General features: G+C 32.8%; 9 protein-coding genes across 11 annotated transcripts in view; 2 read left to right on the forward strand and 7 right to left on the reverse strand.

Annotated features, from left to right (window-relative positions):
• Positions 1–6,027: 6,027 nt before the first annotated feature.
• Positions 6,028–12,225, reverse strand: LOC145313224 (uncharacterized). 3 transcript variants are annotated; one of them, XM_080152523.1, is made up of 10 exons: positions 11,855–12,225; positions 11,287–11,315; positions 11,193–11,209; positions 11,068–11,115; positions 10,236–10,308; positions 9,114–9,253; positions 8,252–8,307; positions 7,574–7,645; positions 6,835–6,979; positions 6,028–6,193 (listed from the first exon to the last, which is right to left on the reverse strand). In XM_080152523.1, the coding sequence occupies exons 1-10, from the start codon at positions 12,220–12,222 to the stop codon at positions 6,143–6,145; spliced, it is 999 nt and encodes a 332-aa protein (XP_080008649.1). In that variant the 5' UTR covers positions 12,223–12,225; the 3' UTR covers positions 6,028–6,142. The 3 variants fall into 3 exon arrangements, with proteins under 3 accessions (XP_080008649.1, XP_080008648.1, XP_080008647.1); XM_080152522.1 differs by lacking the exon at positions 11,287–11,315 and having other exon boundaries at positions 11,193–11,238; XM_080152521.1 differs by lacking the exons at positions 11,193–11,209; positions 11,287–11,315 and having other exon boundaries at positions 11,068–11,161.
• On the reverse strand, positions 12,221–21,633 carry Fen1 (Flap structure-specific endonuclease 1). The gene is made up of 11 exons (XM_080152520.1): positions 21,537–21,633; positions 18,515–18,675; positions 18,073–18,133; positions 17,778–17,894; positions 17,330–17,446; positions 16,307–16,383; positions 15,856–15,982; positions 15,179–15,300; positions 13,881–13,992; positions 13,251–13,334; positions 12,221–12,576 (listed from the first exon to the last, which is right to left on the reverse strand). The coding sequence occupies exons 1-11, from the start codon at positions 21,594–21,596 to the stop codon at positions 12,457–12,459; spliced, it is 1,158 nt and encodes a 385-aa protein (XP_080008646.1). The 5' UTR covers positions 21,597–21,633; the 3' UTR covers positions 12,221–12,456.
• Positions 21,617–38,990, reverse strand: LOC145313221 (uncharacterized). The gene is made up of 39 exons (XM_080152519.1): positions 38,898–38,990; positions 38,174–38,227; positions 37,884–38,035; positions 37,426–37,522; positions 37,202–37,256; positions 37,073–37,124; positions 36,434–36,506; positions 36,284–36,337; positions 36,108–36,200; positions 35,473–35,571; positions 35,293–35,396; positions 34,301–34,475; positions 34,087–34,202; positions 33,593–33,722; positions 33,177–33,333; positions 32,646–32,852; positions 32,186–32,406; positions 31,708–31,860; positions 31,396–31,560; positions 30,575–30,921; positions 30,350–30,431; positions 29,705–29,821; positions 29,375–29,487; positions 28,977–29,121; positions 28,800–28,847; positions 27,960–28,145; positions 27,748–27,816; positions 27,066–27,196; positions 26,739–26,866; positions 26,386–26,454; positions 25,726–25,811; positions 25,220–25,340; positions 24,632–24,765; positions 24,303–24,369; positions 23,925–24,012; positions 23,531–23,630; positions 22,939–23,140; positions 22,526–22,623; positions 21,617–22,137 (listed from the first exon to the last, which is right to left on the reverse strand). The coding sequence occupies exons 1-39, from the start codon at positions 38,949–38,951 to the stop codon at positions 21,772–21,774; spliced, it is 4,908 nt and encodes a 1,635-aa protein (XP_080008645.1). The 5' UTR covers positions 38,952–38,990; the 3' UTR covers positions 21,617–21,771.
• On the reverse strand, positions 38,985–42,335 carry LOC145313225 (uncharacterized). Its single transcript, XM_080152525.1, has 6 exons — positions 41,880–42,335; positions 41,468–41,586; positions 40,943–41,154; positions 40,111–40,581; positions 39,695–39,816; positions 38,985–39,381 (listed from the first exon to the last, which is right to left on the reverse strand). The coding sequence occupies exons 1-4, from the start codon at positions 41,982–41,984 to the stop codon at positions 40,316–40,318; spliced, it is 702 nt and encodes a 233-aa protein (XP_080008651.1). The 5' UTR covers positions 41,985–42,335; the 3' UTR covers positions 38,985–39,381; positions 39,695–39,816; positions 40,111–40,315.
• Positions 42,336–44,493: 2,158 nt separating this feature from the next.
• On the reverse strand, positions 44,494–44,991 carry LOC145315086 (histone H3). The gene has a single exon (XM_080155127.1). It carries the CDS (start codon positions 44,977–44,979, stop codon positions 44,569–44,571), a length of 411 nt encoding a protein of 136 aa, XP_080011253.1. The 5' UTR covers positions 44,980–44,991; the 3' UTR covers positions 44,494–44,568.
• A 3,680-nt stretch (positions 44,992–48,671) lies between these two features.
• Positions 48,672–49,100, forward strand: LOC145315087 (histone H4). The gene has a single exon (XM_080155128.1). The coding sequence runs from the start codon at positions 48,699–48,701 to the stop codon at positions 49,008–49,010; it is 312 nt and encodes a 103-aa protein (XP_080011254.1). The 5' UTR covers positions 48,672–48,698; the 3' UTR covers positions 49,011–49,100.
• A 1,576-nt stretch (positions 49,101–50,676) lies between these two features.
• LOC145315088 (histone H2B-like) lies at positions 50,677–51,162 on the reverse strand. Its single transcript, XM_080155131.1, has one exon. The coding sequence runs from the start codon at positions 51,147–51,149 to the stop codon at positions 50,775–50,777; it is 375 nt and encodes a 124-aa protein (XP_080011257.1). The 5' UTR covers positions 51,150–51,162; the 3' UTR covers positions 50,677–50,774.
• Positions 51,163–53,905: 2,743 nt separating this feature from the next.
• Positions 53,906–54,442, forward strand: LOC145315089 (histone H2A-like). The gene has a single exon (XM_080155132.1). It carries the CDS (start codon positions 53,942–53,944, stop codon positions 54,317–54,319), a length of 378 nt encoding a protein of 125 aa, XP_080011258.1. The 5' UTR covers positions 53,906–53,941; the 3' UTR covers positions 54,320–54,442.
• Positions 54,443–55,001: 559 nt separating this feature from the next.
• The window catches only part of LOC145313226 (uncharacterized), a 24,214-nt gene continuing 19,772 nt past the window's right edge, over positions 55,002–59,443 (reverse strand). The window contains exons 6-9 of the mRNA XM_080152526.1: positions 58,093–58,166; positions 57,051–57,177; positions 56,312–56,442; positions 55,002–55,897 (exon numbers count right to left, since the gene is read on the reverse strand). Of these exons, the coding sequence (XP_080008652.1) occupies positions 55,655–55,897; positions 56,312–56,442; positions 57,051–57,177; positions 58,093–58,166 (575 nt within the window). The 3' untranslated portion in view covers positions 55,002–55,654. The remainder of the gene's footprint in view (positions 55,898–56,311; positions 56,443–57,050; positions 57,178–58,092; positions 58,167–59,443) is intronic.

The following is a 59,443-nucleotide window of genomic DNA, read 5'->3' on the forward strand; positions in this document are numbered from 1 at the left end:
TTTTTATAAAATTCACTTTATATTGATACAATAAAAAAAACATTACTCTGTTTATTGGAAATAGTTTTTTTTTCCAAAACATTTAATTTCATTGAAAAATCTAACATTTACAATAAAACAAATAATTCTGAAATCTAACCAATAAGAAGACTTGTTTTATTTCAATTCCTAACAATTCAAAAAAAGAGTGTTTTCACAAAGTGACTTATTTCCAATGTAGTTAAATAATTTTTATTCAATTAAAATGAAAAGAATGAAAACCATACACATAAAAGATACATTCTTTTTAAAATTATTTTAAAAAATAAGTTTGAATAATCTTATTTTATAACGCATTTGTATATGTGACAAAAATAAATTTGTTGTATTGCATAAACATTTGTTGTCATTTAACCCTTTACAGCCATTTTTTATGTTTTTAAAATAAGTAAGAGAACACAAACATGTTAATGTTAATTCGTTGATATATTATAAAGAATTAACTTTTTAGTGAATTTTTTTAGTAAAATCATAAGGCCTAATTTTACTCTATACCAGAAAACAATATTTATGAAGCAAAACACTCTAAAAGCTACGAATTTTACTCAAATAAAAAAAAACCTTTTGCTTCGGTCAAAATGATCACGGCAACAGTAAAAATTAATATTTAAATCCCCCCAAAAAAGTTTATTGGGGATTTAATTCAAATTTAGGCTCTGCAGTCTGATTCTACTGGTGTCATAGTATATTTTTTATATACGTTTTAAAAATAGGTTAAAAACAGTTTAAATAAAACAAGAAAGTTATTTAAGTTATGTAGGATTCTATGAAGCAATATTTTTGTATGAAAGAAAAGATCTCAGAAAAAAACTAGCCCTGTTTATTCAAGCTAAAAGATATTCAAAGCAATAGATTTGTTTGCTTGTCTCCAGTATCTTAACCATTACTTAATGAACTTGATAAAAATATGAACCTGTTCAACTAGAAGAGCAACTTGATTATCCTCATTATCAAGAAGAATTGGTTCCATATCCTCGTCAAGTGTCCGCAGATACGTACGAACTTCAGGTACAACTAAATTCACAATGTAATAAAAGAAATCTTTTCTAGTATACTGAAGTATGTATAATCAAACACTATCGGCATACTTGAGGTGGTAAGGTTAAAGTCATCTCACCCATTTTGAATTTTTAGTATTAAAAAACTGCAAAAAAATAGAGCGACTTATTGTCTTCATTTTCAAGAAGAATTGGTTCCTTGGAATCATCAACAGAGTAGGCAGGAACGTACGAACTTCAGGTACAACTAAGCTCACAAAAGATAACTTAACTTTTTATCTGTAGAAAAATCTTTTCAAGCATACTGAATGAGCTGGATGTATACATGTAAAAGTAAATAAACGACTCAACCGGTCGGTCACGAATATTCTTGAAAAGTTTGATAATAAACAGCCTACCTAAATAACCTAGAGGACGAAATACACCATGAGACCTTATTTTGGTGTATATCTGATCCAAATCTTGCTTGATTTTGTGCATTATACGGTCAAACTTCCTTCAGACAACCAACCTATTGATTTCACAATGCACTACCAACTGCATTACAACTAGTTGCGCCTGTATTTGACCAAGGCTTTCCATTTACTCTAGCTATTTATGTTGCATACCCGACATAGCAGAAATAGGTACAATTTTTAACGTTTTCAGTTATGACTCGATATTGGCCCATATTCGAACCAACAACGAGTAGATGTGGGAGTTGATAAAAAAACAATACAAGAATACCTTTATGCATAGAAGAAGCACCCATATCAAATTGGCTTTCAACTCTCATGAGAGCAGCCATTTTCTTCGCCCCTTCCATTTTAATTCAGGATTTTTCTCTATATAAAATCTTAGAATTTTGGTATAGAACACACCCCACCCGAAGGCGTGTTAGGTTAGAAAAAAAACCCGCAGAAACGGTTTACACAGGATGTACTGGGACCTTGTGGTGGTTTCAGAACATGCTTTCCCTAAATTGAGTTAGTACCTTCCCATAGTAGAAAATTTTAAAATTACTTTTGGTGATCAAATATTACTTTTATTTTTAGACTACCTTCACCTTACCTGCTTTATTGTCTTATTTTGTCTTTCATGTTTATCATGCAAATTCCCTGACATTGCAGTTGAAATGTCAGATATTGGAGCTTTCTAAAAAGGTCTCTAACATTTTTCTAGCTCTAATACTTTTTTAGATATCTTATTTCAAAGTATTGCTGTAAAATCATCTTTTATACAGCAAAAAGTTCAAATATGAAATTAGTTATTTTAGAGAAAATTACAAGTATCTTCATGTAAATCTTTCTAATATTGCTCCAAATTGACCAAATTGGACAGTTAAGGTGCCTAAAACTATCTACTTTCAATGGACAATCCAAATACATAGTTTTTAAGACTATATAAGCCAATAGGAGCTACTGAAATGATTTTTAAAAATGCTAAAGGAAAAAATATTTCCTATTTTTTAAAATAAATTGAAATTTAATCGACTTTAGAAAGGATTTTAAGGTAAGTTATGGTGTATAAAGTTGTCACTTTGTAATTAGAAAGCCAATAAAACACAATCATCTGATATTTTGAACCAATAGAAACATATCTTTTGAAAAATAGACATAAACATTGAAAATAAACCAAAAATTGGTTAGAATTTTAATCATTTCCAAGCAGGTTACAAATGTAATCTACTAATTCTAGTAATTTTTTATAAGAATAGTTGATTGGCTTTTTTGATTTTTTATAACCTTATGAAACAAAATTAGTTTTTGCCATCTTAACAAAAAAAAAAACATAGTAATTAAAAGACTTTTATGGATGATCTCACATATAATAAAAGAAACAATTTATTCTTAGGCCACATTTTTTTTGTTGATAAACACTATTAGGTACTCTAAACTAGTGCTGAGATTTTAAAAAATAATAAATCATAATTAATTATGAGTTTCTTGTACCTTAATACTCCTTTTACATCATTAAAAATGCCTTAATAGTGATTTTTAATTAAAATTAAATTACATTTGTTTCTTTGATATTTCATTTTAGCCTTCTCCTGTTGACTTATAAAGTCTCAAAAAGTGTGTATTTGGATTGTCCATTGAATGTAGATAGTTTTAGGCACCTTAACTGTCCAATTTGGTCAATTTGGAGCAAAATTATAGTGATTTATATGAAGATAAAGGGTGAGCAAAAAAAAATGCTTACCTTTTTAAAATTGAAATTGCGCGGCTTGTGTTAATAGTAGAAAAATGTTATGCATATCGTTAGAACCGCTATGAAGTCTACTTTTAGGAATTATAAAAACGATTCCTGTGCTACGCATAATTTAGGAGCTACGTGTTAAAATGTCCCACCTGACTTAAAACTTGACTTGCGAGTAAATTTTGGGACATTTTACTATCTGGCTCCTAAACTATGCGTAGCACAGGAACCGTTTTTATATTTTCAAAAAATACAGTTCATAGCGGTTCTAACGGTATGCGTAACATTTTTCTACTATTAACACAAGCTGCGCAATTTGAAATTAAAAAATGTAGGCATCTCTTTTTGCAAAATATCTTCTCTAATTTTTAGTTATATTTTAAAATTTACTCGCAAGTCAAGTTTTACATCAGTTGGGACATTTTAACACGTAGCTCCCTAACTATACGTAGCAGAGGAATCGTTCTTATATTTTCAAAAAATAGAGTTCATAGCGGTTCTAACGATATGCATAACATTTTTCTACTATTAACACAAGCAGCCGTGCAATTTGAAATTTAAAAAGGTACGCATTTTTTTTTGCTCACCCTTTACATGTAATTTACTCTAAAATAACTAATTTTATATTTCAACTTTTTGCTGTGTAAAAGATGATTTTACAGCAATACTTTGAAATAAGATATCTAAAAAAGTATTAGAGCTAGAAAAATGTTAGAGACCTTTTTAGAAAGCTCCAATATCTGTCATTTCAACTGAAATGTGAGCGAATTTGCATGATAATATAGACAAAATAAGACAATAAAGCAGGTTAGGTTAAGGTAGTCTAAAAATAAAAGTAATATTTAATCACCAAAAGTAATTTTAAAATTTTCAACTATGGGAAGGTACTAACTCAATTTAGGGAAAGCATGTTCTGAAACCACCATAAGGTCCCAGTACATCCTGTGTAAACCGTTTCTGCGGGGGGTTTTTTCTAACCTAACACGCCTTCGGGTGGGGTGTGAGAAAGCACAAAAAATATTGGTATAGGTCGTTGAACATTTGATTAATTTGGAGAAGCATAAGTCTACTGCCCCAAAGTGAAAAAAAAACAATATAATCCTTTTCCTCTCATAAATGTTCTCATTTTTACTATTACCATATATATAACTAGCGGCTTCGCCTTGTAAGGTAAGGGGAAGTCAACCCCCCTATATAGAATTTGTTTTTTAAAAATAGGTTCTGCTACAGGCTGACGACTTGATTCCTTTGAGTTTAAAAAATAGGCTCTGTATACTGGCTGACGCCTTGATGCCTTTGAATTTAAATAATAGGCTCTGCTACTGGCTGACGCCTTTGAATTTAAAAATAGGCTCTGCTACTGGCTGACGCCTTTGAATTTAAAAATAGGCTCTGCTACTGGCTGACGCCTTTGAATTTAAAAATAGGCTCTGCTACTGGCTGACGCCTTTGAATTTAAAAATAGGCTCTGCTACTGGCTGACGCCTTTGAATTTAAAAATAGGCTCTGCTACTGGCTGACGCCTTTGAATTTAAAAATAGGCTCTGCTACTGGCTGACGCCTTGATGCCTAGCAAAAAAAAGAGGTTGAAGGATTTTTTGTTTTTTGGGGGGTTGGAAGGGGTCCCACCCCCCAAGAAAATAGCTTAAAACCACCACAGGACCAATAGGTATATACCCTGAAGATTAGAATCCGATCGGTTCAGTGGTTACCGAGATCTTAAGCTTCAGACGGACAGACATCAAGCTATCAAGCTACTTTGTATTATAGACTAGAGGCTTCGCTCCAATCCCATGGAGACCAATTACAGGACTAGTAGGTTCTTTCCCTGAAAAGCACAACCTTATCAGTTGAGCGAGATCTTGAGCTTCAGACGGGCAGACATAGCGATTGAATTAGATGGCGAGCAACCACTCTTTCTTAGGGCATAGCCATTATTAGTCATCATATAGAGAAAAACAATGAAATGTATGACATCTCGGATTTAGCAACAGCAGTTCTTGTACTGTTAAGAGTCGATTTACCTACTACCTTTCTCATAATCTTTTGCAGAAAAATAATACAATAGTTTTAATAAAATCTATTTATTATTAGTTTCGTCAACGAGCAAATACTTGTGTATCGAATGTAGATATAAAACTAAACTTTTTCTGTGTGTAATGCGTACATGATATCTTTATACAATTTCTAACCACATACCTTGAAAACTTTTTTTTGTTAATCATTAACCGATGTAAGTTTTCATACGAGTATTTTTGAAACATGTGGCTTCGCCCTTAACTACTATCGTACAGCGGGCAAGGTCAGTAAAGAGCCTAAAACCACCCGAAGACATTTACAGGCTTCCTTAATGTACATACCAGACGGAACAATCTGAGTATTTAGCTTCAGGCAAAAAAATACCTTACAAGTTTTCATTATTATAAGTAAATATTATATTTTAACTTTAACAAGGCATTTGACATATAACTCTACTTTTTGTTGGGGGGAAAATTTGAAGGATGGATGTTTTGTCTGAGTAACACTGTAACCTGGATCCTAAAAGTTCTTAAGGTATAAGACAATGGAGAATGATTACATAATTGAAATAACCCCTCCATTAAATAACAAGAGGATGGGCCTTGTAGTTTTGGCAATGAAAAAGGGAAGATGATAGCTTTTTTAACGTCTTTAGTTATGCAGAGGTGGGGACCGAGTTTAGAGCCATTATTTACCCGACGACGAACGAATGTGCTACGCCTCAGCTGCGGGTTATAATTATCTGACAACACACCGTAAATAGAAAGTAGTTGCGCTTTAGAAAAGAATTCAGTTGTTAGTAATATATGTATTGGTTAATTTTAACATTTGATAACAATATAATTTTACATTTCATACAATATTTAATTTGTCATAATACAAGCATATGGTAGACCGTGCTGTTTTTATTAAGCTGATTCAGCTGATAGACCGGTTTCTAGTGGTAAAGCACCTTCATCCTAAAAATAAATAAAATAACAATACAAAAATAAACCTTTGATCATCTTAAGCTACTATGGATTTAATTTTTCTCATACATAACCATTACCACTATCTCTTATCTAAAACCCAAAACCAATTCACACTAGGTAACAAATTAAAGATTAAATACAGGTTTGTTGGCCCCGAGGAGCAATATTTTTAATTATGGCTCAGAAACGGCTCTAATTTACCGGATATTTATCAATTTTAAAACCATATTGCAAAAATTTATTCTTTTGGTCAAAATTTCATTTCAATAAACCAGGGGTGTATATTCTGCACAAGATTCATTTTTTTCCCCCTGCTGCAAATTTTTTTTATTTTTTTCCCTCTTGGTTTTTTTCAAGTAATGAAGTAAATTGAAAAAAATATCAAAACTCTTCATTTTATTTATATTATCCCCCCTCCCACACATTATTTTAGTTTTTTTTTACCAAGGATGAGAGAAAAATAAAAAAAATGTTTTCATTTCTCTTAATGTTTTCCTTTTTCCCCCCCAACAACATATTTTTTTATCCCCCCCCCCCCCCTCAGCGGGGTAAATTTTGCAGAATATACACCCCTGCAATAAAACTAACTTTATAGTTTAATCAACACTTTTTTTTTATCCAGAAAATACCTTTGCATTGAGTATGTCCATGATATCTTGTCCCTGACCAGTAGCTAGAGAATTAGCATATGAAGAAAGTTGTCTTGTTGCAGCTGTTAACTCCTTCTCTACCCCGCGTATCCGACCAAGTAGTCGTGTTGACTCAAATGCCATTCTAAAGCAAAATATTGTAAAAATATTAGTTTACATTTAAAGGGGGGAGGCGGATGCGCCGCCGTTTCTTCACTGTTCCATATTGTAACCCTATAAAGCAACTGCCATGCAAAATCTCAGACCTGTAACTCTTTTTTTAGTTGAGTTCCTTTGACTTTTAGTTTTGGTTTCAAAAAGTGGCACATCCGCCTACCCCCTTTGGATATAAAATATCGTTGCATGCCTTTAAAATGGGGATGGAAAACGAGTTTCATCGCCTCGCTTTAGGAGAGAGCGACAAAAGTAAAAATAATAGCCTAAAACCACCCAGGCATGTATAAAGCTTATCTGAAAAGTGCTAACCATTTAGACATACAATTTTCGAGAACCTCTCTCTGTGACATAGAATTGACATAAATCAAACTAGGTAAGTAGGTATAACAAACAAACCTAGTTTGTTTCTGCTGGTTGTCCAACGCCCCCCCCCCCCTGACCGTTAAGGGTTAAAGTAGCTTAAAAGTGCAAAGTATCCCCTTTTATGAGTAGAGTACCTATTAATTTAAAATCAAATTTAGTGTGTTAATCAAAAACTGCTATGAATTAAACAATTTTATACCTTTCATCCAGTATGGTTTGGTTGCGTTCAATTTCTTGTGTCGACTTTACAATATCATCAATCTTAGGCAACCTGAACATTTAACATTTATTCAAAATCTCTTTATCAATTGTTGAGGTTAAATACCTAATATTTTTTATAATAAATTGTTTCTAATTATAAATAAATAATGTATGAATTTGATTAACTTTTGTATTTTTATTTTATAAATTAAGAATATAATAAGAAAAAAAAGAGGGTTTTCTTAATAGACATTGACTAAAGAAAATATGGAAGCACGGATCCTAAGCAGTGTTGCGGAGCCGGGAGCCGTGGAGCCTCCATATTTTGCTGGAGCCGGAGCCGTAATTTTCGTTAAAAAACGGCTCCGGACTAGATAAATAAAGAGATTTATTTTATAAATTATAATTTGGTAACTCTGTTTTGTCATATGCAAATGCCCCTATATTAAGTTTTTCAAGTCCATTTTTATCAAAAATTGAACTTTTAAAACCTTCAAAAGTAAAAAATAGACGTGGAAAAAAAATATGTCGAGTTTTTTCTTGATTTTAGGTCGGAGCGGGAGCCGCCATCATCACAGATGGCTCCGCGGAGCCGGAGCCGCACCAAAATCAAACGGCTCCGCAACGCTGATCCTAAGCATAGTGATTTAGCTTAAATATAAATAAATATGCTTACTGTCTTAGAAAGTTTTTTTCCTCTGTTGATAACTGATAAAACACAGTATCTTCAACCTACAAACAAAATTATTCATTATCATACTTCATTTTATTTTAAAGCTATAATAAAAATGCATACCTACCCCTTGGAGGCTTCCAAAAAGCTTTTTAGTAGCTAAGCTATTCCGTCTGAGCTGTTTTTTAAAACATAATTTTCTCGGCGATTATTTAAGACTTAGTTTTGCGATGATTCTACATACCAATGTGCACTTTATATTTGACTTAGTCCGTTGGTCTGTTGGTTATGCTACAGAGAAAATTAGATTATTTATTTCTATAAAATGTTTTCGTGACATCTATTAACAGGGGTGTATATTCTACATGGGATCCCCGGCTCAGGGGGGGGGGGGGAAATAAAAAATAAGTGGTTGAAGGGAAAAAAATGTAAAAATTAAGAAAACTGAAAACATTTTTTCCATTTCCCCCCCTCCTTGGTGAAAAAAAAACTAAAAAAATGTGTGGCAGGAGGTAAAAAATAAATAAAATATAGAGTTATATAAATATTTTTCCATTTTCCCCCCTACTTAGTGAGAAAAAACAAGGGGAAAAAAAAAAATTTGTCGCCGGGGGAAAAAAATAAATCTTGTGCAGAATATACACCCCTGTCTATTAATCTAACATTCCATTCTCTTTCTTGCTGTTCATCTTTTTATCACTCACTTTCTTATAACCTACTTTGTCCATTTGCCCGTGCACATTTTTTTGTGTGCTTCGCTACTTATGGATGTTGACATCCATTATTCTAACGTCTTGATAATGTAGAAAATAATTATATACAAAACATGTATTTTCTTGTCAGGCTAGTCTAGAACTCATAATACCTTGATTGTTCCTTTCTTAGCTTCCTGCAGATTTTTCATTTCAATTTTCATTGTTCTGTTTCTATCGATAAGGAATTGTTTCCATTGTTTGGACTCCTCCTCAAGTTTCCTCGTGTATTCTTGGATCTGGCGAGCTCGTCCTAAATACATTTTTGTTTACTTTGGTCATTAAAATCTCAGAAACGGCATGTATTTCCTGTAGATTCTACTATTCCTTCAATTTATTTTTGTTTACATTGGTCATTAAAATCTCAGAAACGGCATGAATTTGCTATAGATTCTACTATTCCTACAATTTATTTTTGTTTACATTGGTCATTAAAATCTCAGAAACGGCATGAATTTGCTATAGATTCTATTCCTACAATTTATTTTTGTTTACATTGGTCATTAAAATCTCAGAAACGGCATGAATTTGCTATAGATTCTATTCCTACAATTTATTTTTGTTTACATTGGTTGGTAAAATCTCAGAAACGGCATAAATTTGCTATATATTCTACTACTCCTACAATTCATTTTTGTTTACATTGGTCATTAAAATTTCAGAAACGGCATGAATTTCCTATAGATTCTACTATTCATACAATTTATTTTTGTTTACATTGGACATTAAAATCTCAAAAACAGCATAAATTTGCTATAGATTATACTATTCCTACAATTCATTTTTGTTCACATTGGTCATTAAAATCTCAGAAACGGCATGAATTTGCTACAGATTCTACGGATCAACTGCGGTTCCGGTAAAATATTCCTAGTAACGAATATTTACAAGAATATTCATGACGTGAAAATAATTCTTAACCTTCATGTTTCAAAGTTCATAATTCATCAGTCATTAGTTGAAAAGACAAAAACTTTTCGGTTTTATATGAGATAGGGTATATATTTTCAAAATAAATTATTAATTATGAGGAATTCCAATGTTGATTTTGGCGAAATGTCCGGCCTTAGACCACTGTGCACTGGCAGGGGGAGCATAGGCCGCTGACAATTTGTCAGTATTTCTGTCACAATGTGGCTTTTTTATGGATAAGGGATAAATATAAATACAAAGCATTAAAAAAAATCGCGAAAAATTTTAGATAGCATAAATCATAATATATTTTTCTACATCACCTGTGATGAAGTCTTGTGGGTTTCCTTTAATGCTGGCATTCTGTAGTCTGGAGGACATGCTTTCCAAGTTTTCCTACATATCATATGTAAATCAAATACATATGATTAGAATAGACACGAAACTGAGTATTGAAGCCAATAAATTCATCTGTCAATGTTTCATTTTTCTTCCCCTCCTAGTTTATTCCTTAAGGAAGGGAAATTTTTTTTTTAAATGTTGCCAGTACTTTTTATTTTACTAGCGGCTTCGCCCCTAGCCTCTAGGGGCTTTGCCCCAAGAGGTGATAAAAAAAAAATTTGGGTGAAATTCGTAAAAGGACCAAGGAAATCTTCTGCAAAAAAAAATAAAGGACCTAGGAAATCTTCTGCAAAATAAAATAAAGGACCTAGGAAATCTTCTGCAAAAAAAAATAAAGGACCTAGGAAATCTTCTGCAAAAAAAAAAAAAAAAAAAAAAAAATAGGGTTTTTTTTTTTGTTTTTTGGGGGGGTTGGGGGTGTCCCACCCCCAAGAAAATAGTCTAAAACCACCACAGGACCAGTAGGTATATACCCTGAAGAGTAGAATCCAATCAGTTCAGTGGTTACCGAGATCTTAAGGGACAGACAGACAGACAGACGGACAGACATCAAGCTACTTTGTATTATAGATTAATTTTTATTACTCCTACCACATATTTTCTAGTTTGGAGAGAAAATGCTTTAAAAACTCTCTATTTTTATATCCCCCCCCCCTCACATATTTTTTATCCCGTGCAGAATATACTAAAACTGATAGTATCCTCTATTTTTAAGTTAAAAATTTTTTAACTATTCATTAATGTTTATCTTACCTTATTTAGAATTGACCCTTCAATAAGAGATTTAGAGACAGCCTGAGCCTCATCTTCCTTCTCCCCCGATTCTCTTTCCTCTGATTCTATAGTCCTAAAATAAGAGATTTAGAGACAGTCTGAGCTTCATCTTCCTTCTCCCCTGATTCTCTTTCCTCTGATTCTATAGTCCTAAAATAAGAGATTTAGAGACAGCCTGAGCTTCATCTTTATTTTCACCTGATTCTCTTTCCTCTGACTCTATAGTCCTAAAATAAGAGATTTAGAGACAGCCTGAGCTTCATCTTTATTTTCATCTGATTCTCTTTCCTCTGACTCTATAGTTCTAAAATAAGAGATTTAGAGACAGTCTGAGCTTCATCTTCCTTCTCCCCTGATTCTCTTTCATCTGACTCTATAGTCCTAAAATAAGAGATTTAGAGACAGTCTGAGCTTCATCTTCCTTCTCCCCTGATTCTCTTTCATCTGACTCTATAGTCCTAAAATAAGAGATTTAGAGACAGTCTGAGCTTCATCTTCCTTCTCCCCTGATTCTCTTTCATCTGACTCTATAGTTCTAAAATAAGAGATTTAGAGACAGCCTGAGCTTCATCTTCCTTCTCTCCTGATTCTCTTTCCTCTGACTCTATAGTCCTAAAAGGGTATAAATCAGCAAAGGTTTTGCCACATAACAGTATAAAAATGCTGTTTAATTAAGAAATATCCGTTAATTAACTGTTTAGGTCTGTTACTAGGGTTTAGGTTGAATCTATGATATTTTAGTTGATTTTAAGGTGTGAAAACTTACCTGCAAGTAGTACGAACACAAATATTTACAATCTGTCTAAGCCTGTCAGCTGGCAGAGCTTCATCCTTGCCAGGTATCAGTGCTAGCTGGTCAGCCAGGGGCAAGCCACCACCAGCACCCGACACTGCCGCACTGGCACGCGACATGCGCCGGGCCACGGCGATGCTCGACCGCCGATTAAGTTTGCGGATTTTGGGCGATGGCGGCGGCGAGTCATTTGAAGCAGCTGGTGGCATGTTATTAGAGGTAGGTACAACAAAAGCGTGTTCAGTTGGAATGGCAGTATTTTCATTTTCAGGTACATTAGTGTCATTTGTTGCACTTCTTTGTTCTTCACCTGTGCTAGGTGGTAGTAATTCGTCCGACATTTTGTTCTGAAAGAATATGATACATAAAAATCTTAAAATTGGAGTGAACAGGTACTTAAAAAAAACGGTAGATATCTTTTCTGGTATAAGTTTTAATAAATAAAAATTATATAAACAATGAATAATACTAGGAAACAGTGAATTTAATAGGTATAAATCATATTATACTATGTTTGGTAAGAACATCTTTTAATACATATTCAATGTGAAATGATTCATTGTGTGGTTGGTTTTTCATCTTTTAAAGATTCCTTTCTTGGCAGCTGAGGCTCCGCCCTTAGTCTTCTTGGCACTTCCCTTGCTCATCTCCTCACTCTTACGTTTGTTAGCATTGGGTGTGGGGCTTGGCAGCACCTTAAAAATTTAGCAATTGTAAAAGTAGCAAAAAAAGACAATATACCTAAACAATTTTAGATGTAATATGTTTTTATGTCTTTTGAAGCATGAACGACTTAACATTCTATAGACTAAATACATATAGACAGATCATAGGAATCTTGACTGAAAATTTCAGTTGAGAAAATAAGTGTTATGGACTGACTGACTCACTGACAGCCGGACAGTGAATCAAATTTGAATGTACATCAAAAGAACCTGATCGACATTTATTAAACTTATGTTTATTACAGGACTGTTTGCCTGCTCATCAATTGTCCTACTCTCCAGTTATCCGCAGCTTATTTTATTATAATGATTATGCTATGTTTATGTTTATATCTTGTCTATGTTAATAAAATAAGATGCAGCTTGGTTCTGTGTTTTAATCTATTTTACCATGTTGTCCATCATTACAGATTTAGGATGGAGGTTTTAAATTATGTTTACAATATTTCAGTATGTCACAATGCCTAGAAAATGACAGACATAGGTTGCGTAGTTACTCCATAACTTACCTAGCACGCATTTCCAAATATACATGGTTTTGACCTTGTTTAACAACATTTTTTTGTGAACATTAAGTAGTTACGTTATTTACAAGTTCGATTCTATAAATCAGATTTAATGCTCTAATATATGTTAAGTATTACCTTGAAGAAAGTGTCAAGTCTACCCTGTGTAGCACCAGATCTTGCCTTAACTAACTTTTTCAAACCATTGCGGATACGTTCCTCCTAAATAATATACACTTTTAGCATCAAAACTAATCTTAGTAGCTTTGAAACACATAAAAAGTTAGTCAATTAGACAATGTCTCTACAAATGGAATGATGTATGTCTATCTGTCATTTTGCAGCTAAAGATCTCAATGAAATGATTGCGCTCTTCTTATAGAGATTATAATTACTGGGATAAGGATAACAACATGATTATTAGCCATTAATATGTTGGTAGGAAAGGGCCATAAAATGAAAATTTTAAGACAATTTTCCAAAATGCAGTTTATGCCTAAGTATTTTTTTCTTATCTTTTTAAAGGGAACAATGGACAGCAACTTACACACGTACCAAAAGTTTTATACATGTTCTCTCATTCATTGGCTTAAAACTTCGGGTACAAGAAATTGATTGGTTGGTTCAAACTAGCAGTGTCCAAACATTTCAAACAATAATTTTAATCTACATAAGGGGTAATTTTTAAATAATAAGGTTATACTTTATTGTCTTATCCCTTAGAATCCCTGGCTTGATATTCAAAGCTTCACTTCAAATATATTCTACCTGGAAACCCTTTTCTCCGCACATAAACTTGACAAGCTCCTCCTCATCTGGTTTCTCCCACTTGAGATCCACCTCGGAGGCTGGGGTCACCTCTGGCTCTTTAAACAGTCTCCTGGAATTAAATAGATAGTTTGTGCAATTATACTACAGACGCAGCCGCAAGCATTGAATAAGTTGCTTTAGTAGTTGGTGTATGTGTTTTGTCACAGCTTCTTAGTAATTTAATTAGACCTTAATAGCTATGGAGTAGGTTGAAACAATTTTGAATAGCCAGTTTGCCATCTCAAGCTCTAAGTTCAAGTAAATTATGACTTGACACCTAATCAAGGGAACTCCTCTTTAATAATAAACCCTCATGTAGTAAGGTAGGTGTCCCAAATTAAGTCACCTTTATGAATAGCGCTATAAAGAGAGAAACTTGAGATAAAGGTTGTACTACTGATATTTTGTTAGCGATTACTGTGTTTTAAAAAAAATCTAATTAGGTAAAACCATTCTTACGCAATCAAAGAGGAAAGAGGACTATCCACGAACAAGAGCAAGTGATTCTAAGCATCTTCCAGCATTGACCCATAGTATTTTTTTAGTGAATATACTAGGTTTATGTTTAATATTTGCTTTATCGACTAAAAAGTTAGGTTTCACCATGGTTTTATATGAAAAAAACTTTGAAATGTAAATCAATTTTTAAAGCAATATCATCAAATGCTTTGTTGAGTTCAAAGGACAAAATAAAATAACACTGCAGAAAAGCATCAAATGTTGTAATTGCAAAAGTACATTAATTAAACTGTTTACAAGTTACCAACCCTTTTTCTAAATATACATTTTTAATCACAATAATATACTTTTGTGTCAAACCTTTTAAACAACAGTTTGAACTCATCAAAACATTCGATGATATTGCACCAAACAATGCTTAACATTTCAAAGTTTTTTTTCATATAAAACCATGGTGAAACCTAACTTTTTAGTCGATAAAGCAAATATTAAACATAAACCTAGTATATTTACTAAAAAAATACTATGGGTCAATGCTGGAAGATGCTTAGAATCACTTGCTCTTGTTCGTGGATAGTCCTCTTTGAGCCAGTATGTTCCCTCTGGTTGCTTTAGTTCCAACAATTATATTAAAACGACCAAGCTAGTATTGCTTAATTAACTTCTACAAGAGATTCGATTGGTAATGAGTATTTTTTACTTGAAATATATTTCGGAATGATAAAGGAGACTTTTTCCTTCTAAAATTGGGTGGAAAAAGATTACTAACTGAATATTTTTTTTATAAAAAATGTCACCTTGCTTCCTGGAACATCCAGTTCTCTGGTGGAGGATACTTTGTTTTGTCCAGGTTCTCCAGAATTGTTTCAATATTTTTATACTTCTTTACCAACTCAATTGCCTTCTTAGGTCCGATACCCTGGAAAAGATTTAATTAAGGAAGAAAGGCTAATTAAATCTTATTATACGGGAGTGGAGAGATACAAATAAAAATAAAAAAAGAAATAGAATACTAGTGAGATAAAAGTAAGTAGGTATGTGTTTCCTATCATAACCTTTGATTATTTATAGAATTTAATATAGGGCAGTATAACGGACAGAAGACAGACACAAAGATTTATACAAGAACTTTTGCCACTTTTATTTTATAAAGGAAGAAAGTGAATTTATATTAGTTTTTAATATTACCTACCTAGTAAGCTTAAAAGGTTATATTAATAATACCTAAAAAAAAGACTGTTAAACTTTGTTGAAGATTTGTTTTCTTAAAAAATAGGATATAAAATTCAAAATATTTGGATACAACTAGTTTGCTTTTTTTACAAACATATTATATGAATACGTGATAAAAAAACAAGGTCTATTTGGTATGGATCATTGAGTTTCGACAATTTCTGCATTGTACCTAACTGTTTTAGGAATCACCTTCAACATGCCAAGTATAAAATCGATAGGACTGAACCAATGACAATACCTTGATTTTATCAACATAATCACAGCCGAGAAGGATACAAAGATCAATAAACTCTTCCTGGTTCATCTCAAATCCTTCCAATACTTTGTTCAGGTAAAACTCTTTGATGGGCATCTTCCGGGCTTCACTAAAATTTAAACAACGTTCAGTAACACTTACTAGTCAAATTAACTTGTAAGTTTTACAGATAAAAATAAAGAGCCAGTAATGCGAAAAAGATATTTATGTTTATTTTTTTTTAAACTAGGAATATTAGGGTATGATTGAAACAAATGCCTTTCCTACAAATTCTATAAAACTTTAAAATGTTCGCTAGTTTAAAATTTATTTGTATTTTCATAAAGTAAAAACATATTAATATTTAAAATAGATAGGTAAACTTTTCCATGTGACTGGTAATCTAAAATTAAAAATAACACAATTGAAACAAAAAATCAGCTAAAAAAGAAACCTGAAAGTAAGATGTCTTAGAAGGATGTTAGTTCCAAAGGTTAGAGAATCCATATCCTCGGTTCCAGCAGCATAAACCTTAGAAAAAAATATTTTATTGTGGTGCTTATGTCCCCTAAAATCTTTTTGATGCAAATCTTAGTGTTTTCATATACACATTTATTATTTTTATGACAACTGGCATATTTTTATTAAAAATCTAAAGGGATAAGACAAACGCTGATAAATTGACATGATGTACATCCCAATTAATGATTCACAAAATTACCCTTTCTTTAGATTACAAGGGGGGGGGGGGTTAATGCAACCATCTCGTAATCAGTGAGCAAATGGCACTTAGAATTCGAATTTCGATCTAAACTTTTGCATGAGTAATCCTTGGTAGGTCTATTTTCCCCTAAATCGAACAAAAAGTTGGAAAAGTAACGGCTGGCGGCTCAGCCGTTTAGCCGTTTTTTGCCTATTTTTAAGGTAAATCCTTCATCAATTACGTAGGAATCAACTTTATAAAACATATTTTTGGTTTAATTCATGTTAAATGATAGCAATAACCATTTTTGAAACTTCTAGTACCAACAGCTACCGTCTAGAACCGTTTAATAGTGTTTTGGAGTGGCAACGAGTATTATGTGGAGAGAGGTTTCGTGACTAATTTGTATTATAGATATCCAAAACTGCTGAGCCGCCAGCCATTAGCCGTTACTTTTCCAACTTTTTGTTTGATTTAGGGAAAATAGACCTACCAAGGATTATTCATGCAAAATATCAGATGGAAATTCGAATTCTAAGTGGCATTTGCTCACTGATTACGAGATGGTTGCATTAACCCCCCCCCCCCTTAGTGGTTGAAACGTTTAGAAATTCAACTTTATGAACCAGTCAATAAAAATTCAATAAGAAACGAATAAGAAAACTTTATTATAAAACTTTTGGGACTAGTAAGATAAACAGCCCTATGTCCCTCTTTGTATTCTTATCCTTAATGAGTATGTTTTAGTTTGCGCACTGTGAAAATAAAAAATACCTTTCCACCCTTGACCAGTTCAGCGCACTGTGCCTCAGCCTCGCAGGGTGCCTCAACGAATGGAATACCCATTAGTTTCAACAATCTCTTGGCATCTTCAACGTGCTCTTTGGAAACCTGAATATTTTACAGTAAGGTTAACAAACATTGTTGTGAGCTAATTAACAAAGATAAACTTAACAAGGAGAAAGGGGACCTTGACTAATTTTCTGCTCTGTTTATCAATCTTAATATTATGATCCTCCTTGTATATATTACCTTGACTAATCTTCTACTCTGTTTATCAATCTGAATATTATGATCCTCTTTGTATATATTACCTTGACTAATCTTCTGCTCTGTTTATCAATCTGAATATTATGATCCTCCTTGTATGTATATGTTACCTTGACTAATCTTCTGCTCTGTTTATCAATCTTAATATTATGATCCTCCTTGTATATTTTACCTTGACTAATCTTCTACTCTGTTTATCAATCTCCTCCACATTATCATCTTCCTTGGCTTTGTCAAGAGCAGCCTGAGCTTGGTCTCTCTTCTCCTTACGCTTCTCCAACTCGCCAGCCTAAAATCAATCAATTCAGAAATAATGTACAGGTTTTCAGTACGGCAAATAGAACTATTAACACATTTAGGAAATGTTATAAAAACCCTTGATTATGTTATAAATATAAGTAATGAATTGTTTGATCTTCACTATTTTTCTAGCCTATTAGACAAGTACAAAAATATGTAATCTTTACCTTCATGGTTGGGGGTTTTCCATCAAAAACGTACACAGGTTTGATTCCATTATCCACCATTCTATAAAATAGTAGGTAGGTAAGATAAATTAAAATAGGGTTTTTATTTCGATGAAAAAATAAGTCCAACAGTTTTAAGTAGTAAGATTTTCTGTCTGTGGCGAAGGATCTAGCTAACCGCTGAACCGATATGTTTCTCCTTTGCAATGAAGCTTTTTATAGGTCCAAGAAATGCTTTTACCTATTTTGAGGGAGGGTATCTCCACCTCCCAATAAAAATAAAAACCTCCCCTCCCCCCTAAAAAGTAAAGACTTTTTTATAATTCTAATTGAAAATGAGGGGGAAGGAAGACTGTTCCCCTTCCCACTTTAAGTGCCCTTAGAGGCTTCTCGGGAGGGCGTAGCCGCCAGATATTAATAATTCATTGAAAAAAAAACTTACCTGATGGTCCTGTAGAAGAAGCCCATAATGTGTGAGGTGGTCTCGCCGTCCTCCGAGGTGAGCTGTGCCCCGCCCTCCTGCCTCACAGCTATCAGGAACTGATACAGGGACATAGACGCGTCAATAGCTACCTTCCGACCAAAATAATTTTTAATCTCGTTTTCCTAAGAATTTTATACATTGTTGCATTCTTTTTTTCCTAATTAATAGTAAAATTATGAACATGAAAAGTTTATTCAATATGATATTATTTTTTGTATTAGATTTTGTGTATATACAGGGCGACCACTCCAAAACCAAAAAAATATAGTATTTTTATAGTATATTTTTTTTTATCCATATAGTATATATAGTATATTTTTTTTCACTCATATAGTATGATATAGTATCTGACTTTGAATTATTTAGTAATACATAGTATATACATCATTCAATAATAACTTAAAGCAAAGCTGTTATCACAGCAATTTCACATATAAGGAGGGGGGGGGGGAGTTTTGCCACTTTCGCTTAATCTGTGATTATTAGACTAGGTATTAATTTAAGACTATAGGTTATTTGGGATAAAAGTTTACTTTTGTATAGTATTTCATGTATAGTTAATCATTTTTGGATAGGTCTCCAGGTTCAGGTGCTGCAGGCTAGCTGGTTTAAATCAATTTTTTAATTTGAAGAGTTAGAGGTCAACATATAAAGCAGAATTTGCATCTTTTTAGATGTTATTAACATTAATGAAGAAAAAATTAAAATCGACCTCCAAGTTCTGGTCATGCTGGCCTCCAGGTCTACTCTGGACAGGTAAAATTCAAATTTTTTGTTTGAAGAGTTAGAGGTAAAATTTTAAACAAAGTATGCATCTGTTTGAATATTTTTTTTACATATTTGAAGAAAAAAATGACATTTAGCCTCCAGGTTCAGGTGCTGCAGAGCCTCAGGTGGACTCTGGACAGGGACTTCTTACTTGAACAGTTAATGGTATACCTATTTGTTAAAAAAAATTTGGCCTCCAGGTTTAGGTGCTGCAGGCCTCCAGGTGGACTCTGGACAGGTATAAAATCAATTTTTTTTATTTAAGAAGTTAGAGGTTAGTTTATTAAACATCATAGGCATCTTTTTAGATGTTATTTATGTGTTTAAAGAAAAAATGACAAATGAACCTCTATATTAATGTGCTGCAGGCCTCCAGGTGGACTCTGGACAGGTAAAAATCAAAATTTTCCTATTTATAGAGTTAAAGGTTAGTTTTTAAAACACCATAAGCATTTTTTTAGACGTTATTTACATGCTGCAGGCCTCCAGAGAAGACTTCAGACCTCAGAGAATTCCTGGAGGCCAACAGGTCCTGAACCTGATGGACAATTTTATTTTGTTCTTCGGATATGTCAATAACATCCAAATAGATGCATATTATGACCTCTTAACTCTTCAAATAAGAAATTTGAATATTTTAGCTGTCCTGAGTGAACCTGAACTTGGAGCCTGATATGTTAATATTATCCAAATAAATACACATTCTGGGTATTTTCCTCTTAGTATTATTTTTAGCGATTTCGAAAATTTGAGGCTCGGCTTCCCCACACAGCACGGACACGTTATTGAATTAAATTGAAGCTTGCCTTTTTCCCGTGTCCAAATCTTTTCCTCCTCCCGCAGACTATCCAGACTGTCGGGGGGGGGGGGGGGGGTACTCAAATTTTCAAATTGATAAAAATTTTTGTAACAGGATAACGCCACATTCTGTTATATAAATTGAACTCTATCTCGTCATATAAGAAATTTGATTGTTTACCTGTCCAGAGTGGACCTGGAGGCCTGCAAAACCTGAACTTTGAGGTCGATTTTAATTTTTTTTCAAAATTGTCAGTAACATCCAAAAAGGTACATATTCTGTTTTATAAGTGGACCTCTAACTCCTAAAATAAGAAATTCGATTTTTTACCTGTCCAGAGTGAACCTGGAGGCCTGCAAGACAAGAACTTGGAGGCCTAATTTATTTTTTTCTTCGGATTAGTATGTTAATAAAATCCAGAAAGGTGCATAGGTATTTTGTTTAATAAGTTGATCACTAACTCTTCGAACAAAATTATAATTTTTTTTACCTGTCCAGAAACCACCTTCCAGCCTGCAGGACCTGAACCTGGAGACCTATCCAAAAAATGAATCAATATTAGTGAACTATTACCCAAAAGTAAGCTTTTATCCCAAATAACCTTTAGTCTCACATTAATACCTAGCCTAATAATCATGGAGTAAGTGAAAGTGGCAAAACTTTTCCCTCCACCTTAAGTTAATTCTATAATGAAAAATAACTGATACTTAAATCACAATTACAAACAATAATATATTTTAATGGATTTTCTTCAACTCTTTCTTACTGTAAAGCTTTATTCATTTTTGTTGTATCACAGTATCTTTTGATAGGTTATTGAAGGTTAGGTTAGATAAGAAATAGAAGAAATAGGAGAAAACCAAATGTGAAAATAAGACATAACGCACCTTAAGAGGCGTTGTCGCAAAACTGAAAATATTCGTTTTTGTTATATAAATGTAATATATTATATAGTATATAATAATATAGTAAATTTTGGTCAAATAAAGGTGAAATTATATAGTATATATAGTAAATTTTTGTCATATAGTATGATATAGTATCCAAATTCATCCTATATAGTATAAATAGTATATATAGTATGCAGTGGTCGCCCTGTATATACAATAAAATTGAAAAATTCAGCACAATATTACTGTTGGACTGGCTTGGTAGGTATGTCTTGAATTTTAGATACAGATAAAAAAGATATTTTCTGTGTTAACAAAAAGTTGGGTTCATGGAAAGAAAACGAAGTACCGGGTTTAGTCGTACTTTCACAGTAGCTTTTCTCCTATTTCTAGCCCATGCGGGGCTATCATTAAAATTTACTTAACCTAAAATAACCTATCAAAAGCTACTGTAAAAATACGACGAAACCCGCTACTTCGTTTTCTTTCCATGATCCATAAATTTATCAAATGGATGAATGTATTCCTTGATAGCGGTGGCAGCCACATCTGCAACAAGCTTTGATAATCCAAGAATTCCCATTATTCACTAGAGATACAATATTTCTGAAATTAATTTCATTATACTTTACTGTACTATTCAAAAATAATATTAAATATATTACAATACATAATATGATTCAAATTTTTAATGCCGAAACTACAACATTTAAATAATTTTAGTTTTTTACATACTTTGAAAGAATGTAAATTTTTGATTAAATCATAAATGTTCCATCGACAACAACTCTATCGAAAGCTGTAAAAACCGCAGGATTTTCTTCTATAGTAGTTGTATAAGCCTGAGTTGTGTAAACAGTAGTTTCTGTGGCTGATTCCTCCGCTGATTTATCAGCTGCAGCAGTTCTATTGCTGCCAGCAGCCCCTCCCTTGTTGCCACCGGCCAGCCGCTTCTTTTTGCCGATTTTATTATACTGCTGCTTTGGCAGGGTGCCCTTCTGAAGAATAATATTGCCAAAGAACTGATTGTCATAGCTCTGATCTGAATTCCATGTTTCAAAGTCGAGCTCGCTGATGGCCTTGGAGTGGAACACTTGGTTAGGGGTGGTTGGATTGAAGCTCACCTGAAAAATATTATCGTCAAAATGAAAAAGTCATTGTTGAATTATATTAAATGAAAAGAGCGAAGTTTCAATAGAATCAATATATTTTACAATATGAAAAGCACAACAAGTTTAGAAAGAATACTTTAATTAAAAGTTAAGTTAGGACTTGCAGGATAAGTAAGGATCGTGCAACAAAGGGTTGGAAATAGAATTCTGTCAAATGCTACTTTACTAATACCCATTTTTGTAAAGTTTTAAAAGTCCCTAGATGGTTTTTAGATATATGTTTAATGATAGTTAAATTTTTTTTGCCTCCCACGCTAACCCTTCTAATACATATTCCCTAGTTGATAGGTGCGAAGCCACTAGTAGACATGATTGTATTTATTTTAATAAGTTGTATTACCTTCTGCATTACATAATCTCTCCAAGATATTTCTGGATATTTTCCAGTTCCAATATATTCAAAGAATTCTAATTCATAATATCTAAGCTCTTCTTCATCTAAAAAAAAATGAGGAAATTTTAGATTCAAAGTAGATAGACAGAGTTCCATAAAAGGACATTTGACTGTTTTTTACTTAGATTATATTAAAGAGTCCAAACATGAATAGTGTAGGTATTGTGATAATTATAGGCATAAAAGCAACCATAGACTAGATTTACTATAGACTGTTGTAAAGACATAGACAAGACATGGTCATGGTTATATCTATTTCTTAATAAAAATTGATTATATTTCGAACTTTAACAATTGTTTTAATAAGGGTCAAAACCCCAACTCTTTGTAATATGATATTAAAATTAAGGGACCCTTACCTAACTGCGACTTCTCGAGTTCAGTAAGTTGAAACAGTCGTTTACACTCCTCATCCATCATCACGTACTCCTCCCCCTCCTCCAGGGACAGAAGCAGGTCGACAAGGTCGGACTCGTGCTTCAGGCCGATGATCTTGTCCATGTAGACCTCCCAGGAGACGGAGATGGCTCCGATTTCATGGCTGAGCGCGACCTCACTTAACTAAATGTCATAACAGTTTCAATCATATGTTCAATGTTCATAACATTTTAATCTCAAAACTGCAGAGAGAGAGAGAGAGAGGACAATTGGCTGATTATTACACTAGTGTCCAAAGTTTTAAAATAACGTATTCTTATTTGTCGGTTTGACAACTTTAAGGACTTAAGTGAATTTTGATTGATTGATTCAAAAGTTGAGTGTTCAAACGTTTCAACCACTAATCTTAATCTACAGAATGGAGAATTTTGGTTTCATTATTCAGGATTTACAACTACATCAATTTATCGGCCATTGTCTTATCCCTCTAGATCCCTGCAAAAATAGTTGTTTTTGACTGGCAGAAAAGATGAAATAAAATAGTAGGTACACCAAATAATATTCTATTATTACCTTGAGTGCATGTTTTTGGCATTTAGCTCTGTTAGTTGCAGAATTAAGAACATTTGACTCATCATACAAGAAGACGCTACTGAAGGCTTTCAAACCATTCCTGATAATAAATAAAAATCCAATAATTTGGTAGGTAGTTTCTTTATAACAGGGGAGAAATAAATTTCCATCCGGCATCCATTGTCCTAAACAGTAATACGATCCTTTATTTTCAAGGAGGGAGGAGACATTGGGCTGTTTATTTTCACTAGTACTCAAAGCTTTATAATATAGTTTTCTTATTCGTTAGCTTCACAAATGAATTTTGATTGATTGTTTCGTTGAGTGTCAAAATGTTAAAACCACGAATTGTATCTACAGAAGGGGTATTTTTGTGTATTATCATTGGGATTACCTTAGTGAATGATATAATTCATCATTCATGGCAGCCATGGAACCTATCCGTGTCACATTCTCATTGTTGTATCTCATATGCTCACCAACTAAATAATCATATAGATTATGAACAGATACAGCTTTTTGCTTTGATGTAAATACAGATAAAAAATGTAACTTATATTATTAGCAATATTAGCTTGGTTGTTTTAAATCTTTTAATAATAATAAAAATTAAGAACAGGTAATTCTTCACTTAATAAATGCAAAGCAAAGTCACTGAATAATTAAGCATAAACAATAAAATAAAAGAAAATTTTAAGAAAAAAAAGTTTTTTCGAGTGCTGTGTTGACTTTTTATAGTTTTGCTTAACAACGATAAAAAAAAAAAACTTACGAATTGAAGCATCTTCTTCTGACTTAGATGCTGACAAACAAATTGGACCAAGGCAAACTTTAGGTGTCTGAAATAATTTTAATTCTTCAAAAAGATATTTTTTTATAAGCCGCCTGTATTTCTTACTTTTTTCTCTATGTTTCAGCTGTTCGACCTTATGATCACCCGTCTAATAGGTATTAAGTCTTTTGAAACCCCTGTAAGTGTGACTGTGAAAGTCCGTCTTTTTGTATGAATATTATTTTAAAAGTTAATAATACGCTAAAATCTTTTACAGAAATCTTTACTTGTATTGCCAAAAAAAGTTCCTTGCTTTGTTTTAAATTTACCTTTCTTTGTCTATGTAAAACCATAGGCACACTGAAACATGACAGGACCATGTGGGCATTTGTGAGGCTAGGTTCATACGTTTCAACCTCCAGGTGCATGGGGCTCCAACCTGGATTCACTTCTGTTGTTGACCCTGAATATTTCAAATATCCTATTATATAAAGTAGTGAAGTTTTTTTCTGAAGCCTAAGATTTCAATAACTACTGAATCGTTTGAGTACTCCACAATGTCCATTGATGGTTTTAGGCTATTTAGTTTTCAGATTTAGATTTGTGCTGATAGTTTAATGTACTGGAAAGCATGGAGGGAGGGGGAACATTGGATTGTAAATTAAACTGATGCCAAAAGTTTTACAAACAAGTACTTTTATTCGTTGGTTTAAAATCTTTGAAGATTTTTATCAAATCTTAAGTGGTTGATCTAAAATTACGGTGTGCAAAATTTTCGACCAATAATCTTAATCTATGTAAGAGGTAATTTTGTCTATCATCATAGTGTACGTACATAAATTTTCGTTTAGATTCCCAGCCTAAGGGTGTAATAAAAGGATGTACCTTTATGGCTATAATATAAACGAAACACTTACCCACTAATGCATACAGCAGTCTTTTACAATTCTTAACCATAACCATTCCATTTTCTTGCTTCTTGTTGTATGTTATACTTTTGGGGAATCGAATAAGAGAATCAAAGCTCAATAACTGATCCTGAAATATTGTTTGTATATTATTTGAAAAATAAAATAAGATAAGCATTCAATATTCAATTCATATAAAGGCAAACTGTAATTTATGTTTGAGTCGAAGGTAATAAAATCTACTTTTAGGTAGTCATTTAAGGTTTTGTTTAATTTTTCTTTATTAAAATAAAAAGCTACCTCCAAATTAAAATATTTTAAAAGAAGTCAAATAAAAATTAATATTTAAGATTTAATATTCTGTCCCGAATAGGTACAAAATCTTATAATTTGAACCTGACAAAAATCCATAATTTTTACCTTCAGAATGTATACATTAAACTACAACAAACGAAAAAGGAATAGTAAAAACTCCCGAGGACATATCCCTGTATGCCTAGGTGATTAATACTGACCTTAAAACATTTAAGCTCCGCCTCTTCGTCGTCATCCTCCACTTTCTTCCGCTTTTTCCGTTTTCCTGCGGCCGTATCTCCTTCCCCTAAACAAGTATGATTACGTCTAATGCCGTCATCCTCCAATTTCTTCCGCTTTCCTGTGGCGGTATCTCCATCACCTAAACAAGTAGGATTACGTCATCCTCCACTTTCTTCCGCATTTTCCGCTTTCCTGTGGCTATATTTCCATAACCTAAACAAGTTAAAATGCTATTCTGACTTGATTGTACTTTTCATGGCAGCTTCATAAATGTCTTTAGGTAGTTCTAGGCTATTTTCCTTCCCCTCCTCCCTAAAGACCACCTAAAGGCAAGGCCTCTTGGGGTGCAGTGTAGCTACTAGATTCATGTTAATTAGCGAATGGCTTGACTGAATGTTCAATAATTTTCAGGAAAGTTTAGTTTTTGTCCAAAGCAGTTTTTACCTATTTCGCTAGGTGCCATAAAAAAAATAACAAGTTTCTCTCATTTTTTATCCTTTTTTAATTTAAATAGGTGCAGATAAATAAATCACCTTTTGTAAAAAAAAATAATCTTAAGAATGACAAGTAGTTTGTAATTAAGTTTTATTATGGAGTTAGGAAAAGATTATTGTTTTAGACATTAAACGAATGCTTACCTGAAATTCCCTGGACAGCAACCGACACTTCATCCTGTTCTATCGTTGGTTCTTTAGGTTTTCTATTATCTAAGATGAATAATTTAATTTTCATCAAAATAAGCAATTAAAGATTAAAAAATGATTAATTTTCCTAAGACAAATTGTATTGTTTTTGTGCCTTGTAAATTATAATGAACTAAACCAATGCAATAATTCAAGATATAACCATAATTTTTTTAATTGCAGAAAACTAGAAGGCAAAACAGTTTTGTCTAGGTAGAGATTAAATTGTTTTCCTAGGATAAAACCAAAATGGAAATGTTAAAAAAAAACATTTTTATAAACTATAAAATCATAGAAAATGAACTTACATAGATTATTGATGGTCTGCATGCCCGGCCGTGTAGCTGAAGACTTATTCCTGTTGAGAATTTTTAATCTGTTGGCAATAGCTCGGGTTCCTATCCTCTCATTTAGAGCATACATTTCAGGATCACATCTAAAAAGGGAAAACAAATTATTATTAAAATACTTTAGCTACTTTATTAAAATCTAATTTTATTAGAGATCTATAGGGATAAAATGATGACCGATAATTTAAGTCCCCAAAGTTGTTAAGCCAGATAAAAAACCATTAAATATCATAAAATCCCCTTCCATGACTTTTATGAAGATTTAATTAAATTGCTTTTGCTTACTTGTATCTATAATTTCTCCTGATAGAGGCAGGTTTAGGATAATAAGGAATAATACTATCATCCACAGTTCTGGCGTTAATTGTGTTGCTTCCGGATCCTTTCACTGGTTTGTTCACCCAGTTTATTTCAGCCTAGACAAAATATTTTATAACAAATTTCATACATAGATTCTAGTTATGTAGTCAGGGGTGTATATTCTGCATGGGATCCCCTGCTAAAGAGGGGTGGGGGTAAATAAAAAATATGTGAGATGGAAAAATGAAGAAATAAACAGTCCCCGAAAGCATTTTTCTCATTTTCCTCCCTCTTTTTCTCCCTTCCTTGGGGGAAAAACTAGGGGGGAAAAATAAAATATTTTGCAGCCAGGGAAAAAAATCTTTGCAGAAAATACACCCCTGAATGTAGATCTTTGAAAAAACTAGAGGTTGTTTTGGTACTTTGTTGTGTTTAGGTCTAGGCAAATCCCGCATTAATAAGATAAGTCCAAAAGGAGAAATACCACTAGATATACTTTTTTTTATATTTATCAATACTAGCAGTCTTCCAGATAATTGAACGAAAAGATGTATGTTGTATGTTTCTTTTTATTGTCTCCACCCTAATAATTTTTAAGTATGTTTCCCTGTTAATTCAATTTCAATTAACATTATATACATCGGTATAGAAAAAACAATTAACTTACATGAGAGAAAGACTGAGGCATATCTTCAGGGCAAGATGAATCTGTATAAGATCTGTCAAACTTATAATGCTAAAAAATAATATCAAGATTAGGTAATTCACTAGACTTTTTATGCCTTATTACCTAATAAAACTTTAAATTCTTCATATTACCAAAAAATTTATTGTTTAATGTTTATATTAATAAAAAAAATAATGTTAAATGAAACTTACCGTAACCCAAACCAAAATATCATACTCTAATCCATCAAATGTTCTCCTGTAGGCAGATCCTCTGCCCGCATACTTGTATCCGCCAATATACAGCTCTGCAGGTTTACTCCTGGTAGGATGGAACATGCCAAGATAGCTGCGCAACTCTGCAACCACTCTGCCCTTGTTTTGCAGAGTAAAAATGCCCTAAAAATTGATCTTCTTATTTATATCATATTACCTAAAAATTATTAATAATAACAAAAAAACAATACTATTCTTCATAAAAACTTAGAAATATATGTAAAAAAAAGTACCTAATTTTCTTTATAAAACTAGCGGTTGCGCCCTTAGAATCTTGAGGTTTGGCATTTAAAAGGTGGTGGGAGAAAATATAGAATAAAACCATCAAATGACAATATCTTAACAGACAATCAAAAAACTTTTCTTCTTTAAGTATTTCATAGGATTTATAAAGGAAATTAATAATCTTTATGTTTATTACAGGTTTGCTGGCCCTCCTGCTACACAAGTTCTATTATCACTACTCTCCAGTTATCCGCAGCATATTTTATTATGATATATATGTTTGATATATCATATTATCATGTCAATGTCATTAAAATAAGAATGCGGCTTTGCCAAGTGTTTTACTATAATTATCATGTTGTCCATCTTTCCAGATTTAGGATGGAGGTTTTAAATTAAGTTTAATAATATTTCAGTGTGTTACAATACCCATAAAATTACAAAGATAGGTTGCGTAGTTAGTACAATATTCACTCAATACCTACGCTCTACGCATTTTCAAATAAAGGGAGTTTTCTCCTTTTTTAACAGAAATTTTAATAAATGACTGACCTGATTTCTAGGAACACAGTTGTTGTTAACCAAAACTTTGACACAGTCCTGAAAAAAATACAACTTGCAATGTCTAAGGAAAAATGTATCTTAAAATAAAAAATAAACACAATATACCTAACATTAAAATATAAACAGGTGTTTAAATTTCATTTGCCATAGGTAATACCACCTCACCTGAAAACTAATTTCTGAAGATTTGAAGAAACTTTTGTGTGTACCCAAACTCTCTTTGGTTGTTCTCCGACGGTACACTGTTAAACTATCAAAGTCTGTCATGGAGGGAAGGTCTATCAAATCAGACTCTACTTTTACACCTTTTCTATAAATAAATCATTATTATTATACCTAGATAAAAAAAAGTTAAGTAGGTATGGAGTTCGATAAACCAAAGACATTTTATTTTTATATTTAAAAATCTCAACAACAAAAACTAATTTTAAATCGAAGACACTTTTCAACAAATCGACCTCATTTGATATGATTGTCAAAATAATGGCGGATTCGTTCGAAAATTGGCGGATTAATCCAAAACGGATTGGCTTCTATGATTTATAAAAAACGTGTTATATTACCTTATCCATTGAACACAGATAAATGTGAGATTCAGGCTTCCTTCAGAAGTGTTGAAGTATGTAAAGTCAACCTCCAGTGACTGCTGATTTGTACCTCCGATATCCAAGTTGCCCTAAATAATAATCAATCCTTATATAAAACTAACAGGATGTATGTGTGTGTGTGTAGCTTAAGATATTGCAGACTGCTAAGCGCATATTGGTCTAATCTACAGTAAAGCTCAGTATAGGTCCAAGGAAAATAAGAGGAGTTCTGTTAAAGTTTTAAATATCATATTTTGACTTTAAAAAGAGCAAAATGACGTGACCTAAACAGGCAAATATGATTACCTTGTATAGCTTTTTCTCTGGCATTGCTTCAGTTCCATTAATAGGAATTCTTCGTTTCAGTTTCAGCTTTTCTGATGAAAGTTTTATCTCCTTCAGTTGAGTCAATTCTAGAAATCCCTGAATAACAAGATTTTTGATGATTACATTTCAAAATATTGTCTGAATCATACCTAGGTATTATTTGGGCATTCTATAATACAAAGTAGCTTGATGTCTATCTGTCCGTCTGTCCCTTAAGATCTCGGTAACCACTGAACCGATCGGATTCTACTCTTCAGGGAATATACCTACTGGTCCTGTGGTGGTTTTAGGCTATTTCTTGGGGGGTGAGCAACCCCCAACCCCCCCAAAAAAAACAAAAAATTCCCTCATATTTTTTTTAAAAAGAATTTTTAAGATTTTTGCGACTAATTCGCATTTTTTTTCGCTGGGTAAGTTATAGTAGATGTAATTATACCTCTTAGGGCAAAGCCCCTAGAGGCTAGGGGCGAAGCCGCTAGTAAAAAAAAGGTAGTAACAAGAAGACGTCCAAGGGGAGAGGTGTACTGTAAAGGGGTGTTTACCCTACTCAAACATTAAATAAAAAAGCTTGGACGTCCTTGGAGTTACTTATAAAGAGATTTTTTTCTGAATTAAAAATCTAACCTGCCAGAAGTCAGTCAAAACATCAGCAAGGGTTTTGTTGCAACAATACTTTTGGGACATTATCAAGCCTCTTTCATCAAATCTAAAAAAAAACAAGGTTGTATTTCTATGATTTTTATATATATACCTTTAAATTAATATAAAACTTTAAATACCTACCCAAGAAAAATTAACCTATAACTTCACTTTCAGCAATTACGGTTTGATTAGATTCAATTGTTTTACCTGGGTTTTATATCTCTACAAGAAATAGCCGACAACGCTGTAGAAATCATCTTCACCTCTTTGGCCATCAAATTCTCATCCAAGGTTGGCTTCAACCCTGGCACCTCATCCTCTCCCTCCTCATCAACATTGTTCCGCACAACAATATTGACAAGATCATGTGGCTCCCCGTTAGAGGTGAATGTGTAGGTCTTGGCTGCTACGGTCAGCTCTGGCTGGTTCTCAAATTGGTAGACCTGCACCTTTTCTGTGCAGCGGATGGAGTTGATGTACGAGTATTGTTGTGCAACCAGGGTTTGTTTGAAGAAAATTGGACCAAGTTCCTGCTCCAGAATAGGCTCCAGATCCTGTTAAAATAAAAATGCAAGAAACCGATAGTAACACATGTGATTTATTGATTTTAAACTGCTTGTAATTACAGGGGAGGGGCAACCCCTAAAAAGGAGTGGCCAACCCTAATTTTAAATGCAGAAATATAAGAGGATATATGAATAATAGGAAGAGAGGCGGAATAAAGGAGCTAAGAAGTATGGCATGTAAGCCATTATTAAACACCAAAACTCAGAGGAATTATATTTTTCATTTCTCATTAAATTAGATAATTAGAAAACATTTAAAACGTCAAATCCCAGTTCTCTACTTAACACTTTTTATTGTCGAGTTTCATTTCTGACAATATGATGCATATCCCCCCCCCCCCCCCCTTGTAGTATAAAAAGACCCAACACGGTTAAATTATAAAAAAAATGAAAAGATAACATACAGAGTATATACAAGAGAAAAAAAATTCTTATTCACACGCACTAAAAATAAATGTGTACCTGAGCCTGTATTCTACAGCAGTACTGTTGGTTTATAATTGCGCCCTTCTCGTCCCTGGAGGGTAAAGGTGTTCTCTGCACTAAAACATCTCTAGACTTGTAAACCACGGCCTGATTGCTCTTGCGCTTGTCCTCCACACTTTTCAAAATTTTCTTACAGTTCTCCTAAAAAATAATATCAATTTAAGAAAATTGTGGTAAAAGTTTTAAATCTCATAAAAATGGGTTGATACATAGAGCATAATTTTTTATCTTAACAACATTAATGCTTAAAAATCTCTTAACACTTTAAAAAATATAAAATAAACTTACATAGCCCAGGTAAAGATTGAAGAAGTAGACTAGATCTTTGACATGTAGCTTGTTCATATCTCCCATAGCCATCGTCTTTTTGTCATCCGTTACTGCAGCAGCAGCAGTTTCTGTTCCAATCAACTCAGCGTTTTCTTCCATTGCAAAAAGATCCTAATAATAATGTCATAATTAAATTTAAGAACCAGCTATTATAGCAAAAACATTTTCATCTACTTGGTTACTATTTAAAAGATGTTTAACTTGTACCTTGCTACTGTGTCAACTACGTGACTAACACTTAAAAGCTTTAGGCTTAAACAGGAGCAACTCCTGCTTAGGATAAGATTTGCAGACAAAGATCGTACAATCAAAAGGGTATTTTGTTGAGATTTAAGTGCATATGGACCTACTACAAATGTCTGGCTTTACGATGGTATCAATAATCAAATCACATTTTAAGAATCCTAATATATATTTTAGAAATTAGAAAATTAACCTTTGTGTCTGAGGCCGCCATAGCATCAGCCAGAGTATTATCCTCCAAGAAATTTGTCTCATTGTCAGACAACCATTCCGATTCGTCCAGCTCATTCAGGAAATGTGTGGCTTTGGCTTTAGATGTTTTCTTTTTTATCCTATTGGATATTCTTGGCAAACTGTCAGTACCCACTATACTTTCTATAACAGTGTCCAGCTTTTTCTTCTTTGCTGGAGATTCTGAAATAAGAAACAAATTTATGACATCAACAATAACATCCATGGAAGGTAAGGATAATTGTATTAAGCTGCATTGTGGAGCCGGAACCGGAGCCGCTCCAAAAGCGAACGGCTCCGCAACGCTGGCATTAAGATTAACCTATATAATTTTTGAATACCCGAAAATTATTTTTAAAAATAATTGCTTAATCTATGCAATATATGTACAGTGAATATAGTTACTTAATAATAATAAATACCTAAAAAGCCCTCATCTTCAAACTTTTTGGCGAATTTTCCAGTCAAAGGTTTGCCACCATGTTCCGCCATATTCATGGGCGTGTAGCTGGGTTGACCGTTGGGCCCCGTGCCTGTGCGCACCATGTACACTTCATCCCCAACATGGATAGCTCCTATTGGTGGGGTTAAGGTTACTTGGGGTGGCCGACCTCGACCTCGTTTCTTTCCTAAATCACATTACATCAAAATAAAATGAAATAGGTATAATCCTTATATTAAAGTAACAGGATCTCTGTCAGTACCAAAGGATCTCGCTAACCGCCAAACCGATATGGTTCTCCTTCAAAGTGTCCTGGGAACATTTATAGCTGTTTTTGGGGAGGGTAACATCACCCTCTTGCAATTGCAAAAAAAATAAAACTAACCCCATCTAGCGGCCGACATTTTTTTTCATTTAGATAGAAAAAAATTTTTACACGCTTCAAGAGGCCTCTTGAGGCGTAGCCGATATTTAAATCAAACAACAATAACTTCGGAATTATTTTGTTTACCTTTAATCACTTTAGCAATATCAAACTGTTTGATTTTGGCCGAGGGCTGTAGAATAGTATCGGGATGTTCATCCTCAAAATGTTGGTTGATTCTCTCCCAAGAAATAAGTCCTTGGGATAAAAACAACCAACCACAAACGGTACATGATCCACAAGTCTAAAAACATTAGAAATGATACATCACACAGAAGAAACATAAATCTCTAACTATTAAAAAGGTAGAGATTAAATTAAAATGTTATTAGTAAGGCATTGCATGACAAAGCTCCAAAATAATTCCTTTATGTGTAATTAAAATAATGTTTGATTAATGCCAATTTAATATTTCTTAGTTGAACTTCTACCATTTTAAAAATCCATTATCATTTAAAATATTCCTTGATTATCAAGACTTTCGTTTCAAGAGTTTTTTTTACCTTAAAATAATCCAGGTTAGTAATCTGTAAATTCTCATTGTAGAAAACATAGTCACTAAGTTCTTTAATATCTTGATGGTCGTTTTGCACATGATCATAAAACTTATCTCGGTGCATTACTTCATTACAACTAAAAACATACATGGTGATTGGTGAAAAAGAAGATATTTAATAATTTGCTTTGACTCAAACTTTCGAATCTTAAAAGACATTTCCTCAAGGTGAAATAATTTAGTGCAAGAAGGAAAGCATTTAAAGACAAAGGTCTTGCAATAAAAATTGCCACCAATAGTGATTTATAAGCTTATACTAACAACATTAATTCGAGAGAAAAAAATCACGAAACCCATACATGATTTTAAGCTGTCGTTAGGGGGGGGGGGGACACACAATTGACGAACTTTTTATCTGCCCCCTAAATATTATATTAGAATTATCCTGGTGATTTATAAAAATGTTATTTAAGTGTTAATTGAAAAAGGTGATTAAATTACCCTATAACAGCACAGATGACATACTCTGCAGCCTTGAGAGCTGCTTGAATCTCGTTGTGCTCATTTGTTTGTTCTTGGGACATGTAACCAACCAATTCAATCTGGTCAATTATTTTCTAAAATAAAAATATATATCATGAAAAGTTGTATTTTATTTTGCTACTAGCGGCTGAGCCCCTAACATCTCAGGAGCCTCTAAACATTTCAAATTCACCTGTATTTTTCCTTCTTTGACTTTGGTTTCAATAAGTTGAGCATTCTTTAATTTTACAGGATTGACATGAGGTTTCATAGTTTGGTTATTAGTCTGTAAACTAGCAGGTTCAGGTTCTAGTCCCTCCATTTCTGTATGTAATCTTTTTGGTGAGAAAAGATTAAAATACAGATACCTAAAAAGTTGCATTAATGAAAGATCATTATTTATTCAAAGTTAAGTGGAAATTCCATGAACTACATTTATAGAGTTTAGCTACAAAAAAAAATACAGCCAAATAGATCTTCTGTGATTATAACATCTAAAGTAATTTCTTCTATAATAAGAACAAGGGGGGGGGGGGGAAGTTTTGACACATTTGCGTAAACCTGGCACCTAGGCTTTATCTTTGCACTGAGAGGATAGGTTATTAGTGATAAAATCATTCTTATATGATGAATTTCACAGGCCTCCAGGTGGTCTCTGTAAAGGTAAAAATGAAAAAAAAAAAATTTTTTTTAAAGTTACAATGAAATCACTTTATAAAACAAAATATGCATCTTTTTTAATATTATTCACATATTTGAAGAAAAAAGATGCATAGGTACCTACTTTGTTTTATAAGTTGATTTGTAACTTTAAAAAAAAATTTTTTTTTCATTTTTACCTGTACAGAGACCACCTGGAGGCCTGGAGCTCCGGAACCTGGAGGCCTATCCAAAAAATCTTAAAACTTCGTGAAATTCATCATATAAGAATGATTTTATCACCAATAATCTATCCTCTCAGTCCAAAGATAAAGCCTAGGTGCCAGGTTTACGCAAATGTGTCAAAACTTCCCCCCCCCCCCCCCCTTAAAACAATAAGTTAACTTAAAGTATATCAATATGTTAATTTGGACAAAAAGATGTATTTAAAAGTAGCATGGATATGCTTTAAGAGTAAAATTATAAAATCTTATAAGTGGAACTTCCCCTTTAAAATTTCTATATTTGCATTAATGTAAAGATTACCTATTAATAAAAGGAATAAGAAACCAATTTGAGGAATTGTTTTGAGGATGGCCAATCAATTTCAAGCTGTCATCTCCCAAAGTTATACTTACAGCTGAACCATTCTGAACAAATATTTCGATTAGACCATAATTAATATAATAAAAAAAATTTTATTCTTAATTTACAAAAAACTTAAACCTGTGCCAGTGTCACTTTGGTAATATGGTTGTTCTTTGCTAAAAGAGTTTCAATGTTTTCTTTCAAAAGTTTCTTATTGGTCTCATCATTTTCAACATACTAAATTCAAAATAAATCAATATAATCAATCATTTGTAAAATTGAAATTGAACATAAAGTTAAAAACAAAACGTCCTAACTTCTTTTCTATGTATAATAATGTGCCAGAGCGAAGAAAGATATCTTATAAACCTTACAACATTTTCTTCAATATATATAGGATAGGTTTCTGTCAACTACAGACAAACGATTATAGAATATTAAAATCTATTACTAATACGTATTATTTTATGAGAAAAATCATAAATCCATTCAATGCTTTGATGAAACTCAACTCATTTTGCATTTCAATTTTTAAAATGTTTTCTTAAGACTGCGTAAAGATGATTTATTTATGAAATTATATTTTTATAATTCTAACAGGAACCTGATATGTAAGGCTCAAGATTGATTCTTTAAATACCATTAATACAACCCCCCCCCCCCCCACCCCCCCGATTCCAATTTTTCAAAAAAACTCAAATTCCATCTTTGTAAAGCTTGAGAATTGCCTCACTAATCTTTGATTATGAATGTAGTGAAGCAAAAGTTTTAACCTGATGAGGCGATTCAACTTTCAGACGTATCCAAGTACCATAACATTCTTCTACAAGAACTGCGGCTGTATTTTTACCCCGTAAATTTCTTATCTATAAAAAGAAATTTTAAAAAGGCAAATAATTTTAGAATATAAGTGAGTTTCAAACAGTATAATATAAATTTTCGACCTCACCTTAGATATTGTTTTATCAACTACATTTTCTCCAGAAACATATCTTTGTTTGTTCTAAAAAAGAAAACAATTTATAGATTTTTTACATTTAGATTAATAGATTTTAGGTTGGTAAAAAATTAAGCGATAATATACATATTCAGTAGGTACCTTTTTTAAAGTGTTAACATTATCAGGACTGGTTATACTTATTCCAATATCTTCGTCATAGTCCATCTCAAATCTATAAAAAAAATTCGGTTACTTCAGGATTAAAGGAAACTATCCACGAACAGGAGCAAGTGATTCTTAACACCTTCCAGCATTGATCCATAGTATTTTTTTTAGTGAATATACTAGGTTTATGTTTAATATTTGGTTTATCGACTAAAAAGTTAGGTTTTACCAATGAAAAAAAACTTTTAAAAGTAAGCATTTTTTGGTGCAATATCATCAAATGTTTTGATGAGTTTAAACTGTGTTTTAAAAGCTTTGACACAAAAGTTTATTAAAGTACTTTTGGAATTTACAGCATTTGATGTTTTCCTGTCGTGTTATTTTATTTTGTCCTTTAAACTCTACATACAAAGCTTTGATGATATATTGCATCAAAAAACTATTTACATTTCAAAGTTTTTTTTATATAAAACCATGGTAAAACCCAACTTTTTAGTTGATAAACCAAATACCTATTAAACATAAACCTAGTATATTCACTAAAAAAATACATAAGATCAATGCTGGAAGGTGCTTAGAATAATAATTTTAATAATTTTGTTAAAAGAGTTTTGATTAAAAATTAAATCTTACTTGTTTGATTCGTTTTTATTAATGGATTCTTTTCCAGCTAACTCATTTTTCACTAGAAAAAAAAGATTATAGATATAAAACAATCAATTTTGACCAGGTAAATATTGGAAGTTTGAACAAAAATCTTACCTGATGTACTTTCTTCAGATGATATTGACTCTAAATATTCCAACATTTCTTCAGACTGAAATTATATGAAATAAAAAAGGGAGTGTAAGTAAAGGCTTTTTTAGCAGACAACAAAACTGGATTTATTTTTTTAATTAGGACAATGGAATATTTAGCTTTGTTTAAAGTTAGGCAATAGGTAGGTATGTCATGTTGATTTTAAAATATACGAAAATTAGACTCACCGGTCGAGTACTCTCTAACTGATCATAGCCTCTGGGATGAATATAATCCATTTTATCAAAATCTTCTTCTCTCAGTCCCATCAAAGGAAGTGCAAGTCTGTAGGTATTAACAAAAACAAATTAGTTTTCATAAATACATTTTAAATGAAACAAAAGATTACCGTCCTGTCGTGTACAGACATTTAAAAAAAACACCCCATACAACATCTTGGAAAAGGAGAAGATACGCAAAATTCATTTGGACAGATATAAATCTTACTACAGAACTGAAGTAAAATTGAACTAGCAAGATTTTCAAGGATATAAAGATTCAGAATGCAAAGTTATCAATTGGAAGATTAAGAGAAAACTATATATTTATCTATCCTATTTGTCTTCCCAGACCTGAGCAAAACACAAACAACAACAAACAGAAACATAATAGGTATTATCCCTGAATTATATGAAAGTTTACTTACCCATCATCGACATCAAGTCTCATCAGCATCATCTTGACAGCTATGCCCACCCTTCTCTGGCTGGACACGTTCATCAACTCCACCCTCGAGTCCTTCAATTGTGAGGAGGGTGGAGGTGACAAAGGCCTTGGCCATCTAGGGGTACGTTTACCCTGAATAAATATATCATATTCCTAATCATTTTAATAGTCACAAATTATGAAGAAAAAAAGATAAGAATATACCTACATTTAGGTAAATTAAAATTTTTATTAATTAGGTAAAGCTGTTTCAACAGGTAAACTATTTACCATGGGTTTCTGAGATGGTTCTGTTTCACTTTTACGTCTAACTGTTCTTCTCCCCTTCAACAGAAAAAATGTATCTATACTTATCCGATTTCAAACTAATACAAAAAGTGGGTCATGTGAAGGAAACGAAGTTGCATGTTTCGTCATATTTTTACAATAGTTCTCCTATTTCTAGCCCCTGCGGGGCAATCCCTAACCTAAAATAACCTTTCAAAAGCTTATGTGAAAATACGACGAAACCCGCAACTTCGTTTCCTTTACATGACCCCAAAAGGCTTTAGTTTATAGGTAAGTTTCAGTCATAAAAATAGTTTAATGATAAAAAGGATTACTTTTACTAACAAAAGCTTACTACTTATGTTGTTAATCTATAATACAAAGTAGAACGATGTCTGTCTGTCCGTCTGAAGCTTAAGATCTCGGTAACCGCAAAACCGAATGGGCTCTACTCTGAAGGGAATATACCTACTGGTATTGTGGTGGTTTTAAGCTATTTTCTTGGGGGATAGGACACCCCCCTAAAAAAAAATTATTAGAAGATTGAAAAGAAAGCGTTATGGATAACCCATAAAATTATGGTTCGCAGCACCAAAATATGTTTTTTTTTTTTTTAAATGTTCGAAATAAGTGGTTGCATCTCCAATCTTTTTTTAATTACCTCTAGGGGCACAGCCCCTAGAGGCTTGGAGCGAAGCCGCTAGTGATATAATAAAGTAAAACTTACCACTTGTTTTCTCTGAGGAAAAAGAGGATCTAGGGTTCCCCCTATTGGCGACATTTTAATAATTTAAGTCTATCTATAATATTTATGTTTTCTGAAATTATATGAGTATAAAATCTTCTCACTTTGAGTGATTAGAAAGAATTTTTTAATATTTCTATACCTAGCTATCTACTAATATTATTTTAGAAATGGAATAATATCTTCATAATTATTATTTTCAACTTTGTGTAAAATATTACTCCAATGATTTAACTCTACTTCTTTGGATTGTTTTTCTTTCTTTAGCATTTTGATTTTATTTTGTAAATATTTCTTTTCATTTTCAATTGATACTTCCTGATTATCGATTTTTTGTTCCACATTCTGCAAATATTTGATTTCTTTCATCTTTTGAGATACCCTGTTTACTTCTAATAGTTTGTCAATAGGATCTTTTATATTTTCTTGATTTGAGAACAGTTCTTGATACTTGCAGCATATTTGTCTATAAATAAGAATAAAATTATTTGTTTTAAACTCATAACTAGTTCATATAATAGCGACAATGCCCCTCACTTGTAGAAGGAAAGGGGGAGTCGAACACTGCTCAAAATAAATATAAAAAAAATTGCGGGGGGGGGGGTGCTTTTTTTAGAGAGGTTGGTGGAATGTATGAGAATCTGCACTGAAAAGGAGGACAATATCGGTTCAGCAGTCAGCAAGATCTTTCGGGAACGACAAACAGAAACACAGAAAGAGACAGATCATATTACTTTTAAATCATGTTTTTAATCAGTTATCAGAAATACTTTAGTTACCTAGGTGTTGATTTAAAGCCTGGAAATTCTAGTAACATAATTTTCTGTATAGCTGCCCAACCCTCAAGTATTTTTTCTGTAGGTTCTGTATTAAATGCACTTTCATCTAATTCCAACATATCCTTAAAGTTAAAAGAAAATACATTAAAACTTTTATCCATAAATAAGACCAATTACCTAAAGATACAAGAAAATTATAAAAATGTCGTAGGTAATTGTTTTTAGAAGCACAGCTACTTGGCCAAATATCTGTGACCAAACTTCTTTATCTTTTATTATCTTTTATTATCATTCCATAAACCTTCTTATGTAAAATACTTTGCTGAGCATTAGTTAGCTTGTTAATGGTACGTTATAAGTAGACATATCAGTTCTTGTAATAATACATAAAAAATAGTGATACAAAAAGCAGACACCTGAAAATCTCCATTCCATAAAACACAAACCGACCGGATTAGAGTTCTTATAATTTCTGGAGTCCAGTCATTTGATTCTTCTCCATTTTCCATTTTTATTCTGTAGCAAAAGTTTTTCTGTGTAGGTTTTTTTTTGCCATGGGACAATTGCATAGCTTAATACAATTCTTATCTAATCACTTAGTACAATGTTTAGTTGTTGAAATTAATTCATTAACATCTCACAGTTAAAGTCAGTCGATTCTATGTTTTGCTTCAAAGTTTCCCAAACAATAAGTTTCTTTTTCTGTGTATCTCTTTCTAATTCCAATATGTTAATTTCTAATTCCTCTTTTTCTTTATTTAATTTCAATATTTGAGAATCTATTCTATTTTTATTAGATTTGGATAATGACTGATTTAATTCTTTGTTTTTTGTTTCGTTTTTGATATATTTATTTGATTTGAATTCTTGTTTTAGTGAAAATGAATCTAAAATAAACAAATTAACTTTTTTTATTATTATTGGTATAAAGATTTAATAGTATTAGGTTGGCATAACAAGATTTTAATTTCATATTGAAAAAAATTACAGTAATTTGTAAAACGCAAAGATAAACATAGTTAGATAAAAATTTAAGTTTTAATCCAATGATATGATTTTCTATTCAATATTATGGATCAAAAATGAGCTTAGTTAAGTATTTTTATCATTATCGTTACCAATTAAGTGTTAAGTAAAATTGGTAGGGATAAAACCAAGTAAATAAGCAAAATTATCAAATAATTTAAATTAAAACATGCCCATTGGACAAAATTAAAACATTTTTTTTTAAATCTGCAACAATATTACCTGAATTTTTAAAATCCAATTCCATTTCATCTAATTCCATCTTTAAAAACTTCATTTCTCCGTTTTCTCCAATATATTGTTGCTGTGCTATTATTTGATTCTCTTGTTTATTGTAGGCAGATTCTTTGTATAACAACATTAGGTCAAAAACACTTTTTCTTTCTAAAGATCCTGGGTTTATAGATAAGTTCCAATATTTTTCTGCAATTTCTCTGAAATAAATTAGGAGTTTATTACTTCAATTATACAGAATCAACAAAGAAATATTTAATTCGCAAATCAAATATAAGAAATAAATGAAGGTATAAATAACACTTAAAACATATAAAGTTAAATTTATTGATTTTTAGGGGTTCAATAAATAAAGATAGGGGAGGTATTCAATATATATCGTAATACTGCATCGAAATAAGCTTAGTTCATAATATGATAATAATATCTATCAAAGATTAACCCTTAAATATAATATATTTTTTCAATGGCATTTGTCAAATTTCCAAAAAGAAGTATATTTTGAAAACTTACTCAGCAGTGAATTTTGACTGTGGATAATCTATCAAAAATAATCTATGAACAGCTAACCATCCATTATTATGAGTGATTTCCACATTTTGATTTTCTGAGTCTTGTTCATCCAACATTTCCTAAAGAAATAATAATCAAATTGATATGCAGAATACATTATTAACCGCATTCAATAGTTCGATTTGCCGATTTTTTTGGGTTATTACAGTGAAGAGGGATGTCATTCCAAAATACTTTTAAAAAAATTAAATAATTGAACATCAAACACTTTAAAATTGGATGTTTAATCATTTAGAACTTTTGTTTAATAAACTGAAATTACAGGGCTGGTATCATCTGGCTATATAAGGAGAATAACTTTGAAGAAACCTATGCCATTATAAACGAAAGGTTTGAGCTAACATAGTCTTACCATAAATTCTCCATTCTGAATAATTGATATTGCTCTCAACAAAGATCTTATTTGTCCGTTCGTCCATGTCATTTTCACTTTGGTACCATTGGACAACTCTTCCATTTTCTTCGTTTTACTTTTTTTTCACAATTTTAGATATTAAGAAATAATAAATAAAAACATGACAAAACAGCAGTATGTACTACTAAAAATATAACAAATTATTAAATATCTTCACTTTTTTAATTTTGACACTTAAAATTAGTATTTGTTTATGTAAAGCAGACAAAATTCCAAGTTTCCCGCTCTATGTCAGGCTTTGTGTAAGGTGACGCCATTTATTCCTATAGGAAAATATAAACCTATGGCCGTTATTATTCTCCCCCCTCTAAATACTAAATACCTCTCTCTCTCCCCCGCTTTATATTTTACCCCACCCACTCCCACATTTTCGCGGATTTTCTTCCTCCCTTTCCCCAATTTTCTTCCCTCTCTACAAATGTTATTTTTGGACATTTACTCTTACAATATTTTATCCCGACAAAGAAAATCTATAAATAAGTTTTAGTATAACTTTTTTATTATTATTTTTCTGCACTTTTATTAAAAAGGTAATTTGTTTGTTGTAAATTAAGATTTTTGACGATTGAAAATCAGGATTTAGTGAATTTTAGAAGAGTAAAATTAAACTGGAGAAAAAATGGAAATTTAATATAAATGTCGTCGTCTTTAGAGTTATAAGGTTTTTACAAATATAAGTTCTATGAAAAGATCAACATTTCATTTGATTTGTAATTGTTTGTAATGCATTAAACAGTTTTATGGATAGCTTTAAATATTTGTTCATTGAGTTTTTTTTGTCTTTACTGTTTCAAGATCAATTGAAACCAAATGGAAATTTTCTTTCAGCTGTTTATGAAATAATAGTTATTTCTCGCATCGTATTATAAACAGCTTTCCGCGGATATAGAATGTACAATTATAAGATTAAAACCAGTTTTTTTAGCCCCTCTGGCACCTCGGGGCTAAAAAAACTGGTTTTGATCTTATGTTTATATTCGTAGAAAGCTGGATATAATATGATGCTAGAAATATTTTTTTTCGTATGGATGAGAACCGGTTCCTATCTACCGGATTCGAATGAATACGAGAAAGTTATTTTTATTTCTTTATGCTTTCTTATTTTTGTGTTTTACTCCATCTTTTATATTATTTTATATACTTCTTCAGAATTAAATTGAAACCTAGCATAGTGATAAAATTAAAAAAAATAGCTGTTTATAAAATAAAGTTATTATACATTAATTTATGTTTTACTCTATCTTTTATATACTTTTTCAGAATTAAAATTGAAACCTGGCTTGGTGATAAAAAGGAAAAATTTAACAAGAACAATACTCTTCAAAACTTTATAAATATATGTGAGAAAATTTCCCGTTGCAAAAGCTTAAAGTAAATATTTATATTAAAGCCTATAAGTTTAGGGGTCGGGAAATTAAAACCATCTCAAGAACTTCATAAAGCTTTCTTGAAAAGTACAACCAATTGATATCAGTAATTTCTAAAGATATTTTGCTCCACCATTACGAATTTATTTGATGTGAAAGCAATAACAACATACACAAGAAGTGTAAAATAGAAACAAACAAGGATGACATCAATAAGTAGCGAAGCTCAAAAATTATGGATTGATGGATATACCGAAAAATTTACTATAAAAAAGTTTCACAAAAAAACATTAATCCAAGAAATCACAAAACAATGCAAGATTTATAACGTGAAAATCTAGAAATTGATCGATAGCTAATCGATGAAGCAAATCTTAATGAAACTTTGTGGCGATATATGCATTGTTAACTTATTGAATCCCTTAAAATATTAGCCGTCTATTTCAAACAGGAGTAAAGAAAATCATGATAACTTAAAAATCTAGAAAACGAACTAGCACCCCAACCGATACGCAAATCTCAATAAAACTCCGAAAAAAGTATGCAGAATATTAAAGTATTCAATCCCTGAAAATTTCAGCTGTCTATCTTGAATAGGAGTTAAGAAAATCATGGAAACTTTAAAATGTAGGAATCGATCTAGCACCTCAATTAATCGACAAATCCTAATAAAACTTGTTGAAAATAAGATGAATGTTAAAATATTTAATTCCTGAAAATTTCAGCCTTCTATCTTTTATAGAAGCCAAGAATATTACGTTTCCCCCTTTCTGTCTCTGACAGACGGACATTTCGAATTATAGAGTAGCTTCGCTACTAAAAATCAGGGCGTAGCAAATTGGGCATATTTTACATGTTAATTATTAAGTGGCTTTTCGTCTGCTAGCAAATTGCTTTCTGCTTTTGTGTTGCAATTTGGTTGTATTTTTTCAAATTCCAACGCTAATGGCTGATATTCAGATACAATTGGAAGTCGGCGCAGGGTCTTACTCCCCAACCTTTGGGTTTTTACTGTTAGCTCGTATCCCTTCTATTCCTTTTATATGAACTATAGTGATAATAAATCCATTTATAGAACACAGGGTTTACACAACATTGATTTTCAGACGCCAAAGCTAAGTTTAGTGTTGTTAAAATTATTTAGGAAGAAGCTCTTAAAACGGTCAAAGCAATTATTAATTTAAGAATGTATCTCATAGTAAAAATATGGTTGGCTCTGTAAAGAGCCGTTTTCTGGTTTCGGTCGGTAGGCAGTAAAATTAAGCACGTTCTCCACGGATTCTCCTGGCGAGCTGGATGTCCTTGGGCATGATGGTAACTCTCTTGGCGTGAATGGCGCACAGGTTGGTGTCCTCAAAGAGACCAACCAGGTAGGCCTCGCTGGCCTCCTGCAGAGCCATGACAGCGCTAGACTGGAATCTCAGGTCAGTCTTGAAGTCCTGGGCGATTTCTCTAACCAGACGCTGGAAGGGAAGCTTGCGGATCAGAAGCTCAGTGGATTTCTGGTAACGTCTGATCTCACGGAGAGCAACGGTACCGGGCCTGTACCTGTGGGGTTTCTTAACTCCACCGGTGGCGGGGGCAGATTTTCTGGCAGCCTTGGTAGCCAGCTGTTTGCGAGGAGCCTTTCCTCCGGTAGACTTACGTGCAGTTTGCTTGGTGCGAGCCATTGTAGATGATGATAAGTTCAACTAACAGTAAAATTTAAAAAATTAAATATTTATAGTTGTTTTCATTAAAGTATTTATGGGGAGGGATCACAAAATTCAGCCTATATCTAATAAAAGGGGAGGAGTAAATTACAAAGGAGAAGGGGGAGAAGAATTAATAAGAGAGGGAAATATGTATAAGGGGTGCTTTGGGTAGAAAGAGGATTTAAAATATTTAGCGGGAACACAACAAAGCTTAACAGGAAAATAAATGTTGAGGGGATTAAAAATTCAAAATGAATGATATCTACCTGACGCTAACTTATCACATATAGGGAAAAACTCAACGGTTTTATTATTTTTTTAGACTTGGTGGAAATATTTTACTTATGTTTTATGCAAACATTTTTTTCATAGTCTTATGTTTTATTTCAGTTTTAAAAGCAAAGCTTCTCTACGTCTAGGGTACGTCCGTCCGAAAAAAAGGCATATTTGTTAAATTAGGCATGTAAGAATCATACAATCTATCTTAAACTTTGCATGCTGATTCTTATAGCAATGATACAATAATTATAAATCGTAGCAACTTTGATCAAAACCAGAAAGTCTGTTTTAAACATGCTTATAATTTATTAACTTTTTGGCCACATTTCTATATGATATGATCATCCAATTCACATATGATTAACATTGATTCCTAGGGTGATATTTGAACAATGTTATAAGCCGATCTCTATATATAATTACTAGCGGAAGAGTTATAGAATGCCATAATCATGCCCCTACATTAAGTTTAGAAAATAAAAATTTTACTTGGTATGATACTTTTTAATACTATACTGATACAATACAAAACCAATAGTTGCTTTGGCCCTAGCCTCTAGTGGAGGGCGGGTTAGGTCAGGAAAATAGCCTAAAACCCTCAAGAGACAAAAACCCTATTGCTTTATATAATAGGAAGTCTTAAAATGTAAGTTTGTCCACATTAAACCCTATTTTCTAAAGATACTTTTTTATACATCACTGAATTGACAAGGCGTTGGGATGTTGGGATTAAAACAAGATAAATTATAATCTATATATAGCCAAAATAAAATACCTAGGTATACATACTTTTGCTTTACTAACATTTGATAGGATTAAGACTAATGTTTAAAACATAATTTATTGATTATTCATTACAAACAAAAGCCAAAATATTCGATTTTTGAATAGTTATTTCTCGCATCGTATTATATACGGCTTTCAGCGGATATAGAAAGTACAAATATGAGATTAAAAAAACTGGTTTTAATCTTATGATTGTACATTTTTATATTCGTAGAAAGCTGGATATAATACGATGCTAGACATAGTTTTTTCGTATGGATGAGAACCGGATCCTATCCACCGGATTCGAATGAATACGAGAAAATATTTTATTAACTTACCAAAATAAATAAGACCGCATAGGCTATTTTTATATGATATGATTTTTAAAGTGATGTTTTAGAATTTTAGTTTTAACAAGTATGACAACACCCATAAAAGCGAAGCTCGAGTCCGATACGGAAAAAGAAACAAGCATTGACACTCTTAACTAGAATATAGATGTGAAGTCTACACAATATTGTAGGCAAATTTAATTGCAGAACTGCGTATACAAAATAATATTTCTTTATTCTTTGCCTAAACAGGTAAACCCAAGCAAAGATTAATCCAATAATTGTAATCTTTTTGCGTAAGCAAAAAGATTATAATTATAATCTTTGCTCAGAAAAAAGGCGCGAGGGGGGGGTTAGAGGGGGCAAAAATCGCCGACAAGCAAACTTTGACGGCGCGTAGCGACGTCGTGCTTCATCCGATTTTAGATTTTTTTTTTCATGGGCCTCAGCAATATCTAGACTTAGATTGGGCAAAAGGTCCCGAGAGATTATCTCAAACCGTTTGGGCGTGGCGGAGGAAAAACCGCGAAAAAATGGCCCTAAAAATGACCAAACTTCCATTTCGGAGAAAAAATCCATCAAAAAAACACGTTTTCGTTTCACCCCACAAAGAATAACTTTTTTCGTGGAAGAGATAATGACACGGGACCTTCGCAGGGTGAAAATTTGGCATCCCAGGCCTCCTAAACTTTATATTTGGTGACCCTGGGGTGACGGGTTCAGTGCCCCCCAACCCCACGAAGTGGGCATACTTTTGAAAATCGCGTTTTTTCAGTTTTTCCCCCTTAAGGGGGGGAAGGAGTCGTTTTATCGACTTCAAGCATCTCTATGATATTGAAGAACTTTTTTAGGCGGACATTTCTTTACTTATGTTAAATTCGCCTCCGGCGAACCGTTTGGCCGTTATTTGCCGCCGAAGGCGCGATTTTCGGCGATTTTTGCCGTTCCCGAGGACTTAATGAACTTTTAGGGGGGGAAGGGGTTGTCCAATCAAGTTTTTGCTGAAATACTTTTTTTTAGGCAATTGCATTAGCTAAATTTCATGTGAAGTATAATTTTTTGTACGCCCAACCGGTTTTGCTCCAGCTGAATTTTAATTTGGCGCGTTTTTATGATTTTCGTCAAAAAAACCGGTTTTACCTTAAAAAGGGTAGGAAGAAGTCGTTTTAGAGACTTCAAACATCTCTTTGGAGTTAAAGAACTTTTTGAGGCGGACATTTCTTTACTTATGTTGGATTCGCCTCTGGCGGCCCGTTTGGCCGTTATTCGCCGCCGAAGGCGTGATTTTCGGCGATTTTTGCCGTTCCCGAGGATTTAATGGACATTTAGGTGGGGAAGGAGTTGTCCAATCAAGTTCTTGCTGAAATACTTTTTTTTAGGCAATTACATTGGCTAAATTTCATGTAAAGTAAAATTTTTTGTACCTCCAACAGGTTTTGCTCCAGCGGAATTTCAAAATTGGGCGATTTTTTAATTTTTAATATTTTTCTTATTTTATCTATATTTTCTTGTTGTAATCCATTTAAATCACTATAAATCATTGGTTTTTTTCATGATTAAATGTTATTTTGCCCTGCTACAGGCTGCCGCAGGCTGCCCTTTCTTATAATGTGGCTATAATTATATTATTTTTAATTACTTTTGATTACTTTTGATCACTTTTGATTGGCTTTATTACATTACGCGCGCGCCAACGGACTGACATAACTGACGAATACTTATAATCTTTGCTGTGCGGGCCGAAAATTACAACGTCATAATTCCATCGGACCTATACTTTTTCTCGATAAAAGAATAATATTATGTCAAATAAAAATTTGTTGTAAAAGTGCACTGTTACAGCTAATATCTTGCTAAGTTTGAAATAGATTGGAGAATTCTAACAGGCATAAATTAACTATCCGATAAAGACACACGAATGAACAAACCCTAAATATAGAAAGCTTTTGAAAAGATTAGAGAATTGTGAATATTTTATCTTTAAATATAACTTTATAACAATATAGCCTTTTAAATAAAAACATATATTTTGAGGTTGAGAAACCTAATGTTTTGTTTTGTGAATTTCCCTCCAAACTTCTTTGTTCCCGATAACACACAAGCTGAGTTACTTTACTCCTCCCTCTCTCCCCCCTGTATACCCACGGCTACCCCAAGCGTATAGTATACACACACACAACAAATGCGCGCTGTTGTTGTACTCGATCGTCCAGACGTGCATCCAATAGGAGGTCGAGGGATTCGTGTGAGTTGAGTATAAGTATAACGTCATCATGTTCATCAACTAAGTTTCATTTTTGAAATCAAACTATCAAGATGACCGGAAGAGGCAAAGGTGGAAAGGGACTTGGAAAGGGAGGCGCCAAGAGGCATAGGAAGGTGTTGAGAGATAATATCCAAGGTATCACCAAGCCCGCTATCAGGCGTTTAGCTCGTCGTGGTGGTGTCAAGCGTATCTCTGGACTTATCTATGAGGAGACCCGTGGTGTTCTTAAGGTCTTCCTTGAGAATGTTATCAGAGATGCTGTCACTTACACAGAACACGCCAAGAGGAAGACTGTCACCGCTATGGATGTTGTCTATGCCCTCAAGAGGCAAGGCCGCACCCTGTACGGATTCGGAGGTTAAACAACTGCTCACTGGACCTAACAAACGGCCCTTTACAGGGCCAACCAAATTTAATACAAAAGAGATATTCTGTTAAACAAGTTATAAATCCTAACTCAAGGACAATATTTTAAAACTTTAAATTTTAATGAATTGGTTCAATAAGGTCATGTGTTTCTTGTATTAGTTGTATGCCTAATATACCACTTGATATTATGTTAACGAAGTTGCTCTGTTAAATTCCAGTTTAATGTTATATATCCTTTATATTTGCTCTTACTATAAGAACTTTAATAAATACGAAATACTAAGACAATTCTAAATTTTTGTTAAATTTACATACACAAATGCAATGCGTACAGGATGAGCTAAGATATACTATAATGCTGTATGGTGTATACTTAACAAATTGTTAACAATAATTGTTTGTCTATAATACAAAGTAGCTTGATGTCTGTCTTTCCCTTAAGATCTCGGTAACCACTGAACTGATTGGATTCTACTCTTCAGGGAATATACCTACTGGTCCTGTGGTGGTATATGGCTATTTTCTTGGGGGGTGGGACACCCACAACCCCCCCCAACAATAAAAAATTCCCATCAATTTTTAAAAATTATTTTTTGATGATACTGTTTGGTGTTGCACCATATATACTACATTTTTTTTAAGTACCTCTTGGGGCAAAGCCCCTAAAGACTAGGGGCGAAGCCGCTAGTATAAAATAAAGCATTAATTAGTAATAGATATCCTTACATAATTATATGAAGGAAAATGCAGGGAGGAATTAACATTGAGCTCTTAATTAAATAGTCCCAAAGTTTTATAATAACACTACTTGTTCATTGGCTTAACAAACTTGGTCACTTATTGAATTTTGACTGTGTTACAATATGTTGAATTTTAATATACAGCTAAGGGGTAAATTTGTGTATCATCATTTTATTGATCATTATCTTATCATCTGAGCTATAAAATTTTAAAGGTTTGCGTCCATATTGCAATATAGTAACTTTAAAAGCTTTACCAGAAAGTCTTTAACATGCTGATTTTATCTTTTTTGGCAATTTTATGTATTTATCCTGTTCTATCATATTTGAATAATATTTTGCTTATTAAGTGCAGAATAATGCAACATTTATCTATTACATTTTCATAAAATTATGATTTTTAGTACTGATTCCTAGGAAAACAAAGTACAATATTATAAGCGAAGCATCTCTATAATCAAGTCCTAAAAATGTAAGTATGTCCAGAAACATTATCCTGTAAGTAGCAGATTTTCAACAAATTTACTTTATTTTTTCCTCCTTGCCGTTTTCCAGACATTAAAAAACTACCCCCCCCCCCTTATTTTTGATTTTTGTCAAAACTAAGCGGGGGGGGGGGGGGTTTCGGTGCTCCAGTCCACCACATGTAAGCAAGTACCAAAATTTTGATGGAATATTAATTTCAGTAATAAGCATCCAGTTCAGTATTACTTGGTCATCTATCAAAGTTTAAGAAGGGTTATTTTTTGCGAGATTTGTAGATGTCTTTTGATAATGATCTTAATTAGGTCTTCTCTGCTATTATCTAAGGTGGCCTCTGAATTTAAGCGTAATACTGCTAACGACTTCAATGCATTATCTTAGCTGTTGTTTTAGATAGAGTGCACAAGGATGTTGTAATCCATGATAAATTTACATTTTAGCTAAATACAAATAGTTAAATACAATCTCTTATGATAATTATGGTTGGTCCTAATATAGGACCGTTGTTTCCAATGGGCAGAAGTGATGATCAAATTACTTGGAGCTGGTGTACTTGGTGACAGCCTTGGTTCCCTCAGAGACGGCGTGCTTGGCCAACTCTCCAGGCAGAAGAAGCCTGACAGCAGTCTGGATCTCCCTGGAGGTGATGGTGGACCTCTTGTTGTAGTGAGCCAGACGGGAAGCCTCAGCAGCAATTCGCTCAAAGATGTCGTTGACAAAAGAGTTCATGATGCTCATGGCCTTGCTGGAGACACCAGTGTCGGGGTGCACCTGCTTCAACACCTTGTAGATGTAGATAGCGTAAGACTCCTTGCGTCTCAGCTTCTTCTTCTTCTTGTCTCCCTTAGCAATGGCCTTCTGGGCCTTGCCTGACTTCTTGGCAGCCTTTCCTGAAACCTTGGGGGGCATGATGATTGTAGATATCAAATGAATCTGTTAAATCTATCTTATCACCATGTTTATATACGTTTGCTGTGCTAACCTTTTGTTTTATTATTTACCTCCCCTCTGTGATGAAAGGGGGGGGGGTTATCTGTGTTGAGGTACTAAGATAAGCACAATACACCAGCTGCTATTATATAAAAAGGCGGGAGAACTAGAATTTTCCCCTACATACTATGCAGTTATTAAAGAAGTGAGAACGTTTTTTTACAATAAGTTAAATTTATGTAAACTAACCACAGTTAATCTCCAGTCACAGAAAACAAACACATAAAATTAAGTTATTGTATTTCTGTCTAACCATCTTAAATCAATAGACAAAATCCTAAAAAGAAATTATAAGCTATAGCCTAGAAGTTTAACCCAACATACATGAATATGTAATACTTAAGATTTAATCCAATATTTCTTTAGTCAGTAAATAAAATACAAAAAAAAAATATATTTACAATTTGAGATGCATTTTTAAAATAATTTTATTTAAAAATCATGTTCTCACTACATGCCTTACAAAATAGGCAAGTACATTCTTATTGGTGGATTTGTATCCCTTTAAATTTGAAATAGCTTGGGTTTACTAAACTCCCCTCCCCTTGTGTTTTATATTTTCCCGCTATTTTCAAATTAAGCATTTATGCTATAGCAATATTAAATTTTATATATTAAAGACAAATATAAATATATTAAAAATATGTATTTTTCAAGTTAAATAGTGTTTTGCTTTATGTTATGTACTAGCGACTACGCCCCTAGAAGCCTCTAGGGGCACTTAATGAGGGGAGAGTCGAATTTTATAACCCAATTTATTTTTTTTAGATTTTAAAAGAAAAAGTAAAATTAAATATTTTTTTTGTGGGGGGGGGGGGTAATTTTTTTCTAGGGGCGATTTCTCTTGGGAGGGTGGTGGTACCCTCCTCCTAAATAAAGTTATAAACCTTCACGGGACATGAGAAGCTACCCTGTTAAGGAGAACCCGATTGGTTCAGCGGTTAGCGAGATCCTTCGGTACAAACACACAGACAAACAAACAGACGGACATCCTGTTACTTTAGTATATGGATTTTACAAAAAAAAATATACTTTATCATTAATAAGCTACTAAAAGATTAAGTAAAATACTTTTTTTTGTATTAAAATAAGGATTATTACATAAGTTTCTTGGGATAGCTTAGAACTAAAATTGAAAATAAATGTGTATTTAAATGATAGAGGCCAAACCTAAAAAGTTTTGTTGGATGCTGTGAGTATTGGTTTAAAAAATATGACGTAACAAAAAAATTAGCCAATGAGAGGCCGTTATTGACCAATGGCGGCATGCGTAGTGGACTCTCATTGGCTAATTTTTTTTGTTACGTCATATTTTTTAAACCAATACTCACAGCATCGTTTTGTTGGGCTAGCGCAGAAACAATCAAAAAAATAATTTGTGTTAAAATAACGATTAATAGGGCAAATCCTATAAAGTTTCTTAGGTTAGCTTATATAGAAACATTCAAATATTTTTTTTTAGTTAAAATGACGATTGATAGGGCAAATCCTATATATTTTCTAAGTCTAGCTTGGAAATAACCGAAGAATATTTTGTGTTAAAATGACGATTAATAGGGCAAATCCTATATATTTTCTAAGTCTAGCTTGGAAATAACCGAAGAATATTTTGTGTTAAAATAACGATAAATAGTGCAAATCCTATAAAGTTTCTTAGGCTAGCTTAGAAATATACAAAGAACATTTTTGGTTAAAATAATAATTAATAGGCTAAATCCTATACAGTTTCTTGGACTAGCATAGAAACAATCAAAGATTTTTATGTGTTAATAACAATTAATAGGCCAAATCCTATACAGTTTCTTGGACTAGCGTAGAAACAATCAAAGATTTTTATTTGTTAATAACAATTAATAGGCCAAATCCTATAAAGTTAATAAGGCTAGCTTAGACTTTCCCGGCCTATCAAGTATAGCTGCTAAAATCAGCGGCAACTCACAGCTGATGGTACATTATTATCCTATTCTGCTAACGAGTTTCTGGCTTCACAAGAAAGTATACTCAATAAAATTGCAGTTATATATTTAACCTATTTGTCAGTAATTCTTAATGTGTCAATAAATCTAATATAAAAGTCTCACGCTTTCCTTTATTTCTGTTTAATTTAAAGGAACACTTAACATCTAGCCTAGCCTATGAAGTTTCTTTGATTTGGCCTATTTTTTTCAACAAGATTTTTCTGATCCTGTTTAAGCTGCATTTTCATTTATTGTCTATTACTTTTTGTTTGTGTTAACATTTTGTTTTCTGATTGGGGTGCGTGCAAGGGAGCAGTAGACACCCCCCCCCACCCTGTGGAAAAAAATGATGATGATTCTTACTGAAAAAAGACATCTAAAAGACAAATTAAATCATAGAGAAGACTTAAAAATCAATTTCTGTTGAAAAACTTGATAAATATAAAATCCGTTGAAATATTGATGTGTTAAATTTGGCGGGTAAAGGCAGGTGAAACTTTGTGTGTGTGTGTGTGAATAAGGAGGAGAGTATACAAGAGGAGGGACCATATCAGTTTGTTTGCAGCTGTGGCAGATTAAATAAAGGGGAAGGAGGGTTTACATGGGGTTCTATAGGCAGTGGGGAAAGGTAATATCAACAAAAGAGAAGGAATTTAACATGATATTAAGCACCGTTTGTGTATAAATATGGGAAAATAAGCCCATTTAGATAAGTTTCTATTTTATCCGAAACAACCTAACCTAACTATTATCATGTCTGGCCGCGGAAAGGGAGGAAAAGTGAAGGGAAAGGCAAAGTCCCGTTCAAGCAGAGCTGGTCTGCAATTCCCCGTTGGACGTATCCACCGTCTGCTTAGGAAAGGAAACTATGCCGAGCGTGTTGGAGCTGGTGCCCCAGTCTACATGGCTGCTGTCATGGAATACTTGGCCGCTGAGGTTCTTGAGTTGGCTGGTAATGCTGCCAGAGACAACAAGAAGACCAGAATCATCCCCAGACATCTGCAGCTCGCCATCCGTAACGACGAGGAGTTGAACAAGCTGTTGAGCGGTGTCACCATCGCCCAGGGTGGTGTCCTCCCCAACATCCAGGCTGTTCTCCTCCCCAAGAAGTCTGAGAAGACTAAGGCTTAAAAAGTTGACCGTATCTGCTACACTGCTTTGTACCTGAAAACGCTCTCTCTATAGAGAGCCAAAAAATATAACATATTGAGAAATATTTTCTTGTAAAAATACAATACATATTACAAAACTAAATGATTTTATTGTATTGTGTTTAATTTTATTTATAAACATACACTGTAGCATGTATAGAAATTTGCCTTCGACGCTACGTAATATTTATATATATATGTATATAGTTCTTATTTAATTTTTGAGAAAGACTAAACTACACAACTTTTGTGTCTCTTTTGAGGAAGATGATTCCTATATGACATATAAAGAGAAGGGGGGAGAAACCCTCTTCAAAAGAGAAAAGGGAATCGTCTTCCTTAAACGTAATATTATTTGATAGCTTCGCAATTGACACTTAAATTTATTTTTATTGGTTGACTTATTAAGTTGAGTGTCCAAAATGTTTCAACTCTATTTGTAACCTACAGAAGGCTTTGTGTATTGTCATTGGGGATAATCATCTATTTAGTATTTATCGGTCATAGTCTTGTCCCTTTAGATTCATGAATTTCTACCTTGACCATGCTAATTAATCGTTCATTTTGACTCATTTTATTCTCCTAACTTTTACAATCGTGAGCACAGCTATTGTTTTGATATAATACTTGCATGAGATTTTGGTGAAAGAAAATAGACATCTAAGTTTAAAATATTTATTTTACAAAATCAACAATTTATACAATATAAAAAACATGTTCATAATGTTTTATTATTTGGATCTAAAGTTTTTATTTTATTATATTACTATAAAAATGGAAAATAAATATATATTATTATTGCATTACAATTTTATTGAGCTATTGTACTATAGAGTATGTTTTACTAAATTCTACTTTTTTATTATTTAATTTTTCTAAAAAATAATTGAAGACAGTATGAAAAGTTGGCACAATTAAAAGAGATACTCTTTAAAAACTAAAATAAGGACGGTTTTGTCTAATAGTAGCAAAAGTTGGGGTGAGAAAATATGAACGAATTTATAAATTTTGTTTAAAATTGCTTTTTAAGAGACAATGTAAAGTGCCACCAAAAAATGACCAATGAGAGGCCAGTATAATTTTTACCATTGTTCCATTACAATGTATACTTGCCTATTATTGGTCATATTATTTACGTAATTTTTTTGGAGGCACTTTACGCTGTTTCGCTTTTTTAGCCTGTAAATTCTCAAAATCTAATTTTACTTTATCACCGTTAAATGTTTTGAGTGTTCAGGGCCAAGCATTTAGAGAAACAAACAGACGGATACTTAAACTTGTAAAATATCTTTACGGATAAAAAAGTATAAAAAACTTATTTCAGCCTAAACCAACTGAGAATTAGGCTGGCCAAAATAAAATGCATGTTTGCTTGGAGGACTAAACTGCTGCTGTGACCGGTATGCGCTGCTTGTGTCTTCTCGGCAAGCTTCTTGGGGGCTGGCCTCACAGTCCCATTGTCAGCTGACTTGGTGGGTGTGGTGTCTGCTTGCTGCTCGTTGTATTGTTCAGCTGGTTGGTCTGCTGGCTGCTCCGCCTTGTGGTCCTTTAAAAGTTTCTATACAATTATTTCTTTTGTTTGTTTCAATAAATATATTCCAAAAAATATACTTTCAGAACCCCAACAATCAAAATTTTATTTTATGTTAGTGGGCTTAATAACAAAATAATTGGAAATAAAAATGGAGAATGGAAGAATGGGTCCATTTGGTTGTTTATTACACTAGTCTTCAAAGTTTTAAATAAAGTTTTCTGATACGTAAGCTTCATAACTCTGGGGACTTTTATTGAGTTCTGATTGGCTTACTTATTAAGTTGAGTGTTTACACATTTTAACCACTAAATATAATTTACAAAAGGAGTAATAGCAATTTGGCGCTATAGCAATTTGGAGTTAGATAGCAATCTGTAGTTAGATAGCAATTTGGAGTTAGTTGGCTCTAGAGAATAATCAAACAAAAGTTGTAAATTCCTTAATTGAATCAGCATTGCTGTTGTCATGATTCTGTTGTTGCTGCTCATTCTCAACATCAGTTGGTGGTAGACCCTCCTCTTCATACTCCTCGTAGTAATATTCATACTCCTGCACTTCACCACTGAATTCTAAATAACAACAAGGATAACAACATCTATAAAATCGAAGCTCTGAAATGGAAGGACAAACGAACATTAACACTTTTAGAGTGTCAGAACTGATTAAGCAGAATATTAATGCAAAAGTTGTTAAAAAGGTAGAGAAAATCAACATGTTTAAAATAGACGTACGGACATTCTGGTAATGATTATAGAGTTGTCACGATCTAAATCGTACCAAACTTCTACAGGAATCACCATGCAAAGTTTGAAATCTATAGGACAATTCTAACATACCTAAATTCACGAAAAAAGCTATCCGTTCCGGAAGGACTGACCGACCCTAATTATGTATAAAAAAAAGCTTCGCTTTTAACAAGGATGACAACATGGACCACCATGGATGTTTTAACCTTAATTTTGCTCCAATTGATCGGAATGTTGACAAGAAGTTTTACCCTTCTATCTTAAATAGTAGCCGAGAAAATCACATCTCCCCCATAGCGTTACGGATGGACTGACTGACTGACAGCTAGACATAGTATATTATAGAGTGGAATATTTAAAGAAAAATCACTAAACCTTGACCAAAAATAGAAAAAAATCACCAAATCTCCACCACAATAAACAAGTAATACCTGGAATGGTACAGTTGTTGAGGGTGTCTACAGGTATCTGGAGGTTGGACAGGTTGATCAGGTAGGACTTGATCTCTTTCAGGTGCACTTTCACCATTTGCTTCACGTCCATGGGGCCAAAACATGTCTGACAAACAATAATAGGATAATATCGTTCATCCTTATGTAAAAGTAATGAACCTAGTAAAAGTAATATAATTGTGTCTGTCTGTACCGAAAGATCTCGTTAACCGCTGAACCAATACGGTTCTTCTATACAGTGTAGTTTTTATAGGACCTAAATAGATTTACAGATATTATGGGAAAGGGTACCCCCCCCCCCCCAAACATTATACTTCATTAAATCATAGATTGGGTTCACATACATACACACACACTTCCAGCTACATTAGTATAATTGATAAATGTTTTAATTAAAAATATTTTCAAGTTGTGATGGTCAAAAACTTTAATTATTTCACGCAATTAAGCTTTTTAAAGTAATTCAGTACAAGTGTTATTTTTATGAGTGTACGTCATTTAGCTTTTCATTATAAAATATGAATAGCATGATTAATCAAAATTATCATTTTTTGAATATTATAAACTTATATTTTGACCTAATATTCGATGAAAGGTGAAGGACAAACTAAATAAATCTGGAATATGATTGTTTAATAGGTAATCAAAGTTCATTTCAATAATTTGCCAATGTGGCAACTTATACATTGGTAAAAAAAACATTATTTCAATCAATTCTAAAAAAGTCACTAATAATACCGTATGCAAAAAAAAACCTTAGCACCAGACAAGACTTTATCAATGTATTTGATTTTAGTGACACCTCATCTAGTGGCCCCAGGAATATTTAAAGATGGGCCACCTTTAATTTTTGAAAATTTAAATAAAACAAAAAGACGGGAGTATTTTTGTAAGGGCGATTTCCATTGGGGAGGGCAGTGAAACATCAAAAAGATTAGAATTAAATAAGCAAAAAGATCTAACCGTTACGGTTGGACGGACAGACCCTAATTATAAGAAAGCTTGACTTTTAACTGTGTACCTTGAGAAGAGTGGGGCAGGTGGTTGAAATATTGTGGATGGCATCACAGATAGATTTACCAACCACATCCAGATCTAAAGAAAAAAGAATCATTGTTTTGTTATTAACTAGCGGCTACGCACCAAGAGGCCTTTAGGAGCACTTGAGGGGGGATGAGTTGATTTTTACAACCCAATTTTTTTTCTAGGGGCGATGGTGGTACCCTCCTCGAAAATAGTTATAAGCCTTCCCAGGACCTATGCGAAACTATTCTGTAAAGGATAACCAAAACGGTTCAGGTATAGACACAAAGACAGACAGAGATCCTGTTAATTTTGAAGTAAGGATTCAGTATGAAGGCCTTTTAGGTTAGTGTGGAGTTCAAAATATGTTTGATTATTCTATCTTTTCATCGTTACTTTTTCTATATGACTTTTAATTGAAGTTCTAGTTTTTATGTCTTTTACTGATAATCTCATAAAACTTCTCGATTACTTAGATAAACATTAAATATCCGAATTTAAATATGTATGCAGTTATTTCCGGCAAACATGATTCATTTGCCAACAAGGATGGCAACATCCATAAGAAGCAAAGCACAAATTGATTATGACTAGACAAACGGACAAAGCGAAAAAGAGAGAAATAACATGGGATAAATAGAAAATCATAAAACCTTTAAAAAGTACAATATATTCATGTCTTTGAATGTCTTAATCACTGAATGGCCAAGAAATCAATATAACAATTTTATTATAAAGTGGATGTTCATTGATTTAAAGCATCTTTATGAAACTTTACAGCTTTTTATCTTACTAAAAAGCAAAAAGACATGTTTCCCTAAAAATTTTGAAAACAGACATTTCAAATTATAGTTTAGATTCGAAACTAAAAATATGTTTAAGTTATTGAAATCTATAATACAAAGTAGAACGATGTCTGTCTGTTTGTGTGTTTGTGTGTTTGTCTGTTTGTTTGTAGCGATGGATCTCGCTAACCGCTGAACCGATCGGGTTCTCCTTTACAGGGTAGCTTCTCATAGTTCCCGGGAAGGTTTATAACTATTTTCTTGGGGGTTGGGACACCCCTAACCCCCCCAAAAATGAAAATACCCACCCCCCACCAAAAAAAAAAAATTATATCTTTTATTTTAAATCTAAAATACGAAAAATTGGTTTGGTCAAACCTCTTGGGGCAAAGCCCCTAGAGGCTAGGGGCGAAGCTGCTAGTAACATATAATGTATCATTATTGATATGTTGAAATCAGATAAAAAGTTTACAAATCAGCTGCTATGATCATTTACTTTGCTGCGCCATCAAGTCTTATGTCATTCTTGTTAGAAATTATGTCTTAAATTCATTAGCAAATGTA

Source organism: Acartia tonsa, chromosome 3 (assembly GCF_053477335.1).
Source record: "Acartia tonsa isolate MP-2025a chromosome 3, ASM5347733v1, whole genome shotgun sequence".
Lineage (NCBI taxonomy): Eukaryota > Metazoa > Arthropoda > Copepoda > Calanoida > Acartiidae > Acartia > Acartia tonsa.

Bases quoted from the DNA above. Each gene is read 5' to 3' on its own strand.
- LOC145313224 (XM_080152521.1), bottom strand. From the start codon at position 12,222: ATGTCGGACGAATTACTACCACCTAGCACAGGTGAAGAACAAAGAAGT. The intron at 8,308-9,113 runs GTATTATGAGTT...TTTTGTTTGTAG, and splicing joins CTAAGAAAGGAACAATCAAG to GTTGAAGATACTGTGTTTTA. The intron at 6,194-6,834 runs GTATTTTCTGGA...ATTTATTTTTAG, and splicing joins TGGACATACTCAATGCAAAG to GATGAAGGTGCTTTACCACT.
- Fen1 (XM_080152520.1), bottom strand. From the start codon at position 21,596: ATGGGAATTCTTGGATTATCAAAGCTTGTTGCAGATGTGGCTGCCACC. The intron at 18,676-21,536 runs TACATTCATCCA...AATTCTTAGGAA, and splicing joins CTGCCACCGCTATCAAGGAA to AACGAGATTAAAAATTATTT. The intron at 12,577-13,250 runs GTAATACTTAAC...TAAATTTTTAAG, and splicing joins GACTTGACACTTTCTTCAAG to GTGCTGCCAAGCCCCACACC.
- LOC145313221 (XM_080152519.1), bottom strand. From the start codon at position 38,951: ATGTCGCCAATAGGGGGAACCCTAGATCCTCTTTTTCCTCAGAGAAAA. The intron at 38,228-38,897 runs GTAAGTTTTACT...TTTCTGTTGAAG, and splicing joins TTCCTCAGAGAAAACAAGTG to GGGAGAAGAACAGTTAGACG. The intron at 37,523-37,883 runs GTAAGTAAACTT...TAATACCTACAG, and splicing joins AGACTTGATGTCGATGATGG to ACTTGCACTTCCTTTGATGG.
- LOC145313225 (XM_080152525.1), bottom strand. From the start codon at position 41,984: ATGGAAGAGTTGTCCAATGGTACCAAAGTGAAAATGACATGGACGAAC. The intron at 41,587-41,879 runs GTAAGACTATGT...TTATTTCTTTAG, and splicing joins TTCAGAATGGAGAATTTATG to GAAATGTTGGATGAACAAGA. The intron at 41,155-41,467 runs GTAAGTTTTCAA...AATTTATTTCAG, and splicing joins CAGTCAAAATTCACTGCTGA to AGAAATTGCAGAAAAATATT.
- LOC145315086 (XM_080155127.1), bottom strand. From the start codon at position 44,979: ATGGCTCGCACCAAGCAAACTGCACGTAAGTCTACCGGAGGAAAGGCT.
- LOC145315087 (XM_080155128.1), top strand. From the start codon at position 48,699: ATGACCGGAAGAGGCAAAGGTGGAAAGGGACTTGGAAAGGGAGGCGCC.
- LOC145315088 (XM_080155131.1), bottom strand. From the start codon at position 51,149: ATGCCCCCCAAGGTTTCAGGAAAGGCTGCCAAGAAGTCAGGCAAGGCC.
- LOC145315089 (XM_080155132.1), top strand. From the start codon at position 53,942: ATGTCTGGCCGCGGAAAGGGAGGAAAAGTGAAGGGAAAGGCAAAGTCC.